This window comes from Furipterus horrens, unplaced genomic scaffold, assembly GCF_987537825.1.
Source record: "Furipterus horrens unplaced genomic scaffold, mFurHor1.1.pri manual_scaffold_17, whole genome shotgun sequence".
NCBI lineage: Eukaryota > Metazoa > Chordata > Mammalia > Chiroptera > Furipteridae > Furipterus > Furipterus horrens.
This window is the reverse complement of record NW_028327187.1, coordinates 38,794,641-38,866,729: the sequence shown is the minus strand read 5'-3', so window position 1 is coordinate 38,866,729 and position 72,089 is coordinate 38,794,641. Positions and strand designations below refer to the sequence as shown.

General features: G+C 39.5%; 2 protein-coding genes across 5 annotated transcripts in view; one reads left to right on the top strand and one right to left on the bottom strand.

The window, feature by feature from the left end:
* Positions 1 to 2,600, top strand: part of ATP1B4 (ATPase Na+/K+ transporting family member beta 4) — a 22,649-nt gene extending 20,049 nt beyond the window's left edge. For both annotated transcript variants that reach the window (XM_090265007.1, XM_090265006.1), the window contains exon 8: positions 1 to 2,600. This exon is cut by the window's left edge and continues 44 nt beyond it. In XM_090265007.1, the coding sequence (XP_090121133.1) occupies positions 1 to 118 (118 nt within the window). In that variant the 3' untranslated portion in view covers positions 119 to 2,600.
* Positions 2,601 to 29,057: 26,457 nt separating this feature from the next.
* On the bottom strand, positions 29,058 to 67,004 carry LAMP2 (lysosome associated membrane protein 2). Of its 3 annotated transcripts, none has more exons than XM_090264694.1 (9): positions 66,807 to 67,004; positions 57,224 to 57,342; positions 55,757 to 55,970; positions 49,659 to 49,817; positions 48,524 to 48,711; positions 46,884 to 47,006; positions 42,658 to 42,721; positions 41,935 to 42,099; positions 29,058 to 29,335 (listed from the first exon to the last, which is right to left on the bottom strand). In XM_090264694.1, the coding sequence occupies exons 1-9, from the start codon at positions 66,868 to 66,870 to the stop codon at positions 29,193 to 29,195; spliced, it is 1,239 nt and encodes a 412-aa protein (XP_090120820.1). In that variant the 5' UTR covers positions 66,871 to 67,004; the 3' UTR covers positions 29,058 to 29,192. The 3 variants fall into 3 exon arrangements, with proteins under 3 accessions (XP_090120820.1, XP_090120821.1, XP_090120819.1); XM_090264695.1 differs by lacking the exon at positions 29,058 to 29,335 and adding an exon at positions 31,616 to 32,129 and having other exon boundaries at positions 66,807 to 67,001; XM_090264693.1 differs by lacking the exon at positions 29,058 to 29,335 and adding an exon at positions 37,969 to 39,554 and having other exon boundaries at positions 66,807 to 67,003.
* Positions 67,005 to 72,089: the final 5,085 nt, after the last annotated feature.

Sequence of the window (72,089 nt, the reverse complement as noted above, 5' to 3'; positions counted from 1 at the left end):
GGTGAAGAACCAAGCAGTGCCTGTGCAGTGTCAACTGAAGGGCAAAGGCATCATAAATGATGTCATCAATGATCGTTTTGTGGGTAGGGTAATTTTTACTCTGAACATAGAAACCTAAGAATTTCAGGGGACCACACCCACCAGTTCTGTTTCTGTTTTATTTCATGTTACCCCTGGTAGCACATTCTTTTTCTTCAATCAGGACACAGCCAGATGAACACCTAAGAGTAGATCCTCTTTTCCTGCCTTTGACATATGTATAAAATGACATTGTGGGAGCTATTTGATTTTTTAAAGGTGGTCTCTCCTGATGACAAATAGATTCTATTATATTAATTTCCTTTCCCCCACTTAAAAGTAAAACCCATTCTTGCTGCTAGAAGTCTCACTGTAGTGCAAACATAGTATATTATAAAATTTACAGTAGCCATGAAGGAGAATATCTGTGATGATTATAAATTCATTGTGTTTTCTAAAACTTTGTGGTTTTTACCAGGCTGATAACTAACCTTTTCTTTTTCACCTGCCTGGCAAGGTCATTCTGTGGGAATCACCAATCTGACCAACCCAGAATACATCTAGGGCCAACATACCTAGGCAACTCTATATCCAGGGATGCTTGAAAAACTGGCTGCCTCTCACGGGCAACTAAATACTGATTCAAAGACTAGGTTATCTTCAACTGGGACAGAAAGCAGTGCTAACTGGATGTTGTTCTGATTAGAGATGAAGATTTCCCCTATGACTTTTTTTGGGAGGTGGGGCCCACTGTAATTGGTGAGAACACCTACTATGTGGATGTGACTGGTATTTGATTCATTGCTCTAGGGTGTAATCATCCAAAGGCTGAAAACAAGGTTGTCTCAGCTTCAGGCAGAGGAGAGAACAAGGAAGAAGGTCTCCACCTGCTATTTCTTCTTGGGCTATTTGTTTGACAGTAGTGTTATGTTCTCTGAGACCATGAGGGATGGGTGTATTGACCCCCAGCTACAGCTCTAAGGATTGAAATCAGGGTCTGCCAATTGATACATGATAAGACAGAAAGCTCCTTCCAGGCCACCCTAAAGTCAAGGCCCATTAATCACCTTTTCATTTGCTCAAGAATGATATGAGGCAGGTATTTATCCAGGTTGTGGATCAGCCAAGCTGCTTTGTTTTATCTTTGACCATGTGACCATTCTACTGCTTCTAAACACCTCCACCAGGCGGAGGGATGGGTCAAGGAAAAGAAGTGAATGTTAGAGAACAGTAGTGTCTCAGGGTCCAAAGCAAACTTAAATGTTGCCCAGAAGCATCCATAGTCTGAATATCCTCTGTAATGTTTATCTTCTTCCCAAACAGAAAACTGGCAGTCTGGTAGTAAAGACAAACAAGTGAAGAAGTAACTACTATACAGTGTAACAAGAGTTATAAAACTAGTACGTGGAAATGCTATTGGAACATGAGAAAAAGTTACTAACTTGAGTTGAGAAAGTAGCAGGGGAAATTTCACATGCAAAGTCACAATCACAGGAGACCATGGTGTGTTTTGTTAACTCTGAGCAGTTCCTGTCATTGGAGCGCAAAGGACTCGGGGAAATAGCAGGGAGTGGCAGGGAATCGAGCTAGAGTGGTATGCAGGTACCAGAAGAGGACTTTGAATTTTATCCAGTAGGTGAAAAGGAATCACTAAAGCGTTCTAAGCAGGGAAGCTCTGTGATCATATTTGCATTTCAGAAAGAGCACTTTGGCAGCCACAATGTGAAGGGTGGATGGGAGAGAGACAAGAAGGGGGATGGGCAATGAGGGAGAAGGAGGAGTCGAGAATGACTCCAAGGTTTGGAGCTTGACTGAGCCGGTGGGATGGTAATAATGTTAATCAAGACTAGGAATACAAGAGAGACAGGATAGGAGAGGGAGATGTTGAGATCAGTTTTGGACATTTTAGGCTTGTGATTTCTATTGGTCAGACATTGATGTGGGTTGGGGAGAAGGGAATCTGAGACCAAAAGCAATATTTAATCTTGAGAATTTGAGCCAGTTATGTAAACACATCACACCAATCTAGTATCAGATAGTTTTTCTCTTAGGTTTGTGGCAAAAAAGACTGCTGCTCTTTGGAATCTCCTTCTCAGACACCTTCCAACTCCTGCCAACTCTTAACAGAGTGGGGGCGGGGGGGGCTGACCACTATTAACAAGTAATAAACAATATACAACAGTAGATCCATGGAAAATACTAAAAACAATGTAACTGTCTCCTCCCAACCCCTTTTCTTACCAAATTTAATTTAAAAACCTAGCCTTAAAAAAATAAGATGCTTGAAGACAACAACTTTAAAACCATTTAAAAGTCACCTCAAATAAATTCTCAAGATCCAGTAGTAAAAGTTAATAACATTAAATCTGGAAATGATATTAGAGAGCATTTAGCGAAAACAACCTGCATTGCATCTGACTCCAGGTCCAGTGCTCTTTCTACTCTGAGCTGCTGCTTACCAGGAAGTACCATCTTTTTAAAAATCAATGAATGATATCCCAAACATTTTGCAACATGTGTCAAATTTGAGTTATAATAGTTAACATTTCACAGGAATTCAACTACTGGTGCTATATTTTATATATAATTGTCCTGTTAAATACGTTAACTATTAAACAGACAAGGAATTATGAATCTTTTGCCACACAGTATTTCTCATTCAATGGAATCCATAGTTTCCACAGTTTCAAAGAAGTGTCAAAAAGGACTAGGGTAGTTTGGGTTGTCAGCTGGAACATGAATAAATACCTTTATTATACAGAACTGAATATTATAATTACTAAAATTGAATTATAACAGTTCAATAATTTCTGATGGATTAAATAGTCCCCCATACTGTGCTGTACGAGTATTTGATTTGTATACCATTTGTTGCAATGCACTTGGTTTTACTTGATTGTCAATAAGAAATCCTACTTCAAAATGCCCTCATAATTTTGTACATGCCTAGACTTATGATTTTCTACCCCTTACCTCTCTGTAATAATTATCCTAAATTAATCTTTCTTAGGCATGTATTTGCTACAAATCTCGTGAAGAAAACATTGGTATTGTCTTGGTAACTTGTTGACAACAATAAACAGATATAAAAAAAGAAGTGTCTGAGTTTCTCTTTCTAGATTGTACCGCTGATTTTCCCACAGGAATATTGAACAGTTAGCTATGTAGGTGGAAAACTTGACAACCGACAGCCTATTAATTTAAGACTTTTTCTCCCCCGTCCCCTGACCTTTTTTAACTCTTGGGGTTTAGCCACAAGAGAATGAAACTAAAAGTTGTTTCATTCTGACCATTTTTCCTTTTACATATCCATGCTCTAGTTTCTCAGGAGACTACTTTGTCAGAGTAAACTTCCTTTCTTCATCAAGGTTGAGTCGAGGTATAAGTTACTCTGTGTGTTTGCATAGGAGAGGAACACTAAGGGAAAGTATGAGGTGGGGAGAAGAAACCGAAGTCCAAAAGAAACTTCAATTGTTTGATGAAAGATTGGCTAAGTGACTTTAGCACACAACTGGTTACAAACTGTCTCCCAGAGCAAATCTCTAGTGGTAATTACAATTAATGACAAATATTTCCAACCCCTTGTTTTACTTAGAGATGAGGCTGCAGTAGGAATCCCTTCTTTCCTTGGAAGCTGCCCTGGCCTAAGGTCTACTAGGCTGGTACGGTTTGATCAGGGTGAGGTCCATGATCCTGATATATTTCTCCCATCTAGGTTCTTTGTTAGAATCATTTCCCTTACTGACTTACTCTTAAAATATTAAAACATAATGAAGTAGCTTAACCAAATCATACAGAAATATGATTTACTCTATGATGTTATCTAGGAAGAAAATAGCAAGGTGTGTTATGTATGCATGTGTGTGTGTTTTGAGAGGTGGGGGAGGAATAGAATGGATGAAGGCAAAGGGCAAGGAAAAAGGAATTGAAAGGCTGAATAGCCCTGGCTATTTCACAAAGTTCTTTAGTTTCAGGGTAAGAGGGAAGAAAACCTGATAGGGGAATCCAAATGGTTTAAGAAGGATATAATAGGCTCTCAATCCAGCAGCTTAATCTTCAGGATGTACTTCCTTGTAGACTCTTGTATGGGCATAGCATTAGTCAGGGTTCCAACAAAGTAGTACCAGGTTGGCCAAAAAGTTCAGTTGGTTTTTTCTGTAAGATGGCTCTAGTAGCACTTAGTTGTCTTTAATTTCATTTGAAACAATTCTGTTAGATAGTATTATGAAAGCTGTCATATCAGCATGCATTTAAAAAAACATCAAAATTGGTGAATTTTGTGTAGCCATTTTAATAATGAAGATGGAAGAAAATATGCAACATTAACTTGAATTGGATTCTGTGCCCATCCCTGAACCAAGCTCCATGGCCATGTAACATTTTTGGCATGTTATACTTTATTATTTCATGAAAGGTAAAAACACAACTGAAATAAAAAAAATAAAGATTTGTGCAGTGTATGGAGAAGGTGCCATCATTAATCAAACATGTCAAACGTAGTTTGCGAAGTTTCCTGCTGGAGATTTCTCACTGGACAATGCTCCACAGTTGGGTAGACCAGTTGAAGTTGACAGCAATCAAATTGAGACACTAATTGAGAACAATCAATGTTATACCACAGGGGAGATAGCTGACACAGTCAAAATATCCAGTTCAATAAAGTTATTGGTGGAAATGGAAAATGTGTATTTTATTTTATGTGAAAAACTAAATGGACTTTTTGGCCAACCCAATACACTTGACAAAATGGAATAATTGGAAGGGGGGTTATTTACAAAGAAGTTACTTATAAATGTGTAGATGTAGGGAACCACAAAGAATAGCACAATAACCCAGGCTAGTATAAGCTAAACTCTTACCTTCCCTAAACCATAAGGGACAGGGATAGGAAGTGGTTCCCAGAGACTGAAAGGACTGAGTCAAGTACAGTTGACTACCTTGAGAGGAGTGGTGACCTTATAGAAGGGCTAAACTAATCTAAGGTGACCTTGTGGTGAAGGAAACAGGAGAATAAATCCCTTGATTTCATTTTCTCTCCCTTCCTCTGATCTCCTGATGGTAAATTTGCCAAACCCAACCAAAACCCAGAAGGCAAGGAAGACCACTGATATCCATACAAGTCAGCCCCCCCAAGGAAGAGAGCAGAGTGGAGAACCATGGGGTGTGCATTTGGAGGGGCAAACAGGCAATATCTAACACAGCCACCAAGTGGAGTTTCTGTGGACAGACTCCTTGGAGCCTGGTACATTGCTGGACACATCTACTGAACCAACTCCAGTAATTGGGCAATTTTATCTTTGTGCATAATCTGCTCTGTGGTTATGGGGTTAGAGGCATTAGGCTTTCCCATTATAGAAACTCCTTTTTCTATTTAATATTCATTTCCTTTTCAAGCCTCCTTCATACTTTCTTAATCTTGTGTCCTTGGGTATACCATTTAGAACTCTTTTGTTTGCAAGTGACAAAACAAAAACAACTAAATTTTAAAACTCAAATTAACTTAAAGATAAAAGGGCATTTACTGAATCACATAACTGAAAAGTCCAGGTGTACTCTGGCTTCAGGCATAGCCAGGTCCAGGAACTCAAAAATGTCATTAGGAACCAGTCTCTCTCCATCTCAGTTCTGCTCTCCATCATGTTGGCTTCATTCTCAGGATCCACAAATCAAGATAGACTGCCCACATAGGCAAGCATTGCCAGACCTAACTCCTTAAAGGCTAATGTCTACTTGAAAAGATAGCTTCTCTTCTCTATTAGTTAAAATAAAAATTCTGACTCTCTCATTGACTTGAATTGGATTCTGTGCCCATCCCTAAACCAATCTCCATGGCCACAGGGAGAAACTTTTCTAATTGGCCAGGCTTGAGTCACATGCCCATTGCTGAAGATTGGGGTGATATCACTACACCACTCAACCTGCCTGGGTTGAAAGTCAGAGAGAGGTGATCCTCCTCAGGAAAACTGAAGTGATATTATCAAAGAAGGGTAAAGGGATGTGACATGGGAGATACATGTCTACTACATTTTGTCAAATAGTGTCCTCTCAAATCCTACACTTATTTATGGTTGTATCTGAACTTTTAGACTAAAATCTTTTCAAAATTTTAACATTAAGATGTACAAAGAACAGTTCTTTCACCCTACTCTACCTTTTTGTCAATTCTTTTTGCTTGGAAGGAAAAGAAGGTGAAGAGACAAAGAGAGAAGCCACCTTAATTTATTCTGCATTGTCTTTACCAAAGAAAATTCTGTAATTCAATTCATCATTAGAAGTTTGGCTTACATAAAACATTTTCATCCCAGAACAGAATGATACAACCATCATAGAACAGTTAACTTGAATCAAAAAAGTATTTGATTACATCAGGAGCAAACATGTTTGTCAGAACATGGAGCCAGCTAGAATGCACACCTGGACTTTTGGTATATGCTAATCAACCTGGCCCTGGATTTAGCCGTTCTCAAAGGATACGCTGATGGATTTAACAGTTCCCAGAGAATATGTTGATGGACTGAAACTGTTCCCAGGGGAAATGGTAATGGACATAGCCCGATATGTTAACTAACCTGGTGTGTGTGTGGGGGAGCAAGGAGATATAAATGACCTACTGAATATGTTGATAAGCAAACTCACCCTCACCAAAATGTGTGGTTGACAAATATAAAAAAGCTGCCTGCAAAAGTGCAGGTGTGACTCTTATGGGCCCACAAGGAGGACCGGGAGTCCCTGTTCGGTGTTCCTCCACTCCTCCGCCACTTCATGCCTCCGCGCCTCCGCTCCTCTGCTCCTCCGCTCCTCTGCTCCTCTGCTCTCCATTCCCCTTGCTTCTATGGGCCCTTGAGTTGGCTGCCTCTCCCTTCATCCCCCTCCCCCCACTTTTCCCTCAATAAACCCATTGCCTAATCCCACAGTGGTCTCTGGGTGATTTCTCAGGGCAGGGCTGCCCTGACATTTTCGTGCCGAAACCTGGGAGGGACTCCGAGAATGGTCACCAGCAGCTTGTGGGCAGGGGAGCGGTGGGCTGTGGCAGCACTTCCCAGGCTTACCCCCTGACCTGCCTGTTGGAACCCTCTCACCCCTCCTCCCGCACCTTGCTCAGAGATCTGCCTGTCTCAGGACCTCCGCCTCCAGACCTTTTGCCATGGCCTGCTCTCTATTCACACTGGACACCAACTAGTCAAGTTTTGTCTCATTGGGTGAGTCATCAGGTTGACTGTCTCGTTTCTGAGCCTACTGTGGCTCTGCTCAAAAATCCTAGGCCTAGGTGGGTCTTCCTCGGGTCTTTGCACCTCGTTGGACTTCCATCAGCAGTTGGGAACACCCATCCTGTTGGCAAGTTCGTTTGGGGCCTTTGTGCCTTGGAGCCTTTGCACTCAGTTGGACTTCCAGAGGCGGCTGGGGACGCCCTCCCCCTGGACAGTTCACTTGGGGCCTTTGCACCTCATAGAATCAGCGGCTTAAGTGGGGACACCCCTTATTCCTCATGATTCATTTCGTCTCAGGCTCACCCTCTGCGTCGTTACTCTCAGCACCATGTGGCACATCAACCCCTACCTCCGGAGGATTCCCCTTTGGGTTGTCTCTGCTGGAACTTCCTGACCCTTTAAATAGGGTCCCAGGTCAAGCTAAAAAAGCTAATTTCTCTCTCCACTGTTATCTGGCCTCAATATCCTCTTGATGACAAAGGCTATTGGCTGGGACATGGAACAGTTGACCCCCAAATTCTTACTGATCTCCACAACTACCTCAGGTGTAATGGCAAATGGCCCAAAGTTCCATACGTGCAGGGTTTTTTAAATTCTTCGCAGCAGACTGTCCCTTTGCTCCTCCTGCTCCCCTCTCTAACTTATTCTCCTTCAACTAACCTCTGCCTACATTTCCTCTGCATTGAAAAATTCCCCTGAACACCCCCTCCCCATCCTCATCTTTTACAGAAGCAGACCCCTCAGACCTTGGATACCCTTATCCCCTCATATGCCCTGTCCTGGTCAACAGCTCCCTCCGCTCCTTCTCCCACTCCCCCTCCCATCCTGACTCTCAGGTGGAAGACAAACCGTTGCCACCTCCAACTCCACCCCTTTAATTTTGCCTCCCCGCACCCGTTCTTGGGCTGCCCTGGCGTAGTCATTCTCCCCACCATCCTTGGGCCTGTACCCTCTCTGCAAAGTGGCAGGAGCCGAGGGCATTGTCTGGGCACATGTCCCCTTTTCCCTCATGGATTTAACCCAAATTGAGCACTGTGTAAGTCATTATACTGTAGGTCCTATCCACTTTTGCAAAGAGTTCCAATATATAACTCAGACATATTCATTAACATATCAAGATGGCTATGTCATCTTAACCTCCTCCATCACCCCAGAGGGAAAAGATCACATTCTGTCCATCACCTCTATATTTGAAGACACCCTACATGTCTGGGATCCCAATAGAAATCCAGCTGGAGCCATTGTAGTCCCAGCTACAGATCCTCACTGGAACTATCAGTCAGGGTCCCCTGATTTGGCTAAGATGTCTCATTTTCTCACATGCCTAATTGAAGGCATGCATAGGGCTCCCATTAAGGCCATCAATTATGACAAAATCCTAGAAATTATGCAGGAGGCCTCTGAGAACCCAGCCTCATTCATGAACTGCCTTACAGAGGCTGTTCTCAAATGCACCAACCTGGACCCCAACTCGGAAGAGGGCAAGCTCTATCTTAACAGCCATTTTATTACACAGTGCACTCCTGATATTATAAAGAAGTTATGGAAGCTGGAGAATGGACCCAAAACTCCCCAAAGGGACCTAATTCAGATTGTCTTCCGAGTCTTTGATAACAAAGAGGAGGGAAAAAAAACAACAAAAATTAAAAAGGGACCAGCAAAAATACCTTATGTTAGCTGCTGCCATTAAGGGTCAGCCCATGCAAAGTTACGGAAACAAAGGCTTGCCTAGGCCTCTTCCAGGACCATGCTTCAAGTGTAAGCAAGCAGGTCATTGGGCATGATAATGCCCTCAACTGTGGCCCCTGCTGGGTCCTTGTCCATCCTGCCAACAGAAGGGACATTGAAGGGTCTACTGTCCTCTGGTTTCTAACCAGGGGGCCAATAGACCACTTTAGTCCAGTCCAACTCAACCTGAAAGAGAACCTGAAAGGGATGAAGACTTCAACATCCCCAATCTGTTGGGGCTTGCTACTGACGACTGACGGTGCCCGGGCTTGGAGTCCCTCTCTCCATCTCGATGGCTGAACCCAGGGTAATAATGGCAGTGGCAGGTATATTGGTCTCCTTTCTTATAGACATAGGGGTGACCTATTCTGCCCTTATTGAATATGTGGGTGTCTTACACTGATCTCCTATCTCTGTTATTGGAGTTAACGGGGTCCATACTAAAACCCTAACTACCAAATCTCTCACATGTGCATTTAAATCCTTAACCTTCACACATTCTTTCCTGGTTATGCCTGAATGCCCAGTCTCCCTCTTGGGAAGACATACTAGCCAAACTAGGGGCATCCCTGTCTCTTAATCTAGATGGAGGGGCTAAGGCCAACTCCATTTTCCTTTTGGCTTTAGCACAAGAAGATTCCCAGAGGGATACCCCTCATCAGCTGTGCCATTGTAGTGTGAATGTTATCCCCCTTGTTTGGAACACTGAGAACCCAGCAATAGCCAGACATCACCAGCCGGTATGGGTCACCCTCAAGCCTGGGTCTTCATTTCCCAGTTGGTCTCAGTATCCTCTCAGTGCACAAGCTATGCAGGGTCTGCAGCCGGTCATTCACCACCTGCTCAAAGCTGGACTCCTCCAACTGGCAAACTCTCCTGCCAATGTTACCAACCTAGCTGTTAAGAAACCAAATGAGTCCTTTGCCTAGTCCAGGATAAGACTCCTGGGACGTAAGGCTCTCACTAATCTGTTGGCACCCACCCTATATAACACCTGACTTCTTAGCAACCGCACTAAGATCACTCGTCAATGCTCAGTTTGCCAAAAGGAGACAGCTCAAGGGCAAGCTAGACCTCCACAGTTCCCTACCCAACAGGCCAGGGGACAAATTCCAGGACAAGACTGGCAAATTGATTTCACCAACATGACAGTTAAGAAGGTCAAGTACAGTATCTACTAGTGTTAGTGGATACCTTTTCTGGTTGAGTGGAAGCTTTTCCCACTTCATTGGAAGGAGCAAACAAGGTTGTTCACATTTTACTAACAGAAATGATCCCTAGGTTTGGAGTGCCTCAATCCCTACAGTCTGATAATGGCCCAACCTTTGTTTCTAAAATTACTTCACAGGTCAGCACAACTTTGGGCATTACCTGGAAACTGCATGTTCCCTACCGGCCTCAGTCCTCAGGGAAGGTAGAATGCATGAATGGACTTCTTAAAAGCCACTTAACTCAGCTTGCTTTACAGGTCCGGGAACCCCGGCCCCACCTGCTGCCTGTGGCTCTCCTCCACATTTGCGCAGCCCCTTGTGAACCCCATTTACTTAGCCAACTAATACCTGAAAAACCTCTCAACTTATATTTCTAAATCCTTATCTATTACAGGACCAGTCTTCATCAGGGTCTCCATCCCCCAAGACTAGCAAGTACCCATTTGTGTTTCTCGTACTCAACATTCAGGATCTTCTAACCCAGAAGTTCACCTGCCAGCTCTCCTGTGTAACTTCACCATAAATATAACACGCCAGGAGCAACATGAAAATCACCTAGCTTCTCATCTAAACCTAGCGTAGAAATTTACATACCCCTTCCGGTTCACCACCCCTCCCCTACTAAGACCTGCTGGGACTTTGGAGCATACCTCCTGTTTCTGGAGCCCCTCTCCCCTGCTATTCCCCCATTGGCACCTCCAATCCCAGCTCCCCTGTGAGTGCCAGCTGTCACCAGTTGTCTAATCTTACTTTCAATCTATAAGGTCCTTTTATAGCAAATTCCACAGTACCTGACCCCATCCAGGGAATGACTTGGGCAGAGACTATCGTGGTCTGGGAAAAAACCCAGACAGCACCTGTAGGAGTTACCTGGAACATATATGGGGCACTCAATACAGGCACATTTTCAACAACTCTCAGACTCACTTACTGTCTTCATCTCCAGGACCATGCCTCCTGTGACTCCTCATCAGTTTCATCAAAAGAACTGTCAATACAGCTACGGCACAGACAGCTCACACCCTCATGTTCCTGTTTATTCGGTACCAACCCCTGCCAGCACATGAAACATTGGAAATACAGACATGGAGGGTAATGTACACTCTAACTATGCCCATATGTCAGCACGAAGTAGTCAGAATGACTGCGATGCTCTTTTCCCCTAAACCCTCCATCCACGACCCTGGACCTCAGCATCATTCTTTTTATTACAAACAAAAGACTGGAAATGTCAGAACACGGAGGCAGCTGGAATGCAAACCTGGACTTTTGGTATATGCTAATCAACCTGACACTGGACTTAGCCATTCCTAAAGGATATGTTGATAGACTGAAACCATTCCCAGGGGAAATGGTAACAAACCTAGCCCTATATGTTAACTAACCTGGTGTGTGTGTGGGGGGGGGCAATAAGATATAAATGATGACCTACTGAATATGTTGATAAGCAAACTCACCCTCACCAAAATCTATGGTTGACAAGTATAAAAAAGGTGCCTGCAGAAGTGCGGGTGGGACTCCTACGGGCCCACGAGGAGGACCAGGAGTCCCCATTCCCTGTTCCCCGGTCCCCATTCCCCGGTCCCTTGATCCCCATTCCCCTTGCACCTAAGGGCCCTTGAGTTGGTCCAGGAGCTCCCTCTCCCTTCCACCCCCCTCCACCCTTTTTCCCTCAGTAAACCCATTGTCTGATCCCACAGTGGTCTCCGGAAGATTTCTCAGAGCAAGGCTGCCCTGACAATGTTCATAAATGAGGAGCAGAATGAGGATATCATCCTTTCCCACCTCCCTAATTCTCTAACTGATGATATTATGTATATAGAAAATTGTAGGAATGTACTAAAACAGTATTAGAGTTAATATTATGTTTGTAAGGTAAAAGGTCAGGATACAAAAATCAGTTGTCTTTTTATACACTAGCAGTGAACAATTCAAAAATTAAAATAATAAAACAATTCCATTTACAATAGCATGAAATAATAAAATACTTAGGAGAAGATTAACAAAAGAAATTCAAGACTTGTACAAAAAAAACACTACATAGTATTTTTGAAATAAATTAAAGAACAAAACAAATGGAAAGACATATGTGCTCATTTGGCACCATACACTGGTTTCGTGGAAGACGATTTTTTCACAGACAGGGTGGGTAGATGGTTTCAGGATGATTCAAGCGCTTTACATTGAAGCTCACCTCCTGCTGTGTGGCCTGGCTCCTAACAGGCCAGGACTAGTACCAGTCTGTAGCCTGGAGGTTGGGCACCCCTGGATTAGAAGATTAATATTGCTAAAATGGCAATACTCCCCAAATTGATGTACAAATTCAATACAATCCTTTCAAAACTCCAACTTCCTCTTTTACTCAGAAATTGACAAGGTAATCCTGAAATTCAACCAATTGATGTATCTCTTACCCATTAATATTCTCTCCCTCTCTTTCTCCCTCCCTTCCCCTTTCTCTAAAAATAAATAAATAAAATATTTATGAAAAAAGAAAAAGTACAAATCTAGAAGGCTTATACATTCCAATTTCATAAGGATAAACATATAGATCAATGGAATGGAATTGAGAATCCAGAAATAAACCCATAAGTCCATGGCCAATTAATGTTTTAAAATGGTGCTGCATCCATTCAATAGTCAAAGAATACTCTCTTCAACAAATGGTGCTGTGACAATCCACATGCAAGTAATAATAATAATAATAATAATAATAATAATAATAACTTGGACACCTATCTTATACCATATACAAAAATTAAACCCAAATGGATAAAAAATCTAAATGCCAGTCAAGATAGCAGCATAGGTAAACACAGGACACCTTCTCGCACAACCACATCAAAATTACAACTCAATTATAGAACAACCATCACTCAGAACCATCAGAAATCAAGTTGAACGAAAGTCTAACAACTATGGAATTAAAGAAACTAAATCCACCCAGACCAGTAGGAGGAGTAGATATGTGGAACAGGCTGGACCCACATCCACGTGTGGTGGATAAAAATTCAGGAGGCACATCTCAAGAGTGAGGAGTTCCAGCCCCACAACACGCCCCCCCAGCTCAGGGTTCCAGTACCAGGAAGATTAGTCCCCATAATTTCTGGCTGCAAAAACCAGTAGGGACAGAGTTGGTAAAAGAAACCTCTAGAGTCCCAAGCAGTTCCCACACACAGACTTACTCACACTCACTCCCTCTGATCTCCAGCACCAGGATAGCAGATTGAAAGTAATCAGTGGCATACAGGGATGAACTGAAGTGTCTGTCATCAAGGCAAGAGCTGAGGGACAATATTTCCCCAGACAGAATGGAGGGCAGAGGCCATTGTCCCTTTCTTGAACCCTCCCCCCACAGAGCCACACAGCCAGCAGGTAGGTGCCATATCTGAGACTCCATCAACCAGGCTAACACTGTTTGTCCAGCCCTGGAGATCCGCAGAGACTCCACCCCACCCAACTTATGGCCCATCCAAGCTGTTAACAGAGACTTTTCCACACGAATGGCTGGTCTTGGCTCATGCACCACAACTTCTTAAATCCTCTCAAACAAGCAGCAGCCGTCATCAGTAAGCCACCAGCCCGCATACCTTACTAAGTGTCCCAAGGCCTAGCATAGGCAGCAGCCAGCCTAGATTCACAGCTTGGTTTCGTGTGGGAATCTCCAAGACCAGCATAAGTAGTAGCCATCTCAGACTGCTTTATAGCCCAGGCACGTGGCCCCGGGCAAAATACAGATGGGGGTGGACCTTGGCCTGCACCACCCAGGAAACCCCCGAGCCTGCACAGCCAATGGACGGCTACAGACCATGTCAGAGCACCACCACCCTGCCCCCACACAGCTGATCCTCCACAGAGGGAAGAGGTTGATGGTCAGTGGTCACAGCCAGTCCTTGCAACTGACTGGCTTGAGTAAATCCCTCCCTTTCATCTGCCAACAGCAATCAAGGCTCAACTACAAGAGGAGAGTGTACTCAGCACACAAGAAGGGCACACTTTGAGTACCCAGCTTGGGTGATAGGGGAGGCTGTGTCACTGAACTCTATGGGACACCTATTACATTAGACCATGCTACCAGGATAAGGAGACATAGCAACTCAACCAAATACACAAAAACAAACACAGGGAGGCTTCCAGATTAAGAAGAAAAAGAAACATGGCCCAACTGAGAGCACTGATCAAAGCTCCATAAAAAGGACTAAACAAAAATGGAGATAAGCAATCTATGGGATACAGAGTTCAAAACATTGGCTATAAGGATGCTCAAGGAACTTAGTGAGGACCTCAACAGCACAAAAAAGATCCAATCAGAAACAAAGGATTCACTAATTGAAATAAAGAACAATTTACAGGGAAACAACAGTAGCGTGGATGAAACTGAGAATCAAATCAATTATTTGGAACATAAGTAAGCAAAAACAATCAATCAGAACAAGAAGAAAAAAGAATCCAAAAAAGCTTATTTGAAAAAAACAATTAAAGAAAACTTCCCTAATTTGGTGAAGGAAATAAACATACAAGTCCAGGAAGCATGGACAGTCCCAAAGAAGTGGGACCCAAAGAGAACCACACCAAGACACATCATCATTGAAATGCCAAAGGTTAAAGATAAAGAGAGAATCTTAAAAGCAGCAAGAGAAAAGCAGAGAGTTACCTACAAAGGGCTGCCTATAAGACTATCAGCTGATTTCTCAAAAGAAACTTTGCAGGCAAGAAAGGACTGGCAAGAAGTATTCGAAGTGATAAAAAGCAGGGACCTACAACCAAGATGAGTCTACCCAGCAAAGCTATCATTTAGAATGGAAGGGCAGATAAAGTGCTTCCCAGACCATGTAAAACTAAAGGAGTTCATCATCACCAAGCTCTTATTATATGAAATGTTAAAGAGACACATTTAAGGAAAACATAAAAACTATGAGCAGTAAAATGACAAGGAACTCACAACCATCAACAACTGAATCTAGAAAACAGAAACCAACTAAGCAAACAAGCAGAAGAGGAACAGAATCAGATATTGAGATCATTCGGAGAGTTATCAGTGGGTAGGAGGAAGGGGGAGAATGTGGGAAATGGTGAAGGGATGAAGAAGCATAATTGGTAGGTACAAAATAGACAGTGGGTGCTTAGCAAAGGAAGTGGAGAAGCGAAAGAACTTACATGCACAACCCACAGACATGAACTAAGGGGAGGCAGAATGCTGAAGAGAAGTGGGGTACTGGGTAGAGGGGGGCAAAGGAAAATCGCTGGGACAATTGTAAGAGCATAATCAGTAACACACTTTTAAAAAAAGTAGGTCCCAGGCGGAGCCCAGTGAGCGCCCACCTTGCCTGCCCAGCAGGGGGCGCACACCATGGTTAGTGCGTCCCAACAAGCTTTGCGGCATAACTCGCAGCTCATATCCGTGACGTGTTAGGCCGTCGCCCGCCATAGGTGTTCGTGTAGTAAGCGAGTTGGCTTCAGGCATTGTTAGGAGAACGAGTAGGTGAAAAAGGAAGGCGGCCAAGGAGGCAGCCAGGACTGGGCAAGAATTTAAGTGGGACTCAGCAAGGACGTGAAGAGCCAATCGGTAGGTGGACACTGCTTACCACCGCAGAGTCGGAGGTCTGCCGACTAAACTGCGTCAGCCATGGCCGTGGCCTTAAGGGATGTCAGAAGCGGTTTCCGCTACAGCGAAATACTCCTGTTTATCAATGAGGAGGTGCTCAATAATGGCGGCGGCTTGGAATTCTACTTGGCCTACCGCGAACGGCCCTGGAACGAGATAGAGGACCACCTTCGGGCCATCCTGATTTCCCCTCAGGTGCCGCGCAACTTAAAGAGGGCCTGCACCTGGAGCTCGCTGGCTTTGGGCGTGCGTGTGGCCGCGAGGCAGCGCGAGCAGCACGCCCACGCGGTCCACCTGCTTCAGGAGCAGCTGCAGCTGCACGAGACCACTTCCCACACTCTGGCTTCCCAGCTGCAGACGGTGCGCGAGGAGCACAATTTGCTGGTCTTGCAGTTGCGTCACGCGCAGGAAAAGCTGCAGCAAGTGCTGGCCGAGCGTGAAGCCGTGCGCCAGCAGCTGCTCCAGGCCGAAAAGGAGCTCCAGATAGAGTCTCCATTCTGGCGGCCCAAGTTGGCTATGTGGCCTCAGAATGTAAAGGAGCAGAATCAGGTGCTGCCAAAAACGCAGCAGAGTAAGTGGGATACAGGTTCCCAGAAGGAGACCCAGATGGCCTCAAGAACGAGCGTGCTTTACGTGCTAGGGCCTCCAGACCCCCAGATGCCTACTGGGGTGATCTATCCACCTAGCACATGCTCTCCAGTTTGGTCTCAAGAGGAGATAGCCCTGCAGTGTGATGAGGGGAGCCAAGACCAAGGGAAAGGCCCTGCGGGGCCCCACTTCATAAACCCCTTAGTGCACAGCGGGACCAAGGAGCCCCAACCTCAGAGAAGCAGAAACCTGAGGCCCAGACTACCAAAAGGTAAGAAAGCCTTTGAATCCAAGAAGGAGGAGAAATCCAGACTTTTTTTTTTTTTTTTTTTTTTTTTTTGGTGTGGTCTTCTTTGGGTCCAACTTATTTGAGACTCTTGTTTTGTTTTGTTTTTTTAATATGCTTTATTGATTAGGCTGTTACAGTTGTCCCAATTTTTTTTCCCTTTGTTCCCCTCCACCCAATGACACCCCTCCCTGCAGTTGCCCCTCCTGCCCTTAGTCCATGTCCATTGGTTGTGCATATAGTTCTTCTCCACATCTTCCTATCTACTCCACTCCCTCCTACTATGCTTCTTAATTCCTGTACCATCTCCCTCCTTTTCCCCCCTTCCCCCTCCCCGCTGATCTCCCCCCAGAATGTTCCCCACACCTATAATTCTTTTCTCATTCTTGTTGCCTACTTAGTTTGCCTTTGTTTTGGTTCCCTAGCTTCTGTTGTTGGTTGTTGTGATACAGTTTTCATTTTAATGTTCACAGTTTTGATTCTCTTTCTCCTAAACAAGTCCCTTTAACGTTTCATATAACAGTGATTTGGATCTGATGAAGTCCTTTAGTTTTACTTTGTCCTGGAAGCACTTTCTCTGCCCTTCTATTCTGAATGACAGCTTTGCTGGATCGAGCAATCGTTGTTGTAGGTTTTTACTTTTCATTTCTTTGAATATTTCTTGCCTTCCCTTCTTGCCTGCAGAGTTTCTTTTGAGAAATCAGCTGATAGCCTTATTGGGACCCCTTTGTACATAATTCTCTTCTTCTCTCTTGCTGCCTTTAAGATTCTCTCTTTATCCTTAATTTTGGACATTTTGATTATAATGTGTCTTGGTGTGGTTCTCCCTGGGTCCAATTTTTTTGGAACTCTCTCTGCTTCCTGGACCTGTAAGTCTATTTCCTTCCTTAAGTTAGGGAAGTTCTGCTTCATTATTTTTCACATAATTTTTCAATTTCTAGTTCTTCTTCACCTGGCAACCTTATGGTTCAGATGTTGGCCCACTTATAGCTGTCCCATAGGTTTCTGAGCCTCTTCTCATTTTCCTCACTTCTTGTTTCCTCTTTCTGCACTGGTTTACTGTTTGTTCCTTCCCTGTGTTCCGATTTGTTGATTTGATCCTTGGTTTTCTTTCCCTTGCCACTAGTTTCGTATGTGTTTTTGTTCCTTTCAGCAGGACTAGCCTTCATTCCTTCCCCGTCTTGTTTACGATCTGCTGTTAGGTCTGTAAGTATTTTTATAACCAAACCTCTGAATTGTGCCTCAGAAAGATTTCCTATCTGCTGCTTCCTTAGATTAGATATTTGCTGTCTGGTCAGCTGTGTCACCAGGATCTCTACCATGATCTGTGCCATTCTGACAGTTTTGTGTTTATCTTTGCTTCCTGGGTGGGACTGTCACACTTCCTACACTATAGGGGGCGGAGCTCCATGCAGTTGTCACTACTGGGCGACCCGTCTCACCACACTGTTGCATTTTCTGTGGGGGTGGGGGTCCAAGATGGATTCCTGCCGTTCACTCTCCGCTGAGAGACTGGGAACCTCCTCCTCCATCCCCAACCCCTCTGGGCCTCACAGTCCAAGGCAGTGGGGGTCTGCCTTCCCCGGTGTTGGAATCGCAAGCTGAGGGGTCTGGTCTGCAGCCAGGGATGCTCCCCAAGCGCTTCTCACCTCCCCTTAAATATGGGTGTCTGTGCTTACCATCGTCCCGCTACCGCCATCCCGCTGCCGCTGCCAGCACAGCTTAACCTCTCCACCCTGGCTTCGCCCCTCCTACCTTTCTGGACGAGCACCACTTCTTTATAACTTCATACGTTGGACTTCCGTTTACTTTCTGGAACTTCTGATTATTTCTGGTTTTTCAGTAGTTGTATTCCTTCTTAGTTGTGGAGGGAGACTGAGCATGTCAGTCTAGACCTCCATCTTGGCCAGAAGTCTCCTGTGTGTGTTTGCCTCTGTCCAGACTTCTTGAGGAGGGATTGGGACTGCTTGTGGTATATACTGTGAGTAATTTTTCCAGACACTTGGCTTGCGATAAATGCAAGAAAATCTACATGCCAAGTGAGGTGGGAAGCCTAGGCCCAAAACAAGCTCCTCACAGAATTCAGGGATGTAGAAAAAAAAATAGACAAATACTCCAAAGAGAAATCAATTTCTGGAGGCTCCCTTCTGATTGAAAACTTTTATTTACATAATAGGAAATTTGAAAACCCAACAAACAAAAATTGTCATTATTCTACCATCAAGCAATAACCACTTTTAACATTAATATCGCTATTTCCACATATTGATCTTTCCCCAGTTTCATATTACACATGCATGTATATGTGTGTATATAGCATGTATTGTTTTAAAGAAATGTGAGATTCTATTGAATATGTTCATTAATCTTTTAAAGGAAAATTTCTCCAATTGCATTTAAGTTCACAGGTGGTGGACTCTGGATGGCTCTTACCAATTGGTTGACATCCTATAGAGATAACATGATAAAACATTATTCTCCTTTCTGTATTCTCCTTAACCTCCTCTCTCCCATAATACCAGGTTGTCAGCTGAGAATAATGATGCTTTTAGAACATAAGATAGATTATATTCTTGAAACACTGCTTTTCCTTGAGAATGCGATTATTATGCTATAACCTACAGCAGTATTCATATTTGTTTCTTGATTTGGTTTTATAAAATTCATAGGTGAGGGCCTGTTCTTTGTGTCTCTGATCTCCAGAAACCTTGTGTGAAGCTGAAGAAGCTCTGCCTCACAGTGCGTGAATCCTCATGGAATACCTTTCTGGCTCTGAGCAAGCAGCCTGCACTTCAGTGAGACCTCAACTGGCTGGAGCTAAAAAGAATGGGAAGGATTCAGGAAAAAGGAAACATTCTGACACACATATCTTGGAACAAGGTAGAGCAGACAGGTTTTATTAGAAAATAATCTTTCTGTTGGGGAAAAGGGATTAATATAGCACAGTTCAAAGGGGGTTGGTAGGGTAGCATTAACTTTTAGAGATTATAGCAATTTTATTGAGTTTTATTCATTCATTGAACAAATGGTTTTTGTCTAATATTTGTTAGAACTACAATTATATGTTATTATCTGCTGCATCCATTATAACCCAGTTGGATAAGTTTGATTAGATGACAAGAGAGAGCCTAATTTTAGATAACGGTGTAGACCAGAGGTATCTTCTTTGACTAACATGTACTATGGCTTTTGGATGAACCCAAATGAAACAGTGTCAAGATCCATCTCTACGATTTTGGGGGCAAAGTCAAAAAGACTTTAATGGAAGGACTTGAATGACTGAACCAACCACTCATCACATGAATCCCTAATAGAGACAAATGGGCAGTGGCGAAGATCAGGAAAGTGGCCTCACAGGAAGGAATGCAAGCAGGACTTGCATTCCAGTTCTGCTTATTCCCTCCCTTGAGAGAGACAGTTATCCTTGTTGTCCGAAAGACCACTGGGTGGCTATCTCAAACAAAGGCAGTGCTTGGGGGAGTGTTAGTTATACAAGTGAGCTCTGAGCCTTGACCACTTTCATCTCAAGTCCCTTTCCAGTCAGGAGCAGGTGAAGAACAAAAGGAATTCTGAGGACAGACGTCATGCTTCTCTTGGGAGGACTAACTGGATTAAAAATAGACTGAACTGGGTGGAACAGGTATCTTGAGAATTCCTCTTCCACTTGGTGTATTCTAGGCAGGCTCTGCACTCCCCTGAGGCAAGCAGCTGCAAGCAAGGAGGGAGCCAAGGTGAAGCCCAGGAATGGGAAGTTAGTTAGATCAGACTCCAGTTTGAACAAAAGATGTGTCCTAGAGTTTCCTCCTTAAGATCTGCCCAGCTCACCAAGCTCAACCTTTGTCAGGATTTTCTAACTAGTAATAAAGTGTGTGCATTTTCCTGCCATGTCTTCTGTGTGGTCTGTATCTCAGAGCAGGTTTGTGTAGAGGCTGCAGCTTAAATCTGCATCCTCCCTCCATCCCAGAGGTGAAAGGTCAATCTCATTCACTCTTCTCAAGAGCTATTCAAGAATGGGAGGGAGGGGGGCTTCTGTGGGTCCTTCAATCATTTTGTGATTACCTGTGGTACCCTTGCTGTCCAAGTTCACATGGTACCTTGAAGGTGGGCATCTCTGCTGCTCCTGGTCCCATGGGGTATGAGAGGTATGGTGGGGAGCGGGTTTCTGCCTAGGCTAGGTGACCTAATGCCTTGCGTCCAGCCTCCCTATTTGTAGCATTTCTCTGAGGCCCTGTCCCTCTCAGTAGAAATTTTACTCATTTCTTTTTGTTGTCGTTGACACATTACAGAAGTCCCCCTTTCCCCTCCTTTGCCCACCTCCACCGAGTGCCCCTCTGGCATTTCATTTGTTTTCCAAGGCACTGCCCCCTCTTTCCTGTGCACAATCCCATCAAGGTGCTCAGGATTCTGGAAAACAGCCAGACTTCGTTTGCTAGCAAGACAAATGTTCCCTGAGGCAAATGCGGGTGGCTTGCTACCTGCTTGGTATAGGGGCAGAGATGGGGTAGAGGACAGAAGCGATCCTTCCCCACCAGCTTCCTCTTCCCTCAGAGACCTTGGTTATTTGGGAGGACCCTGGGGAGAAAAGGGACGAGCAGGGACATTGAGCTTAAAAAGCTCTGTTTTCTCAGTGCTGGCTTCAAGATACTCTTGTGAGTACTAATAGCTACCTGGAACTTTGGGAGAATGGGACACAGATGAGACTTGGGAATGTTACAGTAGTACCTTTTATTCTGGTAGTTCTCAATGTGTGGTTTTTGGACCAACAGCATCAGGCTCCATGCCAGACCTGACCCAGAAGTCCTGGGGTTGGAGCCTAACAAGTGTTTATAATGTTTGAGAACCTTTGTTTGTAATCCATAGTGTAATATGAACAAATCTCATGGTTGGTTCATTTAGGACTTCACAACTCCCTCAACATTTTGCCCTTACCAATTAATAGCAGTTAGCAGGGTCTGCCAATACCTTGACCAATAGAATTGATTATAATGGAAGGACTCTGAGTCATAGAGGCAGTCTGAGGGAGAGGGGAGTAGGTGGAGATGGCGAGAGGCAGGCGGGCTTGGTTGCTGTGGAGCATTGGTGCTAAAAAAGAAGGTGCTGGAAGAAGAGGATTGCGGACATGGCTCCCAGAGGTGCCAGCCTGGTGAAACCAGTGGATATAGAGATAGAGGAAACAGAGCAGCATGTGATGGTTGGTATGTTCCCCATCCCACCTCCTCAGAGCACCTTCCCATCAACACTTCCACTCCCATTTGTCTCAACTGCAGAAGATAAGTAGCACTTCCCATCCTGACCCATCCTGTGGGGGCCTCTGCAGGCAGCATGTGCAGAAGTGTAGGGATGGGGAGGAACACCTCTCAGGTGTCACAAGAAGCAACAACAGACCAGTGATAAGTGTGCCTCTACATCTCTGGGTGTGAGATAGCTGTGCATGATGCATGGTAAAGGCCAGGTGACTGGCATAATGAACAATATAAAATGATTTTTCTTTATAAAAACATGTTTCAAATGAGGGGACAGCCCTGATATCTGGTACAAATAGAGGCTTCGTCCTCTCACAAAGTCAGCTGTCCTTTGTGAGCAGAATGCAAGACAAAACCAAGGAGATTCTAAACCCACTCCCTTGGGAAATCATCTTCCTAAGGCCCTTTCTGATTATCAAAGTAAACTGGATTCACCAAAACAGAAATATAAAAAGCAATTAAAACCACCCATGATCCTTAAACCTGGAGGTGACTGCTATTTATATTTTAATGTACTCTGTATACATACACACATGTACATATATACACATATACCAAGACAGGATATAGTACATATTTTTTTATAGCCTCCCCAACTGTAGTAGTAGCAGCTCTAATCTGGACCCTTCCTATAGTGGGCTCTACACCTAGCAAGGATGTAAACAGAATAGTACATATTTTTTCCAACATTCGTGTTTCACTTAACAGGAAGACACAAGCATATTCTTATTATTTGAGAAAGTGTTTTTAAATGGCTATGTAATATTCTCTCATGTCAGTATTTCAATTTGCTTCACTAGTTCTATTTTATTGAGCATTTAGATTGTTTTCCAATTTTTATTTTCACTCTCAACATTGTTAGTGTGCAGTTTTCTGTACCATGACCAAGAGTAAGTATCATCATTAAAAAATACCCTAACCAGCTTGAAGGGTATCTCGTTTTAATTTATATTTCTTTGCTTACTAGGAAACTTTTTTCAAGTTACTTATTTGTATTTCTTCTGTCATTATTTAGCTATTCATGTCCTTATTCAAGTTTACTCATGGAATATTCATCTTGTTTTGTATCTATTTGATAGTAAAAATATTAACCTAACCTTTTGTCATACTTAAGATTGCGAGTATTCTCCCTTGTTTGTAGTTCAAAGTTGTATGTGGTGGCATTTTGATGGTCAGAAGTACTGAACTTTTATATATTGAGATCTTTTCCACTGTCATTTTTTTTAATTGTGAGGAAAGCCTCTTTATTTTGAGATAAGATATACAACCATCTACATTTGATTGTTATCTTTTATAATTAAAAAAATTTGAACTCTTTAATCATCCTTGAATTTATTTTGGTACTTATTGTGCTGTTGGTATCTAAATGTATCGCTCCCCCAAATAATTACCCTTGCATTTCAGCCTCATTTCTTCAATGTTCAATTCTTTCCCTATTGACCTGAAAAGAACATCTTTATCAAATGCCAAATATGCATCAATGTGTGTGCAATTCTGTCTTTGTTTTGTCTGTTGAACTGTTGGCCTATTCTTATATCCATCTAACATTTGATTCTGGTTTTGTAACCCATTTGATTAAATGCAGTACAAGTTATTACTCATTATTTATCTTTTTCTAAACTTTCCTGGTAGTCATCACCTCTTTATTTTCAGTTGAAGCTTTATAATTTTAACTCTCTATTCCTTAGAGCCCCAGATGTACTTCCTTCAGTTGGATTCTGTGACTTACTCTGTAATTTCATAATTCATTCCCTTTTAAACCTAGTTTGAGTGGATTTCTGTTCCTTGAAGTTCTATCTCAACCTTATTCTCGATCTTCACTTCCTCCTTTTGTGATCTTATCTGAACATTTGACATCCACCATCTTTAGAAGATCCTGTTCTATATCATTAAAAAAGCTCACGTTTATTGCTTAACACTATGTACTTGGTAGCATTGTTATTTAATTCTCTTTAAAACCCTACAAGATGGATAGTATCTCCATTTTACAGATGGAGAAACCTCCGCTTAGAGAGGTTAATAATTTGTCCAAGTTCACACCGCTACTGTGTAGTAAAAACCAGGATTCAAGTTCTGTTCTGACACACCTGCCAGGCTATACTAAATAACATTCAAAAAGAGGAAAAATGAATATTACATATACTGTCTGCTTTAAAGTTAAAAATTAGAGCAACTATAGATACAGAATTGTTTTTAAAATCGAAACTGACACAAGAACATGTATGTTGCACTAAAGGGAAGCTGTAATAGCAGAGTGCTTAATGACATCTCCAAAGGCTTGGCTCTGAATCCCAGCTGCATTCAATGGATTAATGGTAAATAAATGACATAATCCACATATACCATTTTCCGCAGTGCCTGGCACACATGAATTCTAAGATGTACATTCTTTCACATTTTAATATCTTTGAAACCAGTGGGCCTTTCACAACCACAGTTTAATTGGCAATATCTATATTTTAATTGTGGATGAAATAAGGTATTAAGTGCTTAATAAATGTTCAGCTATTATACAAGATGACCACTCATTCATTGAGCAAATATTTATTTAGTATTAACTATGTGTTAGGCACTGTTCTAGGGACTGGGACAGAGTAGAAAATAACAGCAAAAATTCCTGCTCTCATAAAGTTTACCTTCTAGTGGGAAACATACATTGAAACACAGATTAAGTATAACATATAGGGTGTCAGATGGTGATAGGTGATAAAAAATAAAACAGGGGAATAGACAGTCCTGGGGATGGGGAGTGCTATTTTAAATAGGGTGGTCAGGGAATGCTTCCTTGGGTGACGTTTGAAAAGAGAACTGAATGGGATGAGAAGGTAAGCATGATAGCTGCGGGAATATCTTTCCAAGGAGAAGGCAGAGTAGCCTTCAGGTCTTTGAGGAGTAGCAAGATGGCCAGTATGGCTGGAGTGGAGTGAGTACAGGAGGGCAGATGAGGTGGTAGGGGAGTGCTGCAGATTAGGGCTAGAAACTTTTTAAGTATTGTGGGTAAGGATTCCTTGAAATCCTTTCAAAAAGGCTCTATATCAGTGCATAGATACTGTACATTGGGCCTCAGAACCACTTAACGAGGATTGTTGTCATGGCTATACTGCACTTAAATCCACAGGATGGCTCGGGGTAGGAATGCATTCATTTAGGGAAAGCAAGGAGACAGACAGTTCCATTTAGTCTCTTATTTAAACACAGTGATGCACAGTCAAAATGAGTCATGGTGCAGAGCAATTTGAGGGCAGAATGATAATGGTACATGATCAGAATAATTAGATGAGGCTACTCTGAAAAAAATGACATTCAGGGCTTAAACATTACTGATGAGGTACAGAACAAACTGGCCTTGGTTTGATCTTTCAGAAGGCATGCTACCACAACATCCGTCTGCCCCCTCAAGTGGGCTGGACAAAACAAGTTATTTTAAGAATATTGAACATTTATAGGGTGACTACATTGCACAGGATAGAAGAATACAGAAGTCCAATTTATGTAACCATTTAATGTAAAGCATACATTTTTTAAAAATCAATTGTTTCTTAGAATCCAGGATGCAGATAGGTTAACAGCATGGTTCTTGAAGGCAGGCAGAGCTGGCCTCAAATGTCAGAGTTGTCACTTAATCTGTGGGACTTTGTCTAAGTAACCAACTCAAGCCTCAGTTAATACTTTATCTATAAACTGGGAATGATACTGCCCAACCTCAGAGTTGCTGTGAGGATTAAATGAAATAATGTGTGTAAAGTGCACAGCGCTGTAACTGCTTGGCAAAACTATAGCTGCTTTTTTTTTTTTTTTTTTTTTTACTAAAAATGCATTGTATACCAAGATTTCTTCTGTTAATTAAGCATAGTTCTTGAAACAAAGGGACTGAAATTTACACTGTCATCAAAACACAGATAGTAAAAGAGAAAGTAAAACATTTCTCTAGAGTTCTAAAGACAGTTCTAACAGAGTATACACATTGAACTGAAAAAGATGAATCACCAAATTGACTTTTTAAATACACAGTAATCTTCCCAGAACTATACAGGGTGAGGCAAAAGTAGGTCTACAGTTTATTCTTATTTTAAAGATTTTTATTTGTTTTTAGAGAAAGGATGAGGGAGGAAGAGAGGGAGCGAAACATCGATGTGTGGAAGATGCATCGATCAACGCACGCCCCCAACTGGGGTGGGGACTTGACCTGCAATCCAGGCATGTACCCTGACTGGGAATCAAACGGGAAACCTTTGGGTTTGCAGGCCAGCACTCAATCCACTGAGCCACACCAGCCAGTGCTATTCTTGTATTATTTACTCATTATTATTTTTGCATATGAACAATTGTAAATCTACTTTCGCTCCACCCTGTATAAAGAGTCACTGTTTTTGCTATCAGTAATCTTAAAGTGCTTCTTTCAGAGGCCTTATGAGGTACAGAGTTGTGAAGCATATTCAGTGGATTAGCTGAGACAATAAAGACAGGTTCTATTGAGATCCCTCTCCGAGTCCCACAATGCAAAGTAAGGCCATTTTTTTCTTAATTAAAAGCCATTAAATGTCTAACGAGATCCAGTGTTTAATTCCTTCTGCCATCAAAATTGTCCCTTATGTAAAATGGAGTGAGTTGTCATTTAATCCAGTTATATAACATTTGAGCATTAGACTGTGTTGTAAGGAATTTGAAGAAATTTTCAGAAAATAGCTCCTCCTCTTCCCTGCCACATTGCTAAGGTATATCTTGCTGAGAATGGCATGAACTTCCACAATGAATACAGTTCATCAATGCAGACAGACATATGCTAAAAGTACATTTATTCAGAAGTTCTTACATTTGTTACATTTCCAGATTTTATTCAAAAAGTTTTGGAATTTTCATGACCACATAGGCCCCCATATTTGAGGTGTATGAACTGAAGGCTCTCATGCCTTCTTAATGATGGCACTTAGTTAATTTGCAGACCTATGAAATCATGATTCCTACTGACACTTCAAGAGACTATGAGGCACTTAGATTACACAAATCAATACAAGTTCTTAAGTTTAAGCACACAAAATAAAAATGAAGTTATCCACAGTGATATAGATTATATGATCTTTATTATTTTAGAATTCATTGATCTAAAAATCACACATATCAGATCAAACAGGAGTACCACAGTATGTTTTATTTTGCAGGTATTATATGGATATATCCAAAACTTGAGTTAGCAGCAAGCATTGGTTCTTCCAAAGAAGCTTAAGTGAAAACAAATTTTTTTTTTATTCATGAGCTCAAAGTCCTACTACTGTCTGATCCACTGTTGGACTGACAATAAAAATGAACTCAGTGAGCAAAGCTAATTGAACACTCATATCACAGATTTGGGACTTCCTATATTTAATTGGAGTTGAAGCAGTGTTTGTTTTAACCTTCTGTTAATATTTTGTTTTTTAATCTTAATTCTCAAAAAAGATTAAATACATATTTGGTAATTATCTAAGATAAAGCTATGATAGATACCTAATGAAGAATTAGTGATATTAGTCCCCTACCCTAAAGGTAGAACACTTAAATGAACTTATAATTTTGAATGTATTTGAATTTCCAATTCATATACTTAGCAAGGTCACAATCTGATTTAAATAATCTGGGTTCTAGAACATCATCTCAAAAATATTTATTGAAATGAAGCCACTGTTCTTTATGATGCCATCACTTTGACCAAATAACAAATAAGCAATTGTTTTCACAGGAGACCATTTAAAAAGGAAACATTCTCAATATACTTAACAAATAGGGGAGAGCTTGAATCTGCACATCAAAACTAGAGTGTTTTTAAGGGAGAAGTAATTGAGCAATCTGACTTTCTAGTCCAGTTTGGAATATACGCTTTTGAGAGTCACTATAGGTAAAGTAGTGAAGAAAAATGTTGATAAATTTTCTTTCTTTTAAACAAAATGTTATAATTCCTGTTATTGACAAAGAGTTCTGGCATCAGTTAATGGCAGCAATACAGTGCTGAGTGCATTGTGCTGAGAGGTAGATGAGAACTTGATTCTCAGATTTAATAACAAAGTAATTAAGGTTTAAGCTTAATTTATTATTCCATGGAACATTTTGGAAGTGAAGGAAGATCTTTGGAAACTTTTGTTTTTAGTTATGTAGAGATAAAATAGCTTGATAAAATTAACATCTGCGTTTTACTAGTAACAGGTTTGCAAAGCAGCTATTTGGGCCCTAGAGAAATAAAACAATGTACTTCCAAATCAAAGGGCAATTCAACAGCCTAGTCAATCAAACAGATTCTAGGATGAGTGGTCTCTAGAACCTTCCTCTAAAAGCTAGAGCCACTAGAGTCTCTACCAGGATATAAGTCTATACTGAGATCAAGAAATTCACAGAATAATTCCCATCCAGCTTTGGTCAGGCAGCTAACTGATGACACTTTAGGGCCCACTAGCCTCTAGAGTTAGCACTTGCTGCTTTGAGAAGTCAATACATTAAAAATATCAATTAGAACTTCTTCACACAGGAAATGGGAGCGTGCAAGGGGCACACACACTATAGAAGTTTGTTTTTAGTGGAGGATGAATTAACTTTCTGAACAAGTTAAGGCTCCAAGGAAAAAAAAACATTCTAAATCATAACCCACTCTATATCAACACCTTCCAAAAAGCTTAAGATCTTAGTTCCTCCTTTGGTTTAAATGTCAAGTCTGACATAATTGGTATAGTCCAAACTCCAGAAGGAAGAAAAAAAAAAAGACAACCTCGTTAAAATATGGAAGTGAAGAAAGCAGTCTGACTTTTGCTATTGAACAAGAATATTGTGAAGACATTTCTTCTTTTTTTAACAAGCTTTAAATAATCCTGATCAGGAGGCTGAGAAAGGAAGTCTTATTATGAACCAAATTTTATATTTGCCTCCAATGAAAATGAATTCATTATTTTATTGATTTCCCGAAGTAAGTTAGATTATTTAACAGCTTTAATTTAGCAAATAATCTCAGAGTAGCCAAATACAAGTAACTGCAACATATAAAATTATACTTCAGTACATAATTAGATCCAGAGGCTTAAAATTATTACTAAAGAAAAATTCTAACCCACATTTTTTTCTTCCAATTACATTTTAACAAAGGAAGGAAAATAGAAAAACAAAGGAAATTGGACTTAACACATTTTGTTTTAAATAAGTGCTACTGATGCCCCAGTTACCTAGCAATTCACTGAGGTTAGTTTGCATATCTTAAACAATCAATTACAAAGCATTTCCTGGCTTTTAGCCAACGGAAACACAACTTCTGAGGGCAAAAAAATTAAAAGCACTAGATTTAATTGGCTACACAGACTGATACCCAGTACGACTTTTCCTTCTTCCAATCATGTAAGAGATAAAGACAACAATTATAAGGAAGCCCAAGGCCACACCCACTGCAACAGGAATAATGAAGTTGAGGTCAGAGTCTGCAGAACATTCTTCAGCTGTTAGAAAAGAACAGACAGAAATCAAGGAAAGGAAATTAGTAAGGAACGTAATTAGGCAGAAAAGCATTTTGAAAGTGTACATAGAGGTTAGTCTTTTAGAACATTGGTCCTATTTTCTTATTTTCTCTATATCCACCCAAATATTTCTAAGCAACCAATCCTCTTATAGCTCTCATAAGTTCATCTCAAATCACAGCAAATGCCTCAGTACAAAAAGCAGAAGTTAAGGGAAGAACAGGAAAAGGTCCAAAACACAGAATTGTGCTTGCCTAACAGGGAGATTTTATGTTTATGTAATAACACTGGGAAAAAAAGCTATCGACTACACTTAAGACCACTTCCTGAGTATTTCCCCACTCCTTTTCTCCCTTGCCACACTATCATTAAAATATAAATAAGAACTCTGTATGAGTAATAAAATTTAAGTTGAAAAGGGCTTAGGATCAAAAAATGCAGTATAAAATCTTTCACACAGGCAATAGGTAACTATCAGGTTATATTAATATATAGTTAATTTTAGTTGAGCAGTGGTTTGAAAGAATAATGGCAGAATCCCATACATTGTAGTCCATTCCACTGGACCACCAGAAAGGCAGTGTGTGCAACATAGATTTTGAGCTCTGGATTCAGACAGAACTGAGTTTGAATCATGACTCCATAAATTACTAGTCAAAGGATCCTAGGAAGTCAAGTTATTTAAACTGGGCCTCACTTTCCTCATTTGTAAAAGGGGGGTAATAATACCTGTATTATAAGGTATTTGAGGATTAAATACAACTGTACTTCTAAAGCATCTGATACATCAGATGATTGACAAGTGTTCCTTTCTGTTTTCCTTCCATATTTGGGATCCCATTCAAGGAGGTTTAGGTCTTGAAGTAGCAAGTAAAGATCAACATAGGAGTGTTTCAGCATATTACTGAAAAAGCAAATAGTAACTTTGAAGTTACTTCCCTTTCTGTAAAATTATAGGGTCAGAGTAAATAACCTTTAAGGTCCTTTCTTATATAATTCTAATGCAATTAACAAAATGTGATATTTGGCATGATTTATGATTAATAACTTGCATTGTCCTCTAATTTTATCTTTTCCTCCTCTTATACTTTTGTCATTCATAAAAAAGAAAAAGTTGCTAAGGTTCTGAGTATATGAATTTCAGTAATTAAGGTAGCCTATGTTGAAAGGCTTTACTGTATTTTAATGAAAACCTTCAGAGACTAATAGCTAGATACCAAAATACTGTAACCAGTGAGTTACAGAAATTCTGAACAAGCTAATATACATAGAATGAATAAAAGTCTTCTCAAGTGTATGATTAAGCTTCCTTGTTTTTATATTCAGTATCTGTGTTGCACTTATAACAAGGAATATGCTTTAATAGGAGCTGATTATCTAGCTCATTTTAATAATGCCAACAGCTTCTCTCTACCCTCTGCCCCCACATCTATGCTCTGCCTCACAGGGACTATCTTGAAAAAACAACAGCCTAGTTGCTATGCTTCACTGCATCCCTTCTGAGATTGCTGTTAACTTACATTTCATAAGTACTAGTCTGATGACAACATTAAATAGATTTTAATGCTCTAGAGAGCAACAGTATGAGGTGAGAAACACAACACAATCTGTTCTAATTAGTTCATAGAATATTTCTATCTTTCAATGCTAATCAGGCATCCAAAGACAAGAATAACAAGGAAAAAAAGACAAGGGGTTGAATGTGCTTGAATCTTTTTAGTCTCTATTGGTGAAAAAAAGAAACAAAAAACAAACAAACAAAAAAAACTAGCTCTGGCCCTGGCCTGGTAGCTCGGTTGGTTGGAGCATCATCCCATACACCTAAAGGTTGTGTGTTTGATTCCCGATCAGGACACATACTTAGGCTGTGGGTTCGATCCCTGGATGGGGCATCTGAGAGGCAATCAACTGCTGTCTCTCTCATATCAATAAACTTATCCTCGGGTGAGGATTAAAAAACAAACAAACAAATTCTGAAGCCACTTTAAGTTCTATTGTGGCCTTTTGGCTCTATTATTTACCTAGCGGGAAAAATCACAAGCCTCAGATACTGACTTCATCCTTAACTTGAACTCAAAGAAATCAACAAAAAGTCACATAAAATAAAAAATGCTAGTGGTCCTGAGGACATTCAACTGAAAACCAAGTTTGAATATATCTTAGTGGGCATTTATGCCACATCAGTATTTAATGAACTATATGCAAAGGCACTGTGATGAGTTTAAATCAGTATAGTTCTTATACATTGAAACAGAACACCAGTAGTGAAATAGTATTTATTAATTCTATTAAGAGGCAGCTACATATCTTATTCTTATAATGGCCATGTTAATAAGTTTAATGTATCTTAGATTAGGATAAAAATTTGGCCAAGGCTTCTTAAGACAGGCCTCAAAACATTGCACACTAATGCTCTTTTTAACAAGTTTGTCTTCAGGCCAGTAAAGACATTTTTTTGTTTTAAGTTGACCAAAGAGAACAGGTTTTTATTAATAAGGATTTATTTCAAATGCTACCACTGATTTAAGAATCAATTACAACAAATCAATCTGAAGGAGCAAAGTGTTTCAAAATTAAGAGGCAAGAAAATCTTGTTATTTGCATGTGTTTTAATATAATCAATTAGATTGCAGGTTCTAAAATTGCTCATATCCAGTGTGATGGCGCTTGAGACCAATAAAGTAAGCTAGCACCACTAGAATAAGTACTCCTGCCAACGCTGCTCCCACCGCTATGGGCACAATGAAGTTGTCGTCATCTGCACTGCAGTCTTGAGCTAGATGTGGAGAAAGGACAATTGAGAACAGAAAGTGACAAAATTTCAAATCTGTAAAATTTAAGTTAGAATCAGCACTTCCTAACACATATTTGTTTCTCACACCAAACTAACAAGTCAATGGCATTCGTTACCACCAAATGAGACATTCCACGAAAGTGATTTTCCAAATAACCAAATCATACCTTTAAGTACCCCCCCAAATGCAGTAATTTTAGAAGATATATAAAATGATCACATACTTCCCAGATTTCTTAAACAAAAGATTATGAATAAATATGATTAGCGTTTTCTTGATGATCACCCTTTCAGAGGCAAACTGTTATGATGTTGAAGAAGCGCAGTGGAACACTGTAGTGTGTGAAGTATTAATGAAATGAACCAAGTGAACAACTATACTATGCAGACCTAAGAATTCAATGCATAGCAATCTGGGGTTATTTAGTAGTGGGGAAAGATTGAAACTGGCTCTGATAGTATAATTGTTTGCCTCAAGATGTTTAATCAGTGTGAGAGACAAGAAAATCAATGCTTATAACTTCAAAATGGGCTATAATGGGGCAGGCAGAACAAAAAGTGTCATGGAAGTGTTTCAGAGGCACACTCAACTCAGCCTTAGTACACAGGACATAGTTTTTAAAAAGCGAAACTGTAGCTGTGTTTTTAAAGATGAGTAGGAATTAACCATGCAGGTAATGGGAAAAGGGCATTCCAGGTATAGGGAACAGCACAAAAATAAGGACGGTAAGACACACAGAACTTCAGGGGAAATGCAAGAAGGTTGGATCAAGAGATACTCTTGGCAGGAAAAGCAGCAGCTAACAAAGGCACCCTATGCTGTGGGTAGTTTGGCATTATAATGAAAGCCAAAAAAAGAAAAAAAAAAGTGCAGCAGGACTTTAAGCAGGATATTTATTTCAGAAGTTATGGCAGATAGACTGGTGGCGCCTCTATTGCTGGAGTCCAGATGTCCAATAATACAGTCCTGAACTGGGTTAACGAAGTGCATATGCATAAGGGACAGGACAGAGATCCAATTACAAAGCAGAATTGACCAAATGATGTCAGGGGTGTGGTAGGAGAAGATAACTGAATGGTTTCCAATTCCACACATAGCTTAAGGGACTATGTAGATGCTGGTCCTAGTCATGATAGGGAATACATGAGGAAGAATAATATATGCATTTCAGTTTTATTTATATTTTGTGTTTTTCTTTATTTTAAAGATTTGTGAGTGGGGTGGGGAGTGTGGAAGAAGGGCATGTTCCGTTTTAGATCTGCTGAATTTAATATGCCTGTCTCCAAACCAATGGTTGATGAACCTAAGCAGTAGTTAAAATCACAAAGATGGCAAGTAGTAAAAAGGGGACCAGAGGCAAAACCCTTGGGAACACTAATATTTGAGGGATAAAGGAGCAGGAAAAAGATGTAGAAAAGGCAGGTAGAAAATAGTGCCAATGAAGAAAACAGTGTTATATAGCATGGGAGACTAGTGTGAAATATTAGAGAAGTCTGAGAAATACCCATCAGATTTAGCAATACTAAGGGTGGGGGCTATGAGTCAAATTGCTGCAGATTTAAGAGTGAATGGGAAGTGATTGGTAGATCAAGAACTTGGGACAAGGAATATGCAATACTCATTTCAAGTTTAGAAAAACAGGACAGTAAGGAGGTAATTGTAAGGGAGACATGGGGTTGAGAAAGGATATCTTCAAGGTGAAAGAGATTTAACACTTTGGGTGCCAACATCGCTGTGAGCAACACTGACAAATTTTCCCAAAAGGGCCAGCGTCACTCACAGCGACCTTTTTTGATGGCTATAAATGTAAATAACAATGGAACAATTCGTACTTTATGTTTTGTTCTTTTTTTGTACCTCAGGTTATATACCAATATCTTTTTCTCATGTTAATTCATATTTCAAATTATGCATGGCACTCAAAGGGTTAAATATGTGTATAGGCTGAGGGAAAGAGCATTAGCATTTAACAGTAGGAGATGCTGAATGATACACGGTTTCTTAAGAGGTAGGAAAAATGGGATTTCAGAGCACTGACCAACAAAAGAAAACCTGCTGAGACTGGAGAGGAGGAAGGAATGAATAGTGCAGATAGGTACATTTGCAAGAAGGGAAAGAAGGCTAGGATGTTTTAATCACCACTTCTCACTATTTTTCTATTTCTTTGACTCTAATTGCTCCAGTTCTCCTCCTAGTTTGCAATCTACCAGGGATGGATAAATCAGATAATTAAGCTTATTAGAATTTGGGTTGAAAATAAGAATGAACAGGCTGCAAGGCAATTATGATTCTGCTTGCATTTAAGAAATGTGCCAGGCTAGCTTCCAGGGCAATACTGGGAACAAGATGCAGTCTTGGAGTTTATGGACTTTATGACATCAACTGTGGCTGCCAGCTTCTTTACTTGCTTCTTGGTTCCATTAAAAATCCAGATAACTGAGGTTGACAGATTGACTTGTGAATATACAGTGTTTGTTAAAGAGTATCCAGTTAGCTTTCCCTTTCAATTTCTCAAATTATCATCCAGCATATAAACTATTATGTGACACATACCATACAGTATTATGCCTTGGGTTTAATATAACTTGGTTTTCAAAAAATTCATTAGTAGATTAATTTCTAATTCTGCCAATGGATTCATAACCATCTTTCCCAAATTGGGTATTTAACCTAGTGCTGGAACAACTTTCATAAATACTGCGAATAAGGCTTTCATGTAAGACAAATATTCCCAGAGTAGATAAAAAAAAGGCAATTCCATTAATACAAAGATCTTTCTTGATGCTGTCACTTACTTAAAATGCTCTCAATTAGCATGTGAAGTATTGACAACTAATGATTTTATTCATTCAACCTTTAAACATTCTTTAAGTTAATGGAAAGGTATTTTGGTAAAACAGTAATTTTAATAGGCTCACATCCTGAAGAAATATCATTTTATAAGTCATCTTGATCTGATCTATTTGCATAATGTATACTTGAGACCATACTGAAAATATTTTGGGGGAAAGGAAAAGTGTATTCGTGGAACAGTTCAATAGTTGCAGGAGCAGTGAAGACTTAAAGATTAAAAAATTCACAGCCATTGAAATCTCAACAGAAAATTTGTAGATGAAAATACTGTTATCTTCAATTCTCTGTTAGCTCAGAAATCTTTCAAATACAATATTCAGTGTAAGTTGGAAAGCTGAGATATACATTCCAACAAAATGTAAAACAAACTCATTTTAAAAACCAATTGTGTTAAATGTCTCTGGAAAAATCAGCTAGAAATCGCATTCTTATGTGACATCTTTTTTTTTTAATATGTTTTATTGATTACATCTTTTTTATTATATCCCTTTTAGATGTATAACCAAACTGAAGTATATCACATGAATCTTAAAAGATACTTGAAGCTATTCAGTGTCATGTCTGTAGTACTTTCAAAAACAAAATATGGAAATTATTGCGACTGAAAGTTAGCTACCAAGGGAAAAGGAGATGGGAGAGAGATGAGCCCAAGTCAATTTAACATTATCTGCCTAAAGCAGAGATAAAATGGTATAATCTTAAAAATAACTGAGTCTTATAAGAATCCCTCCTTAAAAAATAAAAGAAACTTAAGATGGTATATTTTATACTTGCCCTGGCTGGTTTAGCTCAGTGGATTGAGCGTCGGCCTGCGAGCTAAGTGTCGCTGGTTCGATCTTCCAGTCAGGGTACATCAGAGAAGGAAAACTCTGACTCCAAAAAACCTCCGCTGCCTTGCGGCATACCTCTTCAGGGGAAAGGCTAGGGGAGTAAACCCCGACAGAAAATCCGGAGCCGGAGTCCCTAAGGCGGTTTGACGTTGTAGTCAACACCGGCAACTCCTGCGGCGCACCTGAAGCCAAGCTGTATCGACTCCGTCTTTCCCTTGGACCCTTCAGCTGCGAAGAGAGGGGGGGTCTGCTGCATGGGCAACAGCAGACCCTCCATATCACCCTGCCCAGGCTCTGTAGCTTCAGCTCCACTGGAGAGGACACTCCAGCGTCATCGCAAGATGTCGATTCAACACGGGAGGAGACAGATGCCGTGTCACTCCCGAGACGGACTGCACAGCCATTCTCGGCGGTGCAGATAGACACTTAAGAAGCTACACCATCGTCTCTCGAGACGGACGGCTGCCGACGATATTTTATACTGTGTGTAAAGTATGTTCTTGATACATAACAAAGAACTTCTTATATCAGATTCCGTCTAAATATACTCAAATCTTCACTGAAATGGAAAACTAATACTCGAAAGAAAGGTTAACAGGATTTTAAAGTCCTCAGCTTTAAGAGATCCCAGAAGTTAAGCAGCCTGGCTAAATTCATGTGGTAGCTAGTAGCAGAAGTGGGAGCTGTGATGATTAACTGGCAGTCATATGGGTTAACTGGGTAATCCAGAGAGAAGTTATGAGCCATATTGCTACGTTTGTGATATACTAAGGTTCAAGTATTTTAGGGTATCTGAAAGACATTGCACACAATCCTATTTTGGTTCAGATCAAAAGCTTGGATTGTACGGCTGCAATGTACAGCTGCTATGCATAGGTATTAAATATCAGCCTCATCTTGGGAGTTGAGAAAAGTACACAAGATACTCTCACACTTTCACTATGAAATAAATATTATTGGTCACTAGCTCCCCAATTGACTACACACTGGATTCAGCTGGGGAGCTTACAAACACACACATGCACACACACGCCTCATCACAGACCTGCTAAATTTAATCCTCTAGGAATGGAGCCTAGAATCTGAATTTTTATAACAAACTTTGCAGGTGATTCTTATTCTGTAGTCAGCCCAGCATTAGTAGACGCATGTATGTGACCGCTTTTCCAGACAGTAATAAAACAACAGAACATTTTAGAAATAATTTAGTTCTACTTCTAAGCATTTGTAGTTTTTTCTTTTGGAAAATAGTACAGTTATGTGGCATACAAAACGCTGACTTTAACCAACGGGAAAAAATGTGAGCAAATTTCCTTAAGAAATAAAAGAATCTTTATTGTTTGTTTTAGAAGCAATATGCTGAGCAAACGGACAAGCAAATATCTAAAAAGAAACACCATACATCAACTAGTGGCTTAAACATTTGAGAAAAAACAAGAGAAGTATTTACATGGACCAGTTTCTTTATACAAATGATAAAACATGAAAAACACCCAAAATCACATAGAGCATTAGACCATCAAGGTGTAAACCCAGTAAAGCAAATGAAACTACAAAAGGTACAAAGAACATGTGGCTATAGGAAATAATAATGGAAATAACTATATATAAACTGGCCCATGTAAAATACCAAAAAAAAAAAAAAATTCAATGTAGTCAGATTTTTCTAGAAAACAGTGCTAATTAGAGGTATTTTAATATGACTTGGGTATATAATTAAATGTGGAAACCTTCAGAAACATTAACAGCATTAAGCCACTGCCACCCACTTGTGCTTCTAATTTCTTTTTTTTTAAAAGCTGCTTTGTTTTGACTCATGAGAAATATCTAAGGCCTACATTCTTATAAGCATTATCCATTCTTCTAAGGTGAACAATCTTACACTAAGATAGTATTTAAATAAAAAATAATTTTTTAAAATCAGATTTATATTTAGTCTGTAATAAGTGTTTAAGCTGGCAATGCAGCTCAATGTAGCTTTAAAACGGGCTGATCAGGAACCAGATTGAGCCAGTAAGATTTTCAGGCTACTCTAAACAGAGCAAATGTAAATGGAAGAAGATAATTAGCACTCCAACATAACTCAAAAGATAGTTATAGACATATATGTGCTAACATGCAATTGCTTGTGTGTGTGTGTGTGTGTGTGTGTGTGTGTGTGTAACTAGACAACCAAATTAATTCAACATCAATAATATTTTGGAACCCAGGACACTTTATTTTCTAGTGAATGGGGGTACACATAATCTCCCATCCAAAAAAACTCAGGCACCTTTGGTATTCGGCTGTATATTAACAATTTGTAAATATTTGCTCAGCCATTCCAATTAAAAAAACACCTAGATGGCGCAAGTAATACTTGAAGTGTTAACTATGAAGCTGAAATGTTTTGCTTTCTCATATAAACATTAGGTGGTGTACGGTAAATGGACAATTGGTGCATATCCCCAGAGGACAAAGCTGAACACAAATACATGAATTAATAATGATTCTCCCATAATGAACAATAATAATGTAAGTTTTGATTAGCACAGAACCATTTAAATGGGAAAGCCAAATTAGTAAATGTAGTAATCAATGTAAGCTGCAAACAAAGAACTTTTTAAAGAGGACTGAGACTTTTGAGTGCTCTTCTTTATCTAGATTCTAGGGCATACTCGCATTTCTTCTTTAAGGAAAAGACAAGACAAGAAAGGAATAAAATATACTACCACCACCAAGGATACTGGAAGTCTAAACAGAAGTCTGCATTAACTTTAGCCCTGCAGGTAGAGGCCAACTTGCAGGTACAAACAACTAATGCCCAAAATTGGCACTGCCCAGCAATTGTATCTAAAGCACCTAGATGGGTTGAAATGCCCAGCTGGAACAGTCTTGTATCTTGCAATTTAAAAGATTGCAATATCTAGTTCTTTTAAAAAGGATTAAACAATAAGCTTAACACCTATTCTGAAATGTCAAAAGCTTTTGTATGTTTTGTCATTACAGCTACATTAAGTATAAATGTATTCAAAAAGCATAGGAAAGCAGTCATTGCTAAGAACAAATAATACTAGACTCTGTTCAAAACTGGCATATCTCTCATAGGTCAAATATGCAGCAATGTCAAAGCAGCTAAGTTAACCTGCAAACAAAATCACAGAAAAAAAATGCAAAAGGAGCAAGTACAAATCCACTGTAGAATGTATTACCTCAATCCAACCACATGCAAGAAAAAAAAATCTCTTCTTTTAAAAAGGTTTTTCCTAAACTGTATATTTCTAGTCAGAATATCTAAGGTAAAAACACTGAAATACTAATTCAAGCCCATAAAATAGAACCTATAATCCAGGTGATTTTCCACATGTCTTTTGCTGCAGAAATAGCAGACTTTTAAATCCCTTGGCTGGGGAAACCAAATTCACATGACCAATTTGTAGTTGACGGTTTTGAGGTGTTTGTATTTATTTAAGTACAAAACCCAGCATACCACTGGTTCTAAGATCAGAACTACAACCAAATATACTTTAAATTGAATAGTACTGCATGTTGGAACTTGTACTTGCTTTATTAGTTTGGAACAGAGATTACACATGGATTAGTGTTACAGAGTCTGATATCCAGCATAACTTTTTCTTCTGCCAATTAGGTAAGCAATCACTATAACGATAATCAAGCCTGAAAGAGCAGCACCAACTACAATTGGTATTAGAATGGTGTCATCATCCAGCGAACACTCCTGGGCTGTAGATGAGAGAAAGTGTGTAATAAATAATGAGTATAATCAAAAAAGAATGTCCAAAAGTAAAAGATGTTGATTCAAGTCAGAAATGCTTTTACAAGTTCAACTTTAAGTAATTGAGACAGGTATATTTTAAATATAAAGCTACAGGAAATTATAATTGTTCTAGAATTAAAATCCTAAAACTTATTTGTCCTTTCTTTCATGTATGTGCGTATATATGTTCATATATATGAATATATGTATACTCATATCTATGAGTAAACAAATGTTTATACATGTTTATTTACATTCAAAGTCCTTTCTAAAACAAGAGTATCACTTTACCAAAAATGAAGAGAGCTAATCTAGCCCATTTCTCATAGCCAGAAGAGCCTCTTAGTGGTAGAGTGAATATCTTTTGGGAGACTGGGACCAGATCAGGAAGGTTTAATCATGGGATAAGAAGGGTCAGGCTGGTTCTGGAATCCTTTAGAATAGAGATTGATAAACTATAGCCCATGAGCCAAATTTGGCCCAAGAGCTAAAAATGGATTTTAAACATTTATAATAAATGGTTGAAAAGAAAGAAAAAAGGAATATTTTGAGAAATGAGGATTACCGGTATATGAAATTCAAATTTCAGTATCCACAAGTAAAGTCTTATTGGAACACAGCCACACTCATTTGTTTATTGTTGATGGCTGTTTTTGTGCTATAATAGCAGAGCTGAATAGTTGACAGAGTCCATAGGGCCTTCAAACCTGAAACACTTACTGTCTGGGCCTTCACAGAAAAGTATACAGATCCCTGACATAGAGTACATGATTTTAGTGGCTGCAAATGTTTATTACATATATCAATCTGGTCAGCAGTGGCAGTCCACAGGAGCTATTTTTTCTATTTCTAGGGAGTAATGTGATCCAGTAAAATCCAATCAACGCCCTTTTGCCTTACTGCAGGTCTGTTTCTTCCTCCGATAGAGTCAAGTATTACCAATGTGTTGTTTTTATAGGTACCCACAGTCAAGAGCCTCACCCCACGATTATGCATTCACTATCAATACAGGAGTCGGCAAAATTATGTTTAGTTATTCATATGGAAAAATACAAATTTATAAACTCTGTGTCTCGTGTACTCACAACGATAAACTTACTTTTGCCCACCCCTGTATTAAATGTATATTTGTGTGACATTTTAAATTCTATGTACATAAAAACCAAAGTTTCAAATTAGAGAAAGAATAGAGCTCATCTCTAATTACAGCTGACTAGATATACAGACTTGAGCTGCATTGCAAATGATTTTAAATTCTAAATACAAATCTGGACCTAAAATTAAGGTAATAATGTAGAGGAGCTAGATAAAGACTCAAGAAGAAAACTATTAAAGGATCAAAATAATTGAAGTAAAAAAGAAAAACATAGGAAAAATGAGTCTTTTGAAAAAGTTTCCACGTGTGATTAGCCTTTCATGTCACAAGAATGACAGGGTGAAAAACCTATTTTATTTTGACCTAACCAAGTCAGTATAGGTGTTCAACAGTACTGCAAAAGTAGTTGAATGGCTCCAAGCATATTTACTTTTAAACACAGTTTCTACGTTTCCTTCTAAACCATGGAATTAATTGTTAAAAATCCTGTGGATATGGATGACTGGAATAGCTGTGCTCAGCAGAGCTACAATCCACAAACCCCCAATTTTAAGTAAATGGTTTAAAAGCACAAGTCAATTAGGAAATTTTATGTACTTTTTTCCCCTCGTGCAAATTTTAATCTTGTAATACCAAATTCATCTTTAATATTCGTATAAACACACTGTAATGAGCCCTTCATAAAGGTTTCATTAAAAATCTGAGAAAAAACATCATTAGAACTGAGTAGATCTTCAAAAAAGCACATTCACACTGGCACATGCTTTTAAAACTCTTCAGATCATTCTGGCTGACCAAAATAATAGTTCACGGTATTTGAAGCTTTGGTACCGCAATTTTTTGTCTCAGCTAAATATGACCAAACTGCTTTTATTCGAGTATGAAAATGTTTCCGGCTAGAAGATGGCCCCGAGGCAGATGTAAGAGGCTTAAAGCAGCTGCTTCCAAGTGCCATCTTTCCCACAAACTAAAACCTGTGGGGAGCACCCCTACCTTATCACTTAAAGCTTCTATCAGTTTTTAGCTTTTAAGAACTTTGTTGCACATGGTTTTCAGAGCACAAAAAATCTACTTGGAGCAAGATGATGGGCCAAATATAGAGTGATACAACTTGCTCAAGGCTTTGGAACTCTACAGCGGAGTTGAGAGGTGAATTCATATTTCTCTATTTCAGTGCGTAAGTTTCCATGACTCAAAGGAAAAGTCAACATAAGACCATCAATTATTAATAAAACTTGTTTGATTCTTACCTGTAGAATACTTTCCTTCTATTACATTGAAAGGCTGAACCCTTAGATCAAAGGTATTTATCTGAAATGCTTCAGACACTGAAACCGTCTGCTCTTTCTTGCACATATAGGAACTTCCCAGAGGGGCATCCCAGTAGCTAAGATTGTTATTGGCAATGCTGAAAACTAAAGGAAAAAAGATATATTACTAACTTCTTATCCTATCAACATAAAAAGTGGGACAGTCCTCAGGATATTTCAGTGAAATATAAGAGCTTGGGTTACAAAGTCTACCCACAAAAAGCAATTCTTCCGATCACTAGGTTCCCTATCTTTCTTTCTTTTTATAAAAAATTTAAGTATAGTTGGTATGCAATATTATGTTAGGTATATTGCTTTCATTTGTACAACATACTGATTCAACATTTCTATAACTTAAAATGTTATCACCCTACTAATTCTAGTCATCATCTGTCACTGCTCCCTATCTTTCTATAGATGTTTCTATAGCCTAAAAATCAATCACATCCTTAACTATTATCCACCATGGTTTGAAAACACAGGATACTGCAAAAGATAGAATACTATAATTCTAAGTTACTGATTTTAAGTTATGGTGAAGGTATGATTTTCACTTGAAATCTTCTGTCCCATTAAATAAGGCATTATTTAGTAACAAGACAATTATGGTTTCAACTTCAGTGTAACCCACACTCTTTTCCCCAAGGCTGGTGCTTTACTTACCAGATCCATTAACCGTATACATGCTGACATTCACTTCCTTCAGATAGAATCGGTTTTCATTTTTCTGTTTAAAAAAAAAAAGTTTGCAATTAATCAACACATCACAACTGTCTACAGGTAGTTACTACCTACAGAAGTAAAGCAATCTAATATTACTACCCAAAAGATAAAATTATGGATTAGACCTGGCCAGTAGCATAAATTGTAACTCAGTAGAGAACTCAGAATGTGACAGAAACCCCTTCCTTCTGCATTTCTGTTTCTAATTTTTGGACCAGAGGTGTAGGCATGTGGTTCTCAGACACTCGACAATTTATTCCCTCCATTTTTATTCCTTCTATCACTTGCTAAGCCCTCACCACCTGTAGCTTGGATCACAATAGCATCTTAACTGGAGCTCCCTAACTTTCAGCCTCTCCAGCTAAATCTTTCCTTCACTGCTGTTATTTTTCTGAAGCACTCATCTGATCAGCCAGTCATTCCAATTATATACAAAGTAACATACTGAAGTGCTCCAGGGAGCTAGCAAAATGAACCAGATTTGGCCCCCCACGTTTGCAATCTGCCAGGGAAGATAAAATTCAGTAGTTCCCCATTATCCAGTTTCACATTCTATGGTTTCGCTTTCCACGGTTTCACTTATTTGCAGTCAACCACGGTACAAAAATATTAAATGGAAAATTCCAGATATTTGTAGAGAGAGAGACCATATTCACATAATTTGTATTTCAGTATATTATTCTAATTTTTCAATTTTGTTCTTTATTGCTGTTAATCTCTTACTGTACTAATTTATAAATTCAATTTATCATAAGTACATATGTATAGGAAAAAACATAGTCTGTATAGGGTTTGGTACTATCCATGGTTTCAGGCATCCCCTGGAGGTCTTGGAATGTTCCAGTGGGTCTTGAAATTTAATATTAATTCACTCGTCATGTATATACTATAACAGAAAAATGGCTTGAATGCTAGAAAAGGGAAGATTTTTTTGTAAACCTTTCCAAAATATAATTAGCTATAATTACTCAGCATATATTTCATAGAGAAAAAAGGTTTTAGACTCAAGAAACCAAGTTCAGATATGAAAAAAAAAAAAATAACAATGGAGGTAACTTTAAATACACACACACACACACTGTAAATAACCATATTATAAAAAGAAAATGATAAGTTATAAAAATTAAAAGGAAAAAAATTACTTCAAACTAGGGGAGTAGTAAAAGTAATGGAAGCTTAGGGAAGGGGCATTTAAATTGGGTAGAATTCAATCAGGAAACAAGCAGAAAAGGGTATTCAAGAAGGCAATATGCGTAAAGGTGGAAGATAAGCGTAATCACAAGTATACTAGCATCTGAGGACTTATACTAAGTGCAAGCACTGTTCTTAAAACTTTACACATGAAGCTTCACTGAATAATTACAACACCTCATTTTGAGATGTGGTAATCAAAGTGAGGAGATGTTAAGTAACTTCCCTAGAAGCTATTTGGTTAGTAGTCAGTGAGCTGGGATTTGAACCAAGGAAGTCTGGCTGCAGAGCCTATATGATGGTTACTCCCATGCTCTCCTACCTTGCTGGATTATATACGGGAAACAGTTTGAAGGAACCATGAGATTCATGAAGAGGCAACAAAGGAAACAGAGCTGGATATGCAGGTTACATTGCAAAGTGGCAGGGCAGGGGAGTGGGGTGTGTGTGGCTAGAACTACCCTGCCAGGGAACTTAGATGTTATCCTGCTGGCAAAACAAAACCACTGAAGGTCTCTGTCAGGAAGGGCTGTGTTTCAAGAAGATTAAACTGATACAGAACATTGAGGGAGGGGACGAAGAGGAGGGACTAGTTAAGGAGGCTGAACAGTCCAGGTAAAAGGTAATGAAGGCAGCCTGGAATCAGGGCAAAGGCAGTGGGGAAATGAAAACAAGAGGACGGACTCAGAAATTTCAGAGGGAAGCATAAAGGAACACCTGACCACCTTATCACATCTCCCCTCTGCCTAGGCTATGTCTCAGCTCGACATTCAAGGCTCTCCACAATTTGTCCCCACTACTTTTCCATATTTATCTTTTACTGAACATGTTACATGCTTCATTTTCCTGGCTGGTCTTGATTATATTATTTTATATTCAGGGATAACCTGCACTTCTGTACTTACTCCCCTTATGTACAAACCTGACCCTCCTTGAAGGTCCAGCTCAAATGTCATTTCTTCCATTAAACCTTCCTGACGCACCTCCAGCCAGTATTAACCACTCCTTCTCCTCTACATTCCTCTGGTCTAGCACTCATCCCACTTTGTATGCACCTTTCGCAGTACACAGACTCAAGTTCAAAAGCCTTAGCATGGCATTCAAGGCCCTGCACAAAAACAGTAATTATCTGTCCATTTCTATCATTACCACCAAACTATGGTCACCTTTAGAATACAGGCCTTCTTTGTATCTCACCATAGCATCCTGTGCTAACACACTCAAATTCAATAAATTCTCCTTAAGAAGTATCTATCGTGGCAGGATTGAAGGCAAGATGGGCCCCACTGAATTCTGGTGACATTAGAGGTGTTCCCTGAATTTTCAAAGTGTCTAGAGCATGGTTAAAATATCACTATCTTGAATGGCATTTTAAAATAGTCTGTCCTGGCTGGCGTGGCTCAGTAGATTGAGTGCCGGCCTGCAAACCAAACAGAAGCCAGTTCAATTCCCAGTCAGGGCACATGCCTGGGTTGTGGGCCAGGCTCCCAGTTGGCGTCATGCAAAAGGCAACCACATGTTGGTGTTTCTCTCCCTCTCTTTCTTTCTTCCTTCTCATCTCTCTAAAAGTAAGTAAATAAAATCTTTAAAATAGTCTGCTGGGCAAATTAAATGCAATTATCAAATACTTCCCTGTGAGAGTCAGAAGAAACCATACTTCTTTTAGTGTCTTACCATAGCTAGAAAGATCAAACTCAATCACTCAAAAAGGAATAAATCTAAAATATTACTTTCCTCATTCTTATTGGTTATAATAAATTACCATGCAATAACTTCAAAAGAATGTGTCTGCAGAGGCCTGCTGTTACCACACTGAAAAGGACAAGTGTAACTAGATGGTTTTAATAGTAATTCACTGGCCATATATGTACTATAACAGAAGAATAATTTGAATGCTAGAAAAAGGAATATTTTTATAAGCCTTTCTAAAATATAACTGTGTAATATAATCCTCATTTTTTGGCATACAGTCCATGGAGAAAGAAGGCTTTAGACTCAGGAAACCAACTTCAGATATAAAACAATAGACCCAACTTTTTCTATATCAGGTGTTAAGACTATTTCCCCATCTCTTAGATACACTATGTGATTTTAAAGCAGAACTTGTTTTCTACCCGCTTATACAATAACTTAGTCTGAGAACTGTTGGTGGTTCAACATTTTCTATCATTCATAACTGTCCCCTCTTTTCCATTCCCATTTGCTATAATGTGTGTGTATGCAAGTACATACACACACCCTTCAACAAATGTGGGGATAATAATTGCTTCTGAGAAGGTGAAAATAAAGGTTCCCAATGATTCATTTATGTTAGCAAGAAGTAGAGAATGTTTGCTTAACCTGGAACTTTCTCTTTAAGATTCAGCCCTTGATACAAGCATGAACAACAAAAACCTGAATGCTGCCATTATAAACTGTTCTGATTTAATGAATTAATGCATGCAAAGTACTTATATAGAGCCTTGTACATACCAAGTATTCAATAAATGTTAGCTGTTATCACAAATAGTATATATAGCCTCCAAAAAGCCTAAAATAGCAGACAAACATAAGAGTTGTCTAACAAATAATAGGACAAACATTATATTATGGATATTACTTTATCTTTTATATATTTATGTGTATATATGTATATGTGTATATATATATATGTATATATATACATATATATATACACTTTATATATGTGGAGAGATTAGGAAGTTTTTTTGATGTGGGTTAATTCTTGCTCCTACCGTAAGGTCTACATAACAGCAAAATAGCTACAACTGGTGAACATTAATATGAGTTCAGCCCACAGACCACTGAGGTGACCCTGAGGGATTAACAGGAATCAATGGACCATACTGTATAATTAAATAGTGTTGAAATGGAAAATAGAGCTAAATATCCCCCCTAACACACAGTACCCTATTTATACTTTCAGATGTGTTTCTAAGAGAATGAACCTAATTTTAGAAAAATCTGTTACTTACCACAGCAAAGACAAAGTCAAGATACTTAATGTTGCTGCTGTTCAGCCTAAGTAGAGCAGTTTGAGAAAGGCAGCTGCCAGTGAAGTCAGTTGTATTGGGGTTGATGTTAATAATCGAAGCAAGCTTTAGGGGAAGGAGGGGAAGAGGGTACAGATTAACCATAAATGTCAACAACAAAACTTTATACTCTAATAAGACCAACTTTAGTGGAGAACAAAAAAATCCTTCTGTATTGATACTTAGGTTTATGGTGTCTTACTTTCAAACAAAGTTGGCAAAGGTCCTCAAGCTATGACTCAGATGACTTAAAAAGAAAAACAAGAGGAAAGCTTCCTTAGTAATGAGCCAAATAAAAATACACCTATTTTATGGAGCGTAAGAGCCATCTCTCTGGCTTAAGTCATGGGATGCTGAAAATGGGATTTGTTTGTTAACAGATCCTCTGTAGCCTCAGTAGAACATTGCAACTAGAAGTGCCATCCTATACTTGAGCATATCTATATGATTCAAGTCATCAAACAGCTGGAGAAACAGATAGCTAGCAGCACTGTGCCCATACATCAACCTACAGTGTGCGTTCACATAAAAATGTAAAGGAGTTATACGGGGGGGGGGGGGCAATAAAAACTGTTATCTTCTGGAGGGCGGGTCCCTCGTAGTGCAGGCTTCCCAGCTAGGTCAGTGTTCTAGGAACCATCTGTATCAGTGTACCAGCTGGCATTGTTGTGAGAGGCTGCATTCAGTTTCAGTAAATTTTTTTTGAAGACTTTCAACATGTTTGCCCATTTCATGGTGGGGGGTTTACGAGCACACCTGCCCACACACCACACTGAATGTTCAGCAGTTTTTGACTAAAAACAGCATGACCCCCGTTCCCCACCCTCCCTATTCACCCGATCTTGCTCCAAGTGACTTTCTTTTTATTTCTCCCAATGAGAAAAGTCCACAAAGGGAAACATTTTGCTGATGTGCAAGATGTGAAACAAAAAACAGCAGAAACACTAAAAGACATCAAAATTGATGAGTTCAAAAACTGTTCTAAGCAGTGGAAAACACTGTCTCAATAGGTGTGTTGCATCAAATGGAGAGTACCTTGAAGGTGACTGAAGTTTAAGTATATAAGAATACACAATTTTTTATAAATAAGTTATATGTTTTTGGATCCCCCCTTGTATTTAAATTGACTGAACATGGACAATGGGAGGGATATGATTGTGGGAGAAGGGGTGGGCTGGGTGGGGGGTAGCAATGGGGGGAAAATGGGACAACTGTAATTGAAAAACAAAAACAAAAAATAAAAAATAAATAAATAAAATAAACTGAGATAATGACTAACTCTGATATTCTCTGATCTACTGGTGGCAAACAGAATCTAAACCCAAAGAGTCTTTCAAACTCCTAGCTTTCCTGCTGCCCAAGATAACACCTTGACAGCAACATTAACTCTTCATGATTATAGTAACTCCAAGCTCATCAAAACTCAATGAGTCAACATCAAATTTCCATTTAAAATGCCATCATTCTAGTAACACTACCCTTAAGCTGAATGTAGGATACACTATTTAAACGGAGATACAAATAAAATGTATCCATAAAAATAAAGAACCATACTTTGTCATGAGAGATATAGACAGCTATACCTTATCGTGAGTCACGTTCAGCTGCAGCCCCATGGTAGCCAGAAGACAAATATAACTGCCATTATTAACTGAATAGGATCCAATCTCTGGTTTTTCCTTTGGAGTAGGTGTTGTAGTAGGAGATGGCAAAGTGGTGGGAACAATGGGCACCACAGTGGTTGAAGTTTTATCTTTATCACACAGAAACTCTAAAACAAAGGACAGAATAAACTAAAGTAAACTTCTTAATTCATAAGGCCAGAGAAGAGCAAACTATTTCTCATAAGAGAAGTTCAAAAGAAGGGAAGGGAATACCTTGATAGCATATTTTTAACTAGAGGCAGAGTTCTCAAACTGCTGCTTCATCTGTCTCTTAAGACTCATGACACAGCAGACAGGCTCCAGACACATCCGAATGTTTTATCTACTCACACATGGTTGGCTGCACATCCATCATCTCAGTCCCTTAAGTCCCTTTATTCCCAAAGAACTTCACTTGCCTCTTATGTGACTATAAGAGATTTAAGTTTGAAAACATTTTGCCCCAACCTAGGCTTGCCCTCTTCTCTCCCACATATCACTACTGTAAGGAAGGACAGTGTTTACCAGAAGAAAGTTTAGAAATCATTGAAGGATTTAAATATAAATAAACCATTTATTTGTGTCACCCCTACAGGAAATCAAAGGCATTTCGAACCTCTTTTTAGGAAGTATTGGTAGTTTCCCAAAACTGGTGAATGAGAAATTTACATTTCCAAAAAGTTGTATGAAAGTTACAAAACCAATGTATAAAATTCAAGATTAGAACCCAGAAATCTAATTTCTATGCTGTTGTCTTGATCATCAAAAGCAAAAGAGCCAAGAATCAAATGCAATTCTATCTGAGGATTTGTTTAAACAAAGACAAGGTTGGATCAGCTGAAAACCCTATGGGTAGAGCATTTGAAATATCATTCCACAACAGGTACATTATAAACTTAAAATTATAAGTTCCACAAAAATAAGCATTGCTATTTATAAAAATTTTACACCTAGTGTAAACTATGAATAAGTCTTAGAATATGCATGCTTGCAGGTAACAACTTCAACTAAAGCTACCTGGTATACTCATGATAAATAGGAGCCAAATTTGGAAATATGTACTTTAGGTAGTCACCTTTTGTGCTCACTGTGCCATTTTGGACAAAGGCTTGTACATGAACATCCCAATACTGCTGGTCAACATCATTCTTTTCTAAAGTCAATATACTATTGCATCTAAAGATGTCGTCCAATGGAATTCTGATTGCCACAGGGTTATAAACAGTAAGAATACCTGCAAAAATAAATTAACAATTGCTGTTTTCAAGAAGGAAGAAAAAAAGTGATAATATAAATATATGTTAGACTTTCTGACAGTGACAAAACAAGGAAGAGATGTGCATCAATCAAGGATTTTAAAGTAAATCCTTACTTTTTTGCTACTATCCCAAAGTAAGTTACAGTAAATACATGAGCTTTTGGAACCTCTTTTGGGATAGAATTTAAAGATTATTCCATTTTATGAAATCTTCAAAATGTGAAAGCAATACATAACAGGCATTCTGTACAGCGTATTTATTATAATTCCTATAGTAAAACTTCAAAGACTGTGATCACACATATCCACCAAAATGACTTAATTTCTTTTTGAGAAGCAGCAAGGGAGGAAGGTATTATTTAAGATCCATAATACAGACTGCCTTCTGTGCCTTTCCATCATGTAGCAAGGCAGCCAATTATTGCTGTCTTGGCGCCCCCTAAAGGCCAAAGGGAAAAAATTTAATCAATGAACTAGAACATTTTTCTCTAAAACTGTTTTCACCATTCACGTTAGTGAACAGATTCATAAGCTCGCTGTATATAGACAGACCTAAAAAACAAATGAGTAAAGATCTAGTCAAGATGGCAGTGTAGGCAGACGTAGTTCACCTCTTTGCACGACCACATCAGAATTACAACTGAAATATAGAATAACCATCAGCCAGAACAGTCAGAAATCGAGTTGAATGGAAGTTTGACAATTATGAAATTAAAGAAACCACATCCATTGAGACTGGGAGGAGGGATGCAGATGCAGAACAGGCTGGTCTCTCATCCACATGTGATGGATTAAAAACAGGTATATTTCAGGAAGGAGGAGTCCCAGCCCCACACCAGGCCCCCAGTGCCAGGAAGATAAGTCTCCATAATTTCTGGCTGCAAAAACCAGCGGAAATTGAGTCAGTGGAAGAAACTTCTGGAGCCCCAAGCAGTTCATCTTAAAGAATTGACAAACAGACTCACCTACTCAGACTCACTCCCTCTGAACTCCAGCATTGGGGTAGCAGCTTGAAAGGCACCAATGGCATACAGGGAGACACTGAAGTGTCTGGTATCAAGGTGAGTGGAGACCATTGTCCCTTTTTGGAGTCTCCCCCCCAACCCCCCACAGAGCCACTAGCAGGCAGGCTTTTGTCATATATGAGACTCCATCAACCTGGCTAACACTGTTTGACCCACCTTGGAGATCCCCAGAGACTCCTTCCCACCCAACTTACAGGCCCACCCAAGCTGCTTTTCCATATGAATGGCTGGTCTTGGCTCTTGCTTCACGGCTTCCTAAATCCTTTCAAACAAGCAACAGCTGGCCTCAGTGAGCTCTAGGCCCTGCACTAGCAGCAGCAAGCTTAGATTCAACAGCTTGGCTTCGCCTGGGAATCCCCAAGCCCAGCACAAGTAGCAGCCATCTCAGGTTGCTTTATAGCTCTGGCAGGGTGGCCCCGGGCAGAACACAGGTGGGTGCTGACCTTAGCCTGCACAACCCAGGAAACTCCAGGGCCACCGCACCCAGTGGACAGTTAAAGACCATTTTGGAGCACCACCACCCTGCCCCTGCACAGCTGATCCTCCACGGAGGGTGGAGGTTGGTGGTCAGTGGTCACAGCCTGTCCTTGCAGGCGACCGGCCTGGATAAATCCCTCCCATTGAGCTTCCAACAGCAACCAAGGCTCAACTACAAAAGGAAGGTGTACTCAGCCCACAGGAGGGGCACACCTCCAGTACTCAGCTTGGGTGATAGGGGAGGCTGTGCCACTAGACCCTACAGGACACCTACTACATTAGGCCACACTACCAAGACATGGAGTCAAATCAGCTCTACCCAATACACTGAAACAAACACAGGGAGGCTGCCAAATTGAGGGAGCAGAGAAATATGGCCCAAATGAAAGAACAGAACAAAACCCCAGAGAAAGAACTAAACAAAATGGAAATAGCCAACCTATCAAATGTAGAGTTCAAAACAATGGTGATTAGGATGCTCTGAGAAATGATTGAGTACAGCCACAAGAAATGAAGAAATGAAGGTTATACAAAGTGAAATAAAGAAAAATATACAGTGAAGCAACAGTGATAGGAATGAAGCTGGAATTCAAAACAACAATTTGGAACAAAAAAATAAAAATAAACATTTACCCAGAAAAGAAAGAAGAAACAAGAATTGGAAAAAAAAAAAAAAAAAAGAGGAGAGACTTAGGAACCTCTGGAACAACTTTAAATGTACCAACATCTGAATCATAGGGGTGCCAGAAAGAGAAGAGGAAGAGCAAGAAATTGAAATCTTATTTGAAAATATAACGAAGGAAAACTTCCCTAATTTGGTGAAGGAAATAGACATACAAGTCCAGGAAGCACAGAGGGTCCCAAAGAAGACCACACCAAGGCACATCATAATTAAAATGCCAAAGGTTAAAGACAGAGAGTCTTAAAAGTAGCAAGAGAAAAGCAGAGAGTGATCTACAAAGAAGTTCCCATAAGACTGTCAGCTGATTTCTCAAAAGAAACTTCGCAGACAAGGGGCTGGCAAGAATTATTCAAAATGATGAAAAGTAAGGACCTACAACCAAGATTACTCTATCCAGCAAAGCTATCATTTATAATGGAAGGGCAGAGAGTGTTTTGCAGACAAGGTAAAGTTAAAGGATTTCATGATCACCAAGCCATTATTACATGAAATATTAAAGGGACTTATTTAAGAAAAAGATGATCAAAAGTATGAACAGTAAAATGCCAACAACTATCAACAACTGAATCTAAAGAATAAAAACAAAAACAAACTAAGCAAACAACCAGAATAGGAACGGAATCATAGGTACAGAGATCATTTGGAGGCTTATTAGCTGTGAGGGGGAAGAGGGAGAAAAGGTGCAGGGATATTAAGAAACATAATTGTTAGGTACAAAATAGACAATGGAAAGTTAAGAATAATATAGGAAAGGGTGAAGCCAAATAACTTACAGGTACAACCCATGGATATGAACTAAGGGGGGGGGGGATTGCTGGAGGGAAAGGGGGTACCGGGAGGAGGGGGGCAATGGGAAAATAATTGAGACAACTGTAAAGAACATAATAAAATACAGTTAAAAATCTGAGTGAATGAACAAGCTATAGGAATATTGGACTTATACTACCATTTTTAAACTATGCATTGTTTATGAACAGATACATTGATATATGTATTAGTCAAGCATGAACACAGACAAGAAGGCTATTCCCCAAATTCATGAGAATGGTTACCTCTCAGGAGGTAGGGAGAATGGCTCTGGAGAGTGGGTACAACGGAAACCTCAAGTGTCTATAAGATTTTATTTCTTTAAATAAAGAGATGGAGCAAATACGAAAAGCAATGATATGTACATACTAATTCTGAGTAATGGGTACATGCAAACCTGTTATATTATTCTCTGTACTTGTATTTTAATCATGAAAAAAATTTTAAAGAAAACAGCAGTTTCAAAGTCACTTCAATTATCACATGTGTAAAAGAAAACATAAATTATTTCAAAAACCATCAACAGTCCATTTAAGAAAGCTCTTTTAAATTCCAAATGGTTTCAAATATTACAGATGCTAGTAATAAAAAAAGAAAATTAGCATCCTCCCTGCCCTGGTTGGGTTGCTCGTGCCTAGGTTGTGGGTTTGATGCCAGGTCAAGGGCACATATGAGAGGCAACCAATCGATGTTTCTCTCTCTCTCCCTTTCTCTCTCTCTGAAATCAATAAACATTCCTCTTGTAGGACTGAAAAAATATTTGCATCCTCCCTTGTTTAAAATGAAAAGTGGAAGAGATAGGTGTTAACATTTTAGAGTCCAAAGTTTTTCCATCAAATCTGTCAGATTCAACCCTACCTGCTTTTCCTGCTACCCTCTTGGCCCAGGCACTCATTACATTACAGTATACCTTAATTACCACAACAGTCTCTTAAGCTGGCCTCTCTGCCTGCAGTATTCTCACTTCCAAATATATCCTGCATAACATTCTTTATAAACTACTATTTCTGCTTTTGTTATATCATTCTTCTGTTTAAAAACCTAAAATGGTTCCCCACTTGCCTATCCCATCAAGCTAAATGCCTTTCCTTGGCTTCCAAAGTCCCCTATAATTTAGACCCACTGCCACCTAACCAACTTGTTTTGATTCTGCTACACCCACAGCCTTGATTTTAATCAGGGGGCTCTCCAATTAAAACAGCACATACTGTGCCTCCCCCTGCCGGAAATACTCTGCTCAAAGTTTTCCGCTTACTCAAACGCTACATTACCAGAATTTCAGCTCAGGTCCTACTTTTCGCTTCTCCAACACACAATGACCTCTTCTTTCTCTATGCTCTTTAAAACATTTTTTCTTGACTGGAGAGAGACAGTGGGGGGAGGAGGCAACAATTTATTGTTTCACTTATTGATGTACTCATTGGTGCCCTGACTGGATATCAAACCCGGGACTGTAATGTATCAGGATGATGCTCTAACCGACTAAGCTGCCCAGACAGGGCCTCTGTACTCTTTCTTAATCAGGACCCCTTGTGAGGACACTTTAAATCCAGTCTCTTAACCACAGGCATGCACAGATGGGCTTAGGGACTATGCACCAAATGCAAAGTCCACTCTGTACTTTGAGAGGGGGGTCTAGAGCTTCTCTCACATTGTCAGAAAACATTTAAGAGCCCTCCACCCCCAAGCACAAACAACAACAAATTCACACGGATCTCAATGCTTTCCAATTTTTCCATATCACTTGAAAAAACAATTTCACTTTGTCTCTCCAACTAGTTTTTAAGCTTCTTGAAAGTGAGGAGCAAATCTTATACTAGTTCTGAAAGAGAATGTAGGGAACAAAGCTAAATATAAAAAATATCCCATAACAAACTTGCTATAGTTATTCTCTCAAACTAAGAGATTAGTAAAAAGAAAACTAGGATTTGATTTCCAAGTCTCAGCCTGTGATACCTTCCATTTTATGTAAGCGCATTCACTTCTGGGTCTCTAAAATATGATCTTTTGATATCCATATACCCAAATGAGTCATTTATCCCCAGGTCTAGGCAACTGAAGCACGTGTACCTGTTTCTGGGGTCAGAATAAAATACTATCGGTGAAAAATGCTAAACTACTACAAGCACCATATTAACTACAATTTCAACAGAGGGGGAAGAAAGGACAGAATTATATCCCTAACACAATGGAAATCTCCATTATCCATGCCTTCAAAATATTTTAATACACATTTCAGTTCTAGTGGTTATAAGTGGCCTAATTGCCAATGCTTTTCCCAAGTTCATTTTGACCTGAAATCATCTCAAAATAGCAGCAAATGTTGGCTCTGCTCATTTTACATTTAATTAATCGCCATTTACTTTTCAGTCAGAACCCTATCTAAATGGCAAAAAGATTTGAAAATTAAGCATTTCTGCTAGTCTCAGGTTACTGAACTTGTACACATTTAAAATAGTTATTAGTAAAGGATTTGCTCATTGATACAACATTTGTTGAGTGCCCACTATTGAATGAAATAAACACTAATAGCTAAGTGCATGAACTCCAGCTCAACACACTTTGGTTCGAACACCAGCTCACCCACTTAAAATAGCTTGTGTGACCTTTGGGTAAGTCATTTAATCTCATCAAGTCTCGTTCCTTTTACCTGTAAAGCTGGGATAATACCTACTTCTTGGGGTTACTAGAAGGATTAAATGAGATGCTGCTGGTAATACACTTAGGGTACTATGTGGTACAAAGTACAGCAAATATCATTGTTATGTTGAACACTGTGGTGTACATGGGGGTGGAAAGGATACAGAAACATAAAGTTTCCATTCTAGTTAGGAAGACATGCATAAGGATGATTCTTAAATTTTTCACATTTTGATTAATAAACAGCCAAGAGGACATAACGCAAATCCAATTATGAAGGTTACCTTTCTCTTTAGCATCAGGAAATGTTGTGCTATCATTAGTGTCATAGGTAAATGAGATGCTTTGAATTGAATAAGTAGACACCTCCTTTGTAAAATTCACAGTCCAGGAAAAACCAGATCCAAATTGCACCTCAATTTTGGGACCATTCTGGTCATCCCCACAGATGCTTCCATTGTATGTTGCATTGGCAAGGTCTGAAATGGTTACAGTTTTCTAAAAGAAAAAGAAGTTTGATTCATGGATGATTTGATACAGATGTGGTATATACATACAATAGAATACTACTTAGCCATAAAATAGATGAAATACTGCCATTTGCAACAACATGGATTAATCTTGAGAACATCATGCTAAGAGAAATAAGTCAGATGGAAAAGGACAAAAACCGTATGATTTCACTCATCTATGGAACATAAAATAAAAAGTAACTAACAAAACAAAAGCAAGCTCATAGATATAGACAACAGTATAGTGGTTATCAGAGGGGAAACAGTGCAGAGGCAGAGGAGAGAGCAAAGTGGGTAAAGGGGGGTCAAATATATGGTAATAGAAGTAAACTATATGTGGGGTGGTAAACACACAATACACTATACAGATGTCATAATATAATTTTGCACACCTGAAAATTATGTTATTAACCAATATTGTCCCAGTAAATTTAATAGTAAGATAAATAAATAGATCGATAGATAGATAAGAGTTGAAAAGAAGTTTGGGGGTAAGGAAGACACAGGCAGTAATGAGCACCAAGCACTTTCACAGGATGTGCCACTTCAGTCTACATCACACTTGCCCCATGGCTAGGTTGCCCTTTGTCTGATTTGCTGTGTAAACCAGTCTCAGATTCCTCAGCTACACACCAGTCCTCTGGACAAATTAATGTACTGTCTAACAGGAAAAGGAAAACTGGCCTGAATGTCTGTTAATTTTTTAAAAAGTTAGGTTGTAGGCAAGCAGGACCTTAACTGTAAGAAAATAAAAAGGCAAGTGGGGGGTACAACTGGAGGGAGGGGGGCCACCGGCTGGAGGGGAGCAGAGGGAAGGGAAATTGGGACAACTGTAACAGCATAATCAATAAAATGTATTTTTAAAAAAAGAAAATAAAAGGCAAAGGGATTGATAAATACTACCAAAGAGGTAGATTTTTAATAACAAGCTATAAAAAAGGGACAAGCTTTGATGTTAGTACATGTTAAAAACATTACAGAAATAGAACACCACAGTCTTCAGATCATTTGCCTTTAAGCAATTGCAAAAAAAAAAAACTTCAAAGAACCAATGAATTAAAATATTCTTTCCAACACTAATCAAAATACCTTCAAGTATACACGTTAAAAAAAACCCACAGAATTTAAGTATTAAGTCACTTAACATATGAAATCTTATTTGCATAAATGTATGTAAAGGATAAAAAGAGTAGAATTAAATTCCTGCTATAAAACTCAAAGAAAAGTAAAAATACTTACATAATTTTTGCTTGTAGTCTCATAGCGTATTGTGAAATTCATCTGCCATTTTGCATAAAGGCAAGTAGCTTTATCTGAATTTGTCAAATTAAGTTCTAATGCATAAGACGAGACAGCTCCTAGATTAAAAAGAATAAGATTTTAAAATTGTACTACAAAAACATGTAAAACAAGCTCTATCCACCACTGAAGTTCAACCAGCTCTAAAATGAAACATTTTAAATAGAAATGGTATCTTGGTGATTATTCTTTCTTTGCCTTTTTAGTGGAATGCTATTGATAAAGTTAGCATTACTTCTTCCCAAAAGAAGAGTAGTTACTCGACCTAGGATGCTTAGGTAATGGCACAGACTGGTGGCATTTCCCTTTTACCTAATAGTAATTTCCACATTCATCTGTGCCTCACTAGTTTCGCTGTAGGCAATTGCAGTTTGCCTGTTCAGATTTTTGTCCTTTTACGGTAAATGAGGAAAGGAGAAACATGGAAGGGGTGTTAAACTCCTGCTTCTCTCAAACCAGCTCATGGTATTTCTCTGTAAAAATAAAGATAGATCTGATGTTCTATGGTCTTGCCTTAAAGCTTGTTGCAAACTACATGAACTATGATACACAGATGTCTTGGAAAACTACTTTCTTCTGATGTGAAGAGGTGGGATAACTCATTCAAAGTATGTGTACCATGTGAGCAAAGGAGCAGAACTGCAAAGGTTGTTTGATCTGTAATACTTTCTATAAATGCAATATTGGTTCATCACTTCGTTTCACTTTAAAATCTAATTGATTAGAAATCACTTCCTGTGTTCTCAACCCGCCGCTACCTCTTTATTAGCCAGAGAAACCATACAAAGACAGAAAAGCTTTGAGACTTTTCCGCTAACTTGACTCAGATCTTCTACACTAGATTAAACATAGGGAGGACATTACCTTATTACACTGGAGAGCCAGAGGACTCAAGGTACTATTTGCTGGCAAACACCAGCAGCATAAATTATGGGCAACCACCTAAGGATTTTCTTCAATGTCTCACACATTACCCAAGAAATGAGCCATTTCCTGTTAAGATAGCTACAGACCCCTTCATAATATATGAGCAATCCAGCACCATCTACAAGCAGGGACATGCTATAGGCTAGAGAGAATAAAGTCCTAAGAGAAATACTAAGAAGGCATGCCTCAGCAACAGCTTTCAAGCTGCACACAAAAGCATGTCATCAGGCTCCAGAGTCTGGGCTGCTTTGCCAACCCTGAACATTATGCTAAAGCTTGTGGTTACTGCCCCTGACTATTGGCTAAGGCTCGAAAAGGCCTTGTGAGGCCTAAGTAGGTTTCCAGCCATTCTTTTCTAAGTACAATATGGAATGGATCTGTCATCATTGATCCAAGCCTACCTGGTAGTGGTGCTGAGAACTCCAGCTCATGATTTTTCGAATTAACTGGAGGCCTGCTTTGTATATGCTGTCTCTCTCAGTCTTGTTTAAAGTCCCTAGCTTTAATATAGTCTCCTTGTGTTCAAAGCATCCAAAACTATTAGAAATAACCAAGAGAAGCCTCACGTGGATTAATCATTTACTTTTCAAAGATATTACAGTAATAGAAAGAAAAGAGCATAAAATAATAATAGTATCAATGTGGGCCAAGGTGAAGCTTTATAAAGCAGGAGGTACAGGTTTGGGTCCGAATTTTCCATTACATTAAATTTACCACTATATTAAAGTTGGAATCTGAAAAATGTCCTGAGGGCTCCGGCACATTTGTTCCAGTTCCTTCAGGGCCTCTGTCCCTGTGAGAGCTATTACTTCCACAGAGCTTACTTCACTGTCTGGTCTATATCTCCAACTGCACAGGGACTGCTTTTATTCAAAGACCTATTTCCTCAAACTCAACAATTCCAAAACTAAAATTAATTATTCTACTTCCTCCAAACTGGTCCCCTTCTCAGCCTCTCCAGCACTGAAAGGCAGCACCACATAGTTACTCAGGCTCCAAAGTATGAGAATTTCTTTCTACTTTATTTTCTTCATTCAGTCCTATTGATTTTCCCCTCAATCTTTGTCTTTTATTTCTACTCCTAATCTACCACCCAACCCCAAAATTACTAGACACCTCCTAGCTGCTGCTCCTAAAAGTGCTGCCAGATTAATGGTCCTTGAATACCTCTTCCTATTGGACACTTTCTTGTTCACAAACGTTTACTGGCCCCAAAATTCCCGTATTAAATTTGAATTCCTCTGCCTGGCTTTCAAAGTAATCCTTAATCTTTCCCACCCTATTCCTTCAACTTTTCTCAAACCCTTTTCCCAGAACACATCCTTTGATCTGGTTAAACTTGTTCTAGTGGACCCAAATGCCATGTTGTAGTCGATCTCTACCCCTAGACACTGTACCTAACATTTGAAATTTACCTTCTTCTACTGACCTAAATGTTCACCTCAGGAAGGACTGCCTCTGAAACACCCCCTCGACTGCCTTTTTTATTTTATTTTTTACAATTTCTGGCAGATATTGCAGCCTAGTTTAAAAGCTAAATATGTCAGATACTTGCTTTCCCAACCTCCCTTACAGCAAGGATGGGATCTTCTGCTAGGCTCCAGCTAACAAAGGCAGCCAACACCAGAATTTGAATAGCAGAGCTGGGGAATGGAGCCAGGAATGGAACTATTACCCTCAGGTGGAGGTAGCTACAGCAGTATCAAGCTCCCAGAAAACAAAGCAAGCAGAGTAGGTAGTAGCACTGGCCTGTGGTACAAGCTGCAGCTCAATGCTTGGCAATGGAAATGCAGCTCGGGAACATGATTTGGGATACTGAACCAGACTTTGGGATATATAGCCAGGAACTCCAGTAATTCTGCATTGCCTAATATGTGTATTTTCTGAAGGACAATTTTATTGATGTGCAACATGCATATGGATAAATGCACAGCATAAGTTATGGAAAGGAAATAACATTAAATATACAGCTCAAAGATTTTTCACAAACTTAACCCACCTGAGATAAGAAACAGAACATTCCAAGTACTCCCAAAGCTCCCCCGGCTCCCCTTTCCAGTTACCATTTCCCTCCCAAGGGTATCCATTATCCTGACTTCTAACAAGATAGATTAGTTTTACCTCTTTTTCCACTTGATATAAGTGGAATTACTCACTATGTTCTCTTCTGTGCACTCAATATTATGTTTGTGAGATTCATTTCAATTGCTGGTGTTAACTACAATTTGTCCATTCTCACTCTGTATGTACAGTTTTCTATCTCTGGGTGACTACTCCACTACTCATCTATGCTACTGTTGATGGGCATTTGGAGAGTTTCCAGCTTGGTTCTATTACAAATGGACACACTGGTGAACCCATGTGTATGTGTGTCTGATAGGTATATATCTAGCAATGAAACTGTGGGGTCAAAGCGTATGCACATACCCCAATATCTTTTTAATAAATTCCCTTTCTGCTTAAAAAGCAATCAGATTTTATTTCTCTTGCCTGTAATTAAGAAACTGGACTGATATGTTATCGATTTTGCAGCAGCCATTTTCTGCACAAAGATTTCCTTGATTATAAAAGCCCTAGAGGAGCAATCATAGTGCATATCCCAACATTTCAATGTATCTCATACTATCCTGATTTATTCATTTATTTTATGCCTGCAAGCCCTGTGTTCCCTGTTGTCATAACTTCCAAAACAGTATGCAACTGTCACTTCACAGCAAACTGATGAGCCATGGTAAATTATAACGTACAACAAGTAATTTGTTAACCAATAAAAAAAAGTACCAAAGTCTGTGAATGAACAGTATGCATGGAATCAAGATTCTCTTTTGATGCTGTCTATGCAATTTGTTTGAATTCCAATATGCTCCATTAAACATGTGATCTTATCTATGCCACAACCCCTAGGAGAGTGTCTTTTATATGAATGTCATCCATCATGGGTATCATGGTGGGGAAAACTATGCCTATTACCTTCACTCCCTCTCCTAGCATTCCTAGTAGTGCTAAATACATATTAGATTCTCAATGAATACTGATTGATTATATCGAGGTAAAAATAAGGACCTGAAATACAGCTTAATCTAATTACAGGAAGGCCAATCTTTTAGCTCTTCCAAATCATGAACCTGACCTATCAGTCTTCTGAATACTCCTTCAAATCCCATGACAGTTTTCTCAGCAAATTTTGACATGGATTCCAATCTAGGAATAATGCTTTTCTCATAAGGTAAGTTTATAGTTGAAACATTTACACTTGGGCAAAAAATCTCCAGCAAGCCATGTCCATCCTTATTTTTGTGTTTGATTTTATACCAACCAAACCATTTTTGTTTAAAGGCTTTATGCCATTAAAAAAACCACAGCGGAATATATCCTACAATGTGTAATTATAGAACTGAGAGTATATTCTCCAAAGAAAAGAAAAAGGCAATCCTCAAAATCAACTTTCTCAAATTCAAATATCCTCTCACAATTTTGTTTCCAAAGCGATCATTTATAGGTACTTTTAGAACTCAGAACTCATTTCCAGAAGCATAAGATACTGCAAAAAAAGAAATGCCTAGGTTTTTACAAGTCTGTTGGACCCAATGTAGCTGAAAAATACACATTTGTAAACAAGATGGGGTGGGTGGGAACATAATAGGGATGACAAAACAAAACAAATAACAAACAAACAATAATATTAAGTGGCAATACTATGAGGTGATTAAGAGTCCACCCCTGGAGTTGGGGAGCTAGAAATCAAATCAGGCCATCCAATTTACTAGCTGTGAGACACTGGGCAAGTAAACTTTGAAAAGAATTGTAGTGTGCTTATTTCTCTAACAGGTTGTTCAAAAGCATGTAACCCTTTCAGATCTAAGAGAACCTTGCCAAGCAAACTAGAGGTTCCAGCTTACAAGCTTCCCTTCTAGTAAACACAACACCTAAAGGGATCCTTTCCAACTTTTAGGTATACGTTTATTTCATCATATTAATTTATGGATTTTTGTCCTCATACTTATCCATTCAGAATGATGCTGAAAAAAGGGTCTTAAAAAAGAACAGGACATAGGCATATACTACCTATTTACTCTTTCTTTTCTGTTCATAGGTTTGTTAAGTCACACTAACTGTTCCTCATTTACATAAATTCCTCATTTAAAATTCCTAATACAGATACAATCATCACATTCAGTTGCTGATTCTCTTGATTCTTGGTAAATCTCTTAAAAACAAACAAAAAAATTATTGCAAGCTACAAAATAATTTAATTTTTTAAGGTCACAGAGTGGGTAAGGAAGTAAGATTCAACACTTATTCAACTGATGGAAAGTGTTTATTGCTGAGTGGTTTTTGGCAGACTTCCAGAACTCTCTTGCAACACATAGCAGGATACCAACAAGTACTTACAAAGTATGTTTTTAAATCAGAGATCTCTGATCACTGTTGAAATTATCATCAGAATGCTTTTGTCACTACACAAGAGCAGCCTTCCTGTGCCAATAGATCACTTAAGTCAGGCACAGTACTGTGAAATAATCCTTGATCACAAATTCCACCCAAGGATATAGAGGAAGAAAGCTGCACTCGTGGGAAATATTTAAATACCTATAATCCTATCAGATGTGATAACTAATGACAATGGACAAATAATAAGACTGTCCTTTCAAGTAGCTCTATTATAGCCATAATAATTTTAGCAGAACCCTGAAATCAAAGTTATCAGTTTAACCACATGTGGCAAGGCTACAGGAAAAAAATCTCAGTGCTTTCAGTCCCTTTTAGATCACCTCCAAGAGGAGAGAAGTTGGTTCTTTATGAAAACCAAAGATTCCTTGTCCTTCATGTTAACTTCCACTACTATGTAGGTATGTCTGAAGGGTTATAGGTCAGGCACTAGCATTATTATGTTGGATTATACTTCAGTAAATCTGTAATCTTCAAGTTCTCAGTCCAAAGACACAAAATAAACTTCTTGCAAAACATAAGATTCAAAATGAGTAAGGGAGACCAAATAGGTTTAGTTCACCATCATATCCCCAGTGCCCACCAATGAATACCCTCAACAAAATTTTACGGAGGGTTAAATATATACCAAGGTCTGTACTAGGTAGGCATAGGGAAATACGAATACATAAGATAGTCTCCACTCTCAGAAACCAAAAACAAAGGGGAGACTTGGCTGGTACTGTTACAAAAAAAAAAAAAAAGGAAAAGAAAGAAAGAAAGAAAAAGAAAATAAGCTACTATAATAACCTAAGAGTTTGGGAAAGTCAAGGTTTATTCCTATTTCTCCAGATTCTCACCTGGCTAGCATCCTTCCAACACAAATAGAAGGCCTTCTGATCCTATCACCCACTCCTATCCTCTGTTCATTCCTCTTCCACATTACCTGCTGCATTTCCTTCACAGTGCCTAACACTATCTGAAATTGTATTATTTATCTGCTGGGCTGTCGTCCACCGCTAAAATGTAAGCTTCCCTGAGAGCAGAGACCTCCATTTGTTGTTCCTGTTGCTCTATCCAACCCTTTCACCTAGTATAGTGGCTGGTGCACACTAGGCATTCTATAAACACTTGTGGGAAGAAGGGGCTCTAACCAGTGAAGCACACACTCAGGATATGTCTCTGAGGTTTTTCCCTCCCAGAAAAGCCTTAATCCTATAAAAACCAGAAGTCACTAGTTACAAGATTCCATAAGCATAGAATTCTGAAATCTCTGATGTCACACAGAAGAAACACAGTTAAGCAATGATGCTAGGAAAGGACTTTCATATAGTACTCTCTTTATAATGCCTCTATATAGCTCTTCTCCAGAAAGTTCTCTAGTCAGTAACAAGTAAAATAAATACATAGATTCAAAGAATTATTTCTATAGTTACTCTAAAGCAGTTATTTTTTTAAAAAGTAAACTTACTGGTGAAGCTGGGAGTTATAAAGTCAAAAAGTAGCATAGCTAGAACACTAATGCTAAGGAGACTATAAATTTGGAACAGATCATCTTTCAAGGGTACCCTCTGTACTACCCAGGAACAGCATGAGATCCATAACAGGTACTTTAAAAATATTTACTGAGTTTTCAAAAACCTATTCTTGGTAGCCATTTTGATATATAAAAGCAACATGCAAAATGCAACAAGCAACTGAAGACCTGCTAAATTTTCAAGAGACAAAACCACACGGAAGGAGTTAGCACACACTGAACTAACAGCTGTCAGAGAAGGCAGCTATATAGAAGAAATGGTTTCTATTTCATCCTGGTACCTTTTAAATATCTGATCTGGGTACATTATTATTATTTTTCACTCCTCCAAATCCTGTTCTGAACTTGGAAGTGGAGGGAATCAATCTTAGAAATCTTCCAAAGGATGAGTCTAGTTAGTTCCAATCAATAAATGGCAAACTAGCAGATGAACTGATGAGTTATTTTGCATGTTTATTTTCTGCAATGGGCAAGCATGGCTTTTGTAAAAACAAAACAAAAAAGCTTTCATTAAAAACAAAAAAAATGTAATGCCATGAAAACCAACAAGTAGGACAACTATTTTTTTTTTTTTACTTTCTCTAAACAATAACAGTGTTGTGTTTGTGCAGATTCAATTGGCAGTGAATTAATTACTGGTTAACAGATGCCTTGGTCAGATGTGTTCTAGTCACTGATAAGGTGCTTTTCTGGTAAACAACCCTCTCTTAGAGTCGCTAGGCCCTCAGTAGCGTAAAAGCTTCAAATTGTGCTTGAGCAAAGCCTCCACAGCCCCCTTTCAGAAGGGCTACAGAAGTGTTTCCTGCACTGTGTGGTCAGCTGGACTGGATCAGGAATGCACAAATGTTTGTGTCAAGACCCCCCTTTACTCTTTTATCCATGAGAACCTCCAAGAGCTTTGGTTTATGGGAGTTTTATCTATTGGTATTTGCCATAGAAGTTAAAACTGAGAAGTGAATATAACACATCAGAGCCATCAGGGTGATGTCATCACTCATTATATGGCTTCTGGAAAACTCCACTGTACACTGGTGAGAGAATGAGAGTGAAAAAGACAAATAACTTTTTAGTATTTTTCTGGAAATAGTTTTGATCTGACAGACTCATTTAGCAAAGATCCTTGAGAATCACTAGATTAGACCATCAAGAATCATTCCAATATTATGGCTCTTGAGCAAGATTCCTCAGCTTTGGCACTACTGCCAGTCTGAGATAGATACTTCTTTGTTTGGGGGAGGGGGACTGTCCTGTGCATTGTGGGATATTTAGAAGCATCTACCCACTAGCTGTTAAAAGCCATCTCCAGTTTTAAGAACCAAAAATGTCTCCAGACACTGCCAAATATCCCGATTGAGAATCCACTGTTCTAGGGGGTTGATTTTATTCTGTTGAAATGTGAATTATAAGATGTGTACCTCTCACTGTCTTCTCAGGGCCCTAACATATCTATTTCCTGTCCACTCCCATCTGGTCTATACTTTTTTTTTTTTTTTTTTTAAGTCACAAATAGCAAGTGAGTGGGTAGCAACAAACAGGATGGATCAGATCAGGAAAAGTCATTATGGTCAAAGTTCACATTTCAAGCATTAAACTGGCTGCTTATGGTGGGGCCGGGGGTGGGGGTGTCATGGCATAATCAACGAACATTCACCCAGACATTCTGAGGACAAGGTAACAACCCAATTCTTAGGAAGTTACCTACCCGTCTTCTCCTCTGAAAATCAGGCAATAAGCCAGTTGTATAATAGGGAAGAAGAAAACGAGCTTCTGAAGGCAAAGAGGTATACAAGATTCAGACACATCCCCAAAACCTCACACCTGGGAGGCCTTCCCAACTGAAATATTCAAGAATTATTTTTGGCAGGGACAAGGAGCAAAACTAGTAGAAAGCTGGCATTTTCAACATCTCCAAGTCAGATATTCACTCCCAGCCGAAGTTCCCACTAACCCCTTTACTCTCCAGTTTTTTTGCCTGGAAATGGCCCAGGCACTCTAGGTCCCTCCCCGCTCAAAATTCCAACTACCGAACTCAAGTCCAGCATCACTCCTCATCTCTTTAATCACCCTTCCCCCACAGCCTCCAATTCCTATCCACAAAAACCCCCAACCCTCTCACTGCCCCTCAAACTCTACTGCCATATCTGCCCCCTTCCCTCAAGTTCTTGACGAAGGCAGTCATTTCCCTCCCCAATTTTCTCTCTTGCCCATACTTTTCCACCCTCTTCAAAACTCTTCGCTGGTCCTAGGAAACCAGGATTTTGCTAATTATCCCTGCCACCCCAGAATCAGCACGTACCGCCCTCGTAAACTCAGTCCTTAGTATCTGCCCCAAATGACTCTTCCTACCCCGATCCGCTCCACTCCTCGCTCTTCCCTACCTACTCCCTTGGCGTTCAGCCCACCCCCCTTACTTGCCCCTTCTTACTTTCACTGGCCCTTCTTCCCTCGCCATCCCTCGGTCAGGTTTTCTCTAGGTCAATACTTGCCACTTGGGGCAAGCGCCGGCACCCAGTGTCTGCTGGTGAGCCGCTCAACCCCCTTCCGCTGGGACCAGTCAGGCAGGTTGTGGCCTTTGAACTGGGCGCCCCAGGCCCAGGCAGAGAGAGTAAGCAGGAGGGCCCGACAACTCACCCAGGACGAGGCAGAGCAGAACGAGCCCCGAGCCTGGTACCGGGGAGACGCGGAAGCACACCATGATTCCACAGAGCAGGCGGCACCCAGAGAACCAACACTACGGAAAAGGCTCAGGGGAAGCGGAGGAAGAACGTCGCTGACCACCGACCACAGCGCAGCAAAAGCCGGGGTTGCGGGCTTCAGCGCGGGTCATAAGACTAGGGGCGGGGCTCTTTCTTGTCTTCAGCCAATCTCCGCGCTTGAAAGCGGCGAGAGGCATAGTGATGTAAGGTTGGTGGGCGGGGTGACCACGCCCTGGCTTTTTGGTTCACGATCATTGTTACGTTATTAAGAGATATGCGCGGACGGCCTTATCTGAATTGAAAGAGAGGATACACTTTTAAGGGTTGTCGATAGTAGAGGTTATTTCAGTTCCGACACCTTGAGGAAGAAGAGAATAATTTTGCTGGAGCAAAAACGGTTGCTAGGCATCACAACGTAATACATAACAAGAATCATGCACGATGATTCTCTAAACACTGTTGTTGCCCATGCAGTTCATGCTATTAAATTGACAAGGGAGCTAGAAGGTAATATGGAGTCACTGACAGCTACAGCAGAACATGGTCTTGAAGTTCACTAAGTTACAACACCCTGCTTTTCAGAAGGGGAAATTGAACTCAGAAAGAGGAAGAATCTTCTTTAAATGCAGAGAGAAAGAAAATGAAATAGAGAGAAATAAAATACAAAGATGGAGGGCGGAGGACAAAGATCATTCATATTCCTACTACCCAGACACACTGTTTATCTATCTATCCATCCATCAGCCTTCCAGTTGTTTTCTCTGTGCAGATATACATGTAAATATTCTTTAGTGAATTGATACCTAAACATACTATTCGGTAAACTTGACAGTTGAACAGTTGAGGAACCTCAACTATTTAACAAATTAAGACATTCAAAAACTATATAAAATTTAAATTGGAATAAAGCACTGCTTCTCAAATGTTGGTTGCCAAAAGAATTATCTAGGGATTTTAAATAACATACAGATTCCCCAGAGTTTCTCGAACAGTAGGTCCTGGTTTTTTGTTGTTGTTTTTGTTTGTTTGTTTGTTTGTTTGTTTTTTACCAAGAGCTGTTTCTCAATCCCAGCTGAATGTTGGAATCATTTGTGGGGCTTTAAAACTAGAGATGAAAACAAAAAACTAGAGATGCCCCTTAGGCCCCACCCCTTGAGATTCAGATTCAGTTAGTATGGAGTGGTGCATGGTCATTATATTTTTCTCAAGACTCCAGCTTTACAATTCTAGGATTCTATAAGAAGAGTAAATGCTCTTTTATTTAAAATGAAGGAAGCAAAGTGTCTCAATGAGTCAAAGATCCAGTTTAATGAACTGTTGCCTTAACCTTTTGCAGATGTCATCGAATTTTTAACAAAATGGAACACAGCGAGTTAGAGCAGCCTCTTATGCTAAATCTCCCCATCACAATTGTTACTCCTGACAAAACAATGCTGGTTCTTTGACTAGAACAAGCCTGTTCATGAGACAGAACAATGTTTTGGAAGTGGGTATTTTGTAAGAAAAAGGCTAACAATACTCAAAGGTTTGTTTGGTATGAGCTTTCATATTCACAGTTCTTTAATGTTCCCTCCCAAAGCTTGTGAGAACTGCTTCCTTTCATAGGCGCTGTCTCCCATTTTCCCAGCCCAGTTGAAGGGACTTGCCCCAGGCTCTTCTAGAGTAGAAGCAAGTGTGTGGGACTGGGGTCGACATTTGAGGAACTCTGGAAAATCCCTTCCAATCTGAGCTTCATATGTGTTGAGTTGGTTGTTTATACTCCTGCATCCAGAGTACTTTTATGTGCACCTCTTCTCCTACCATAACTCACACCTCCTCAGTGGGTGAAATCCCTCAGCAAACACACAAACACATACAGATTCCTACCACCATAGGTAGATTATGACTCTTTGGAGCAACTTTGAGAGCTCATGAATTTTTACCCAGGGAGCAGGGATCACTGGCAAACACTTCCCTAATGTGAAGACATTGAATGGTGTAAGAAATACCTTATCACATTTGGTAAATGATAGACAATAAAATGTGTGGGTCAGAGGAACAAAAAGGGTCCGTCCACCTGGTGCTAGCAGAGCCAAACACTAAACACTGAGAATTATGGAGAAATATTGGCTATTTTATTATGAATGGTGACACCCAGGAGAACAGGCAACCAATGTTCAAAACTCCCAGCTCCTCAATGGCACATAGGTTACAGATAATAAAGGGCAAAATCACAAGACACTGTGGGTTAGGGGTTTGGGGTTGTGCTCAGAGCTGATTGGTCACAGGTGAGGTAAGAGTAGTAATTTCTTCAGGTCTTGAGGGCAGTTCTGAGGTCTATTCCTGTGTCCATCTGTCTGGTTTTATGGGAAGTAACTAGGGGGTCCTTCACCTTATGGCTCAGGAGCTGAAGATAATGTAGATCCAGATGTTATTTTTACCCTGCCAGAGGTTCCAACCTTGTGACCATTAGTCAGGACTGACTACCTCATGAGTTGCTGATTATGGGGGGTTGGGGGAGGCTAGGTCTCTGAGGGGTATATACATACAGAGAGAGAGACATATGATTTCTAGAGCTAGGATTTAAAGCTAAATTTAATCAAAGTCATAAGAACCCTTGGTTTCATAGACATAAAATGTGAGTGTCAGAGGTAAGTAATGAACATAAAGATACCGAACTTTAGAATTTAAAAATGATGAATAATTATTAACTTAATGAATGAGTGGCCCTCAGGTATTAGTGTCATGTACTTGCCATCTTATGATTTTTTTAGCATTCTTTCTCTGTTATTTTTCCTTTCTTGACTCATTCTCCTTTTAGTTTCTTCTACACCCCTTTTTCCTTTCTTCTTCCAAGATGTTCTCCTTTTCTGAATAATGCCTCCAAACTGTGACAGTATGGTCATCGTTCAGACCTAACAGAAGGTCACAGTGAGCTCAAGGGGCTGCCAGCCCTTGAGCTAAAGCTAAATCAAATTTTGAGTTATTCGATTTTCCCAGTAGGATTCTTCTCAACCCACTCCCAGAGATCTGGTCTAACCTGCTAAAATGAAAGGGTTCTTGCTCTGGTTGGTGTGGCTCAGTGGACTGAGTGCCAGCCTGCAAACCCAAAAGGTTGCTGGTTCGACTCCCAGTCAGGGCACATACCTGAGTTATGGGCCAGGTCCCCAGATTGGGGGATGCGATGTTTCTCTCACACATCAATGTTTCTCTCCTTCTCTTTCTCCCTCTCCCACTCTAAAAATAAATAAATAAAATATTAAAATGAAATGGTTCTCAACTGTGAGCATGCATCAAAATTACCAAGGTTTTTTTTTTTTTTAATGCAGACTAGTAGGCCCCACTATGGAGTTCGAGCAAATCTGGAGTGTGGCACAAGAATCTATGTTTCTAGCAACTTTCCAGATGATCCTGATGCTGTTGTTTTGGAAACTACACTGAGTAGCAAGGTCCCAAACTCATATCCGTGGTTACCTGTCCTCTGGGGATAAGATTAAGAGGAGAAGGGACTTTTATTAACTTGTGCCATATTTAAATTTTTACAGCAATTGGATCGTTTTTGTAATAATGATTTTTAAATTAATAGACACAAATCATTCAAAAATTAAAATATTTTAAAAACTTATAAAATCAAAAGGAAACACCCTTCCCTCTCCTTGGTCCCCAGTCCCACTCCTCAAAGTAATGACTGTTAACAGTCTCTTTTTGTATAGTCTCAGGAAAAAAGTCATGCATATATCTGCATATGTATGTCGTCGGCAGCCGTCCGTCTCGAGAGACGATGGTGTAGCTTCTTAAGAGTCTATCTGCACCGCCGAGAATGGCTGTGCAGTCCGACTCGGGAGTGACACGGTATCTGTCTCCTCCCGTATTGAATCGACATCTTGCGATGACGCTGGAGTGTCCTCTCCAGTGTAGCTTTAGCTTCAGCTTCAGCATATGTATGTATATTCTCCTTTTTTAATTAGACAAATAAGAGCCTACTTTTCTTATTGTTTAATGACTTACTTTTCTCACTTATTTACATATCTTGAAAATGTCCCTTAAAAGTCACATTGCTGTACCTCATTCTTTTAGATAGCTGCATCACCTTTGTGTAGCTGTATCACAATTTATAAAAATACTACAAATATCCTTAACCACTCCCTTTCCCAAATTCCTAGATTTGTCTGCAGCAGCATCATGTGGTTAAGATAGGAATTGCATCACAGAACAACACCATTAATATAAGGGAATTTTAATAAACCATTTGGACTTATATAGCTGATTTGAAAACTGCATACTTCCCACAAGATAAACTCTGCTAGTGTGACCAGAGCAAAGCAGGGTCCACCAGTTGTGATGCTGAAGTGGATTTTTGGAACCTATTCAGCCTTCAGATTGTCATGCAATCTTATTAGGAAAAGTCACTTAGGAAAGTCACTTCATGCTCTTTAGTGCATCTGATCTCTCTCTTGGCACAAACACGAAGACTACCCCTTGCCCTGCCCACATAGTCAGCTGATGGCAAGTAGTTGTTTCTTATAAGAGGGAGAAGTTAAAACACAAGTTGGCCTCCTGTGTGTATCACTTTAGTCTTGTAAAGAGGAGCAGTGTAGTATAGTAGTCACAAGCCAGCGCTCTGCCATTGGACTACTTGGATTTGATTTCTGCCTCTACCACTTAATAAGTATGTGACCTTTGAGCCTCAGTTTCCTCATCCATAAATAAAGATGGTAATAGCTGTGCCTATCATGGAAGATGCTTGTAGTGGTTAAATGAGGTGCCTGGAAAATGCCAATATGTAGTAAGCACTCAACAAATATTCTCAGTACTGTTATTAGTAGTAGTAATTTGCAGTGTTCCCTCATTTCCCTGTCAGTGTATCACATACCTAAGTAAATTCTCATTGGTGCTCACTGATTAAGAGAGAGCCATTGTTAATATTACTAGGCCATAAGAAAGAATAAAATCTTACCATTTGCAATAGCATGGTGGACCCAGAGGGTGTTATGCTAAGTGATGTAAGTTGGTCAGGGAAAGACAAATCTAAAGAACAATATAAATGAACAAACAGAACAGAAACTGATAGTTGCCAGAGAGGAGGAGGGTTGGGGGACTGGGTGAAAAAGGTGAAGAGATAAAGAAATACAAACTGGTAGTTCAGAATAACCATGGGGATGTAAAGTACAGCACCGGGAATACAGTCAATAATATTGTAATAACCATGTATGGTGCCAGGTGGGTACTGGAAATATCA

Excerpts from the sequence above, each read along its gene's own strand:
- LAMP2 (XM_090264694.1), bottom strand. The coding sequence starts at position 66,870 with ATGGTGTGCTTCCGCGTCTCCCCGGTACCAGGCTCGGGGCTCGTTCTG. Across the intron at positions 42,100-42,657 it reads GTATACGGTTAATGGATCTG|TTTTCAGCATTGCCAATAAC; the intron begins GTAAGTAAAGCA and ends TTTTTCCTTTAG. Across the intron at positions 29,336-41,934 it reads AGAAGGAAAGTATTCTACAG|CTGAAGAATGTTCTGCAGAC; the intron begins GTAAGAATCAAA and ends CTTTTCTAACAG.